The following is a 72,089-nucleotide window of genomic DNA, read 5'->3' on the forward strand; positions in this document are numbered from 1 at the left end:
CTATTGGTTGTAAGTGGATTTTTAAGAAGAAGATCAGAGCAGATAGAAAGGTAGAGACCTATAAAGTAAGGCTACTAGCTAATGGGTATCGTTAAAAGCAAGGTACTGACTATGACAAAACCTTCTCATCCGTAGCCATGCTAAAATCCATGAAAATCGTATTCCTCAATGGCAACCTCGAAGAGGAGGTATATATGATACAACTTGAGGGATTCGTGTCCAAGGACAGCCCAAATAAAGTGTGTAGGTTGCTTAGGTCAATTTATAGACTAAAGCAAGCTTCCCGAAGTTGGAACATATGATTTGATGAGGCGATCAGATCTTATGACTTTATTAAGAACGAAGATGAGCCTTATGTGTACAGGAAGGTAAGTGAGAGCACTATCACCTTCTTGGTATTATATGTGGAGGACATCCTGATTATTGAAAATGATGTAGGAATATTATTCACAGTAAATGCTTGGTTATCTAGACACTTCTCCACGAAGGACTTAGGAGAAGCATCCTATATATTAGGGATTCGGATCTATAGAGACAGATCTAAAAGGATGCTTGATTTATCCTAATCCAAGTACATAGACACCATTATCAAAAGATTTGGCATAAAAAATTCTAAGAGATGTCTTATACTGATAAGATAAAAGATATCATTTTCTAGGAGTATGTCCTCAAAGACTCCTGAAGAAAGGGCGAACATGGATAGAATATCATATGCCTCAGCGATAGAGTATATTATGTATGTCAGGTGTCGAATTAGTCAAAAAATATTTTAGAATAGACATCATTATATACGAGTCTAGGGACCAATTTGAATTAGTAGAATCCTTAGAAATATTCATCCTTGGTTAAGACTCATTTTTAATTGATGAGTCTCCATCCAAAGGAGGAGAGTCTTAGGACTCTAGCTAGGAGAGTCCTAATTGAGAGGGATATTCATGTAAAATCTACCTAAGCCGACCCCTATTAAAGAGGTGAAGAGATCGGCTAGGGTTAGGAGATTGTTTCTTAGAGAAGAATTAGGAGTTATAAAGGAATAGGAGTCTTGAGTAGAAGTCCTATTAGGAGTTGGTTAGAAGTAGGAGTCATATTAGGAGTTAGGGTTTAGAAACCCTATAAATAGCCATGTATTCCTCCTCTTTTGATAAGTAATAGATGAATCTTTTCTGCAGCCTTTGAGCAGCAACTTGGAGGGAGGAACCCCTATAGAGTTCCAAGGAGGTTGATCCCCTAAAGAGATCAACCCCAAGTTTAGAATCTACAAGGGCTCTAACACCTGGTATCAGAGCAGCGTTCTTGGCATCTCGCTGCCCTTCCACAGCCATCCATTTACCCTCCACAACCGCCCAAAGTAATTCCCACAATTGCTTAAGAGATCATTGCCAAATTCCGCCGTCATCTCCACCACCACGGATCATCCTTTGATCTCCCTGTGAATTGCAACAGGTTCTGGTTTTCTACCTTACTGCTGCTGCAATTTAGTTATCCTTATTTGAAAATCCTAAAAAAATTATTCCTATATTGCTGCATAAACTTTTCGTCATAAAGTTTTTATCTCTACAACGAAAGATACATTGCAGAATTCCAATCGTATAACACCGTCTGTTTGATCTTGCTACTGTATTTTTTCTATCTAAATCTCTACAAAAGTTTTATGACATCTTTGACATTTCCTAATAGCAGATTTCCTTTAGTTTTGTCAAAAAATTCTCAAAATAAACCATTGATATTTTACGTCTAATCTGCTATACTTGAAAATCTACACTGTAAAATTTCAGCCGCATAGCACTGTTTGTTTGATCTTGATACTACGTTGTTTCTATCCAAATCTCTACAAATTTTTTATGATAGCTTTGACACTTCCTAACAGTGGAATTTCCTTTAGTTTCATTAAAAAATTCTCAATATAAACCAATGATCTTTTACGTCCAATCTGCTATACTTAAAAATCTGTGCTGTAGAAAATTTCAGCCGCATATTGTTGCCTTAACCCATCTATTTGCAATCTTTTTTGAATAAAATTTCTTATACATTTCATAGATCATCTTGGCTTCCATCTAAGATTGATATATTAAGAAATTCATCTCTAAAAATGATTTTGTGTTGCTGCAAGTTTTCGTCATAACCCGCTGAAATTTCTCGACGAGAATTCTGCAATCGCAATTTGCACCAATTTCCTTGTTGTTATATTGCCGAAATTTTCTTGATTAAATTAGATATCCTTGCTGTCATATAAATTGTGATTTTACTGTCAATTCCCTCCTCAATTCTCTCAAGTTTTTGGTGGAAATTACGTTGAGAAACCGTTGTTTCTTCGACGATAATTCTACTCTTACAAGACAGCACATACTTGCTGCAACTTCCACTTATTTTTATCAAACCTTTATTACCATCTACCACAGATCCAAAACTTTCATCTACAGCCCTAAAACTCCACCAAACCATACCCTCAAACTGCACTCAAAATAGCCACAAAACAAGCCTAAACCGTAGCCTATATCCACCAATCCACCAACCCTTTCGACCATCACCTCTCTCAACGAATACATGCTTAACCTGACAACAAAAGACAGATCTTAACATCACAGATTTGGTGGCATATACTATGGCATATGAGGAGGTAATCAATGCTAAATTCGAAGCCTTCGAGGCGCGAATGGAGGATAAGATTCGGACGCTCTTTACCGAACTCAGATTGGGCCGACCACTAAGCCCCAAGAAATCACATCAAGGAGAGAGCTTTGCCCAATCGCACCAAGCCCGAAGATATGACTTCCAAGAGAGGGGAAGCTCTATGACCAACTCCAACTATCCATGCATGAGAGTGGGCTTTCCTAGATGGGAAGAAGGAGACCCGATTGGTTGGATCTCGTGCGCGGAGCGATATTTTCGGTACCATAAAATCGCGGATGCATCTATGGTGAAAATTGCAGCTATACATCTTGAAGGGGATGCTATACAGTGGTTTGACTGGTTTGAACATACTTATGGAGTCCTTTCATGGCGACAATTCAAAGAAGGACTGCTGATCCACTTCAAACCAACCGATTACGAGAATATTGACGGACAACTAGCAAAGATCCGACAAACCTCTACTATTCAGGAGTACCAAACCAGGTTTGAAAGGTTATCTAATCAAACTCATGATTGGTCTCAAAAATAGCCATTGAGGACCTTCATTGAGGGCTTGAAGCCGGAGATCCGAGGAGAAGTTAAAGCGCGACAACCATATATGCTTATGGCAGCCATCTCTTTCGCACGACATCAATAGGAGCAATTGAACCATAAAGCTCAGAGGACTAGGGGTTGCTCCTCAACCAGTAATATTGAAGCCCTCAGCCCCCCCTACTGTCGACCAAGTCCCTACACCAAAGAGGTTAACAAGAGAAGAGCTTCGGGAGCAATATGCGAAGGAGTTATGTTGGCATTGTGACGAGCCGTGGAGCCGTGAGCATCACTGTAGTAAAGGGAGACTTCTTATGATTGAACCAATAGAAAAAGAGGTCATTGAACATCCAAAAGAGAGCCTTGAACATGAAGAAGAAGATGTAAAAGAAAAGCCACAACCGACCGAAGTTACAGTACATACATTAGCCGGCTACTCAAACCCGCAAACGATGAAAGTTGGAGGCCTTCTCAAACAACAACCGATCACTGTTCTCATCAACACGGGCAGTACTAATAACTTTCTAAACAGTAAGGTTACTATCTAGATGGCCTTACCTATCGAGAATTGTTGAATCTCATATTTTGATGATGAAACTACTTGATATATGTTTATGATTTAATCTACGTTTTGAGTGACGCAGGATGCTACGATCAGGATGAGACAATTAAAGTAGGAAAATCATGTTGTGCTAGAGGAACATGTCAGAAGATTGGACGTCGAGCCGTTGGATCGGTCGACGTATCGACAAAAGGCTTCGGGCCGTGGACTCGGGCATCGGGCCAAGAAGAGCGGGTATTGTGCCAAGGATATCGGAGTTACGGAGTCAACTGGCCGATTGGGCAATAGGCTACAGGAGAGGACGATGCGCCGAAGAATCGGACGAAGCGTCGAGGGACTAATGACATGCTGGACAACTTGGTTAATTGCTTAGGATTAATTGTCTCGATCGAAGTTTTGTTTTAAGTGTACAGGATTAACTACGATAAAAGTAAGATATGCAGCAGGAGTTGCGCCGGAGTCAAGACAATGATTACGCTGGGAGTTCAAGAGTTCGACGGAAGTTCGGACAGTCGTCGGAGGTTCTACGGGAACAAATCTGAGAAGTCCATGAGCTTGCCAAAGAAGCTCGTCGGAACTCGCCAAGTGGATCGTCGCAAGTCCAGGAGTTTGCCGGAAGTCCACAGGAGCATCACTAAGGGTTCATCGGATGATAGACGGAAGTTCGCCGGAAGCTCGCCGGAAGAAGCAATTGACGCACCGGAGCAAGTTGCAGTAAATGTCTTAGGGAATATCATAGTTAGCACAATGATTAAGTTGGAAATAGGTGGTGGTCCCATTAACTTAATCTTGGGGCAATTGGGCCCCTGAAAAACCCAAATTGGGCCGAATGGATCAACCCATTCGGACCCTGATTTCTACCAAGCGATTGAACCGCCCAAGCCAGGCGGTGGCACCGCTTGGGCTCAGTCTCCGAGCGAGACTGGGCGGTGCAACCGCCTTAGCCAAGAGGTGGCATCGCCTGGGCTCGGTCTCCGAGCTCTGGCTGAGCGGTGCAACCGCCTTAGTCAAGCGGTGGCACCGCTTGAGCTCGGTCTTCGAGCTCTAGTAGGAGGTGCAACCGCCCCTGACAGAGGTGGCACCGGTTGCACCACCCAAAGGCTCAGTCTTCGAGCTCTGCCAGGCGGTGCAACCGCCTCAGTCAGGCGGTGCAACCGCTAGATCCCAAAATTCTGGGAATTGACAGTTTTGAGCTCCAAATTCAAACTGGATTGAGGCCTATAAATACTCCACCCTTTCAGTACTGAAAGGGCACCCAGAAACCACCGAAATTCTGATTTTACTTTGTGATTTTTAGAGTTCAAAAGTGTTGTATAAGTTGAAAGTTCTTCCTCTTTTCTTCCAAGTTCTAATCTGTTAAGAGAGGAAAGGAAATTCTGTAAGGGTTGTCTCCTAAGCCCGTCAAAAGGAGTGAAACTGTAAAAGGGTGGTTAGCCTTCGCCTATTGAAGGAAGGCCTCTAGTTGATGTCGGTGACCTCGTCGGTGGAGGAAGCCAAAAGTGGAGTAGGTCAAGATTGACCGAACTACTCTAAATCTCGGTTTGCATTTACTTTGAGCATTTTATCTTTACTGCAAACCTCCTTAAAAGCTTACTACCTTCTGCGCATATACGATCGTGTTTCAAGCTCTGCATTTTCCGAATCGGCGTTTAGACGTAAATCGTTTTTATCGTATGAACATCATATTTCAGTTTGCGTTTACGATCTGATTTCTATCATAACTGCAAACTGCCTTTATATCTTTGTTTTAACTACATCTTGCTTGGTTACAAGTTAAAGTGATTTACGAATCGTATTTTCTACCAAAATCGTTCTTATCGTATGAATGCGATTTTAATCGTCGAAAGTTTTCTGCTGCACTAATTCACCCCCCCCTCTTAGTGCTCTTGATCCTAACAAGAATTGCAACAGGTTTGATGTTAAGGTTACCGATGGATGGATTTTGAAGTATGATCGTAGGCGCCCGCAAGTGAAACTATTGCTGATCATGAGGCCTTACCAAGAGATAATTGCATATTTCTTCCTTCTCCCTCTTGATGATCATGAGGCCATGCTCATAATTAAATGGTTGAGAACATTATGTGATATTTCTTGGAATTTTATGCAACTAATTATGAAATTTTACAGTAAGGAGAAACAGGTGATACTAAACGGGAAACGTGGGGGTGACGTAATGACGATTTGCACACAACAAATGGAGAAGGTTTTGCATAAAGCATGCAGCAGATTTTTGGTACAACTTGAGCAGTAAACTAAGGGAGAGCCAATAGAATTTGAAGATCCAAACCTACTTCTTTTGCTTACTGAATTTTCAGATATATTTGACGAACCATACAACCTACCTCTTACCCATCGGCATGATCATTATATAACAATTCTTTTAGGCAAACCTCCAGCAAATACTCGGCCATATCAATATCTACATCTCCAGAAGGTTGAAATAGAAAGGATTGTAAAAGAGATGCTCGAAACAGGAGTTATTCGGCTAAGTTGCAACCTCTACTCTTCACCAGCTAAGTTCCAATGGTTAGACAGAGCCTCCGCTACCTTCGACAAACTTAAGGCAGCCATAACAACAACGACGCCGGTGCTAACACTACCATATTTCAACCGACCCTTCATTATTGAGGCCGACACATCTGGAGTCGGAATTGGAGCCATTCTCATGTAAGATGGTCGACCACTCGCATACACTAGCAAGGCATTATCTCCCTCCCATCAAAATAAGTCAACATATGATAAGGAGATGCTCGCCATTGTGCGCGCAGTAACGAGGTGGAGACCCTACTTGATTGGTCGATGATTTCAAATTAAAACTGACCATAAAAGCCTCAAGTACTTTTTGGAGCGAAAGATATCATCCCCTGAGCAGTAAAAATGGGTAACAAAACTTCTCGGATTTGATTATGAAATAACTTACAAAAAGGGGAAAGAGAATGTTCTTGCAGATGCGCTTTCGTAACTACCCGAGCAAGCTGAAGTTTCGGTCGTTTCACTTCCGACCAGCGACTTCCTTGAGGATATTAAGATAGAATGGCAGGAAGATTCAGAGACTAGTAAGATTATAAAAAATTTGGAGGAAGCACCAAGCTCCGTGGCTCATTACAATTGGGACCCAAAAGAATTACACTATAAGGGACGCATTGTGCTTATGAAAAATTATACTTGCATCTTCACGAGCAGATTTTGGACAAAGTTATTCCATATGCAGGGTTCTAAATTGAAAAGGAGTACGGCATATCACCCATAAATCAACGGCCAGACAAAAGTTGTAAATAGGTGCTCGGAGACAGCCTAAAGCCACCCACCAAATATGACTATCCAAAGAGAACTCCAGACTCAACCAAGTGCCATTAATGATCGACGGATCGTGACTCGACGACGACGACCCACTACCAAAGTGCTAATATAGTAGGTGAACCTACCAATAGAAGATACCACTTTGTCACGGACTTAGCTGGTTTTGCCTAAGTCGTGCGGCACCCTTGCGTGTCCGTCCGCAAAGGTCAGCCTCCCCGAATCCGCCCATTATCCCTTAGGACCACCAAAAGAGAGAACGGGTTAGAGAGAATGCCTCAATTGGGATCCACAAGCAAACATCTCTGAAAAACACTTCATAGACAATGCAAATTACAAACAGACTTTACAAGCTCTGAACAGTGGCACAACAAAGGGTAAAATGGTCCATTACAGACCAAAAATCTCTCGCACGTGTCCACATGACACAACCTTTATTTACAAGCCTAAAGAGGCCACCAACCCAACTAAAATGGGACTACTAAGCCTTCGGCCGCCCCTCTACATGCTGTACAAGGCATGAACATGCCAAAAGACACGGACATACATAAGCATTACATCAAACACCCTGTTTCGAAGTTTGTCCGTGACATTCTCCCCCACTTATTCCTTCGACGTCCTCGTTGAAGCCTTTGTCGACACTGCAACTCCTCGCTTTTGCTGAGTCTTCAATCTTCTGCTCCAGCTACAATGCTCCTCTTGGGTCCTTGCTGCTCTCCGCTGCTGTTTTTGAGTAGTCGAACCTTTGATCCGCCATGCTGCTGCAACTCACCAATGACTCTGACTCTGGTGTGGGGTTGGCTGAGTTGTGTTGATCATTGTTGATTCCTGCGGATCCCCCAGATGAAGGAAAAGACCATCTTTACTGCGCCAGTCTCTCAAATTCCACATGCTGCATGAACTGGGTGGATGCTTGTTGGAGCTTTAACGAGCATCGTCTCGCAAACTTCTGAAGTTTTGGGTCCTTCCTCCACAAAATTTGCTCATTGACTCTTCTTTCACTTAGTTGTCACATCCAAGTAGGTTCGCATCACTTCCGCTTTCGATTGGCATTTCGTTGGGAAATGAAGCGGACAATCTACTCTCAGTAGCACTGATCACCATTGGTGAGGATTTGACAACTATTGTCTTCCATTATCTTCGAAGGGTCTTTGAACTTGTGCAGAGCTCCTCTACTAGATAGATAAGAGACTTGGGGTACTTGGTTTCGCCCATTCTCTTAAGAGTTGAGAAGGCAAAGGTTACTTGACTTCGCCCGCCTCCTCGAGGTTGTACTTCATGCATCGAGCTGGTTACTAGCCTTCGCCTACTCTTTGCTCACACTTCTGAAGCACTTGAAGTGTTTGCACTCCTTGCGTTGAGTTAGCTACTGTGATTCACCTTCTCAATGCCATTGAACTTCTGGAATGTAGGAAGTTTTCACCCCAATTGGAGTAGTTCTCTTATAGGTTTGGTCGCCTCTGGGATTGTACCATCTTCTCCATCAACCCTGCCGCCTACTCCTCTGAGTAGCAAAGGTACAGCACCGCATACTGCCTGCTTCGTTCCTTGGTTATGCACTCTTGCATGACCCGAAGTCCTTCACTTTCGGCTATCTTGATGAGAAGCACATTGACACCAGTCTTACGAAGTTCTTCGGCCTCTGCCCTTCAGCCTTGTCTCGGTACTTGAAGATTGCCTCTGCATTCTCCACCTCCTTGGCCCCTTTCACAACCAAGTGCTCTCCCTCTATGAGAGCAAGGGATCAATGACTTTCACGGAAGTCCCGCCTCTACGGTACCATGGCGCTGCCATGCCCATGGCCCTACTATCCGTCGCCTCGCATCTGCATCCCTTTTCTTCACGATCAGTAGATATGTCTCTGTGGCACTCCTCTGAGTCCACCTCCATTCTAACTGATCCTTGATTTTGGGTACCTAAGTCCCTCTGGACTCATCATCGCTTCCTCGCCCCTTTCGACCCCCTGCTTCAACACCTCTGTGTTCTCCAAGCAGTCCATTTGGTCGATGGAAAGACAGACTGTAACTCCCATGCATGGCCTCTGCCATCACGTTGTAGGGTTTGCACCGATTTTGTTCTCCTTAGCTTCCTTGGTAGCAACGTTCGCTTACTCGGCCTTGTCCTCTAACTTGCCGGGCTCCCTTAAGCGAATATGAGCTCTGGAGCAGTCCAACTCTCCAGCTGCTTCGATCATACCTCCGCATGATCAAGTCCCTCCCATGGGACTCACTGGTACTTGCATTCGAACTTTTCCCCTAGTGGAACACAGCCCCCATATGCTGATGACCAAGGTTTTCATCCGATGCAAAATTCGATGCACGCCCGGAAGACCCGCCTCTATGGTACCATGGCCTTCACTCCTTGAATCCATAGCCCTTCTTGCCGTCGTGTTGTTCACCGAAGTGGAGCTTCCAGTAGCTCCCGATCATATCTCCATATGATCCAGTCCCTCCCGGGACTAAGTCATGTGTATCGCATTGCCACGAACTGTTCCACCACGATCCGCTGCACCATGTCGCCTCCTGGTGACATCTCCATTGCATTCTGATCCTTGTGGAATAAACTCGAATTGTGAACCCTCCATGTGTGGCCTCTGCCAATACATCGCAGGGTCTCCTCCACCTTCGATTTTGTTCGCTCCTTTGGCAATCGACCTTCATCCACCCACTCTTGGGTCACACCTAGATGAAGCACCGCTCTAGGACAGTCCGTCGCCTAGTAGCTCCCGAAGTCCACCGACTTCACTGTAGTTTGTGCACCATTGTCTGGATCCTGGGCCTCTGCCCCTACCAGCACAATCTCCGCTGCGCACCGCTTCCTTCATAGCAACTCGAATGGCAACACTGTGGCATATTCTTCAAGAGTACCCGCCTCTGCGTCCTCTTGCCCCGTGCTAAGGCCTTCTGTACCCAACTTCGCCTCCGTAAATTGAGTCACCTTAGTTCCTCCATCAAATGCTTCTCCGAGATAAGGTGCATGTGCCCCGAAGCTCCCTTCGTCTTTGGCACCATGCAAGATGAGTCCGCTCCGTCAGAATGAAGGACCCATGGAACAACATGATCCTACTCTTGCCTCTGCAAGAGTTCATGTCCTTGACCTCTGTCTAAGGAAAGCACTGTGCCTCTGCTCCACGTTCCAACTTCTATGCTGGCTCCCTTCATGCGGCTTAAGTACTTCGCCAAGTTACACCCAAGTTGCTCCGCTCCTCGTTTTTGCATTGAGTCGATGGTGGTCCTCGCACCCACCATTCCATGGGTCAGCCCTCCCTTGAGTCCGATCTCCACATCGACTCCAAGTGTGCCTTCATTTAAGTTGCTTTGGGTCGCTCCCCCACTTGATCTCGCAATGCATCCACCAATGCATTCTCTCAAACGAGATCATACGATGACTCCTCGCCGCTTGCTCAGTCCATCGAGCTTCGTGGAGTTGTTGTTTGTTGAGGTACTCCTCATCAACATGTGAGGTCCATCTCACATGATTCTCCCTTTGGAGAGCCGGGACTTATCCCTCCTGGATAGCTGTCCCATTGGAGCAACATCTCTCTTCGTTTCGGAGACCACCATCCCCTTGGACTACTCCGATCTGCTAAACAAACTGTGCATTGTTCTGCCTCTTGCAAACGCACTTGCTAGATTGCGACTCCCCGTCAATACAGTCCCCGCTGCACCCCTCAAGGCCTAGCAACATGCTGAACTCATTGCACATTTCAGCCTCCTACGGACGTATCCTTCACATGCCGAAGAGAAAGTTTCAATGCTCCATGGCACCGAGTTTCGGTCGCCTTGGGATGGCCACAAACATTCCATCGTCCGCATACAAGCCCATGCATGAGTACCAAATTCTTCGAGTTAGCAATTCCCCTCACCTCTGTGAGCTTTGCATAACTCTTTTGGTCGTTAAGCAACTCATTCCACCTTGCATGGTCTCATCCTTTACCAAGCGCCTCGCTTGGCTTGAGCACCATCAAGTATGGTTGTCAACGTTGAGCCATAGCTCAAACTCAGCCATCCCAACCTTTGTGCGCTCCACATTCTTCCAAGCTTGTCTATTCTCGTGGTGCCTCTTGCGCGAAGGGTTGGCCATTCCTCTAAATGCCAATGTCAGATGCCCGCTCCTCTGAGCGACTCCTTTTCCCTACATCTCCATGCCCGTTTTCCCCCAAACGGTCGCGCGTGTGCTGACTGCCCTCAACGCAGCCCCGCTAGGTCCCCCACGTTTGCATGCTAAGCGTTTCTATAAGTGCTTGTCCCGCTCTGATACCATGTGTCACGGACTTAACTGGTTTTGCCTAAGTCGTGCGGCACCCTTGTGTGTCCGTCCGCAAAGGTCAGCCTCCCCGAAGCCTCCTATTATCCCTTAGGACCACCAAAAGAGAGAACGGGTTAGAGAGAACGCCTCAATCGGGATCCACAAGCAAACATCTCTGAAAAACACTTCATAGACAATGCAAATTACAAACAGACTTTATAAGCTCTGAACAATGGCACAACAAAGGGTAAAATGGTCCATTATAGACCAAAAATCTCTCGCACGTGTCCACATGACACAACCTTTATTTACAAGCCTAAAGAGGCCACCAACCCAACTAAAATGGGACTATTAAGCCTTCGGCCGCCCCTCTACATGTTGTACAAGGCATGAACATGCCAAAAGATATGGACATACATAAGCATTACATCAAACACCCTGTTTCGAAGTTTGTCCGTGACAACTTGGGAGAACTATGACGACTTGAAGATCAAATTCCCAAAATTCATGAATCGTCAGCCTCGAGGACAAGGCTGATTTGAAGAGGTCTGTTAGGACTCTAGCTAGGAGAGTCCTAATTGAGAGGGACATTCATGTAAAATCTACCTAAGCCGACCCCTATTAAAAAGGTGAAGAGGTCGGCTAGGGTTAGGAGGTTGTTTCTTAGAGAAGAATTAGGAGTTATAAAGGAATAGGAGTCTTGAGTAGAAGTCCTATTAGGAGTTGGTTAGAAGTAGGAGTCTTGAGTAGGAGTCCTATTAGGAGTTAGGGTTTAGAAACCGTATAAATAGCCATGTATTCCTCCTCTTTTGATAAGCAATAGATGAATCTTTTCTGCAGCCTTTGAGCAGCAACTTGGAGGGAGGAACCCCTATAGAGTTCCAAGGAGGTCGATCCCCTAAAGAGATCAATCCCAAGTTTAGAATATGCAAGGGTTCTAACGAAGAGCCCAAAGAAGAAATTAGCATAGTTTTAGAATCATAAGGACATATATTGGTTTTATGGCAAGCTGCCCACAACAATAATGATGTGGAAGAAGATTTTTATTTGTAATAATCTAAAAAATATCAGTATTAGGTTGCCCTATCCATATGCCTTATTTGATAGGATTGGTAATATCCATTTCAACGTAGATCCAAGCATACTTTCCTTGCTCAATCTTCAAAGAATATAGATCAATTTTAATATAATGGCCAAGCAGCAAAGTAATATGGAAGAGTGATTTTTCATTCCAATACTCCATTGATAAACTAGGGAGTCTTATGGCTAAGCCATCCATAATGAAAACAATGTGAAGGAAGATTTTCATAGGTAGTAATTTAAAAATTGCCATTATTATGCCGCCCTGTCCATATGCCTTGTTTGATAAGGTTGGCAATGTCCAATTCAGTGTAGATCCAAGCATACCTTCCTCACTCAAGCTTCAAAGAACGCAAATCAATTTTAGTAGGATGGCCAAGTAGGGAAATAATCTGGAAGAGTAATTCTTCATTCCAATAATCTATTAATAAACTAGGGAGTCTTATCCTCAAAGAGGCAAAATCAATTCTTTCATGAAAGTTAGGTTTCTATTGTACGAGTTAAAGAATACCTCCATGGAGGTTCCAAGGTCTCTCAGTAAAACCTTTGATAGTATTAGAATTTGATTCAAAATGAAATAGGAAGTAAGAACTTTAATAGCATTAGAATCTGATTCAAAATGAAATAGAAAGAAACTTGCCTCCAAACCAAGAATCGATAAAGAAGAGGAAACCAACCAAATTTTAGCAAAATATTTTATAAAACTGACATCGAAGAAATTTACCGACCAAGCAAGAAACCTATGGTTTCCTCCAAGCCTGCAATTTCTCCTTAGCAAATTGAACAAAGTTAAATATTGAAGTATTGATATGATCCAAAAGGGAATGATGTAGAAGACTTCATGAAGAATTCGTCGTGAAAAAGGGTTTTATCAAGAGAATATGAATCTTCTGATAAGGAGGGTCAGAGGGACGAGGGATAGAGTCTCGTGACCGTGAGAGAATGGTAAGGGGGTGGAAGAGGAGGGGGAGAGAGAGTTCTAAGGAGAGGATACAACACTCTTGCACCATGAGATTATTAAAACAGGTTATATAATTATTACAAGCTTCTCTAGAAACTTTGAAGATTTTGTTGTGCAATTTCAATTCAACAAATCTGCCTCTCATGTACGAAAATGGCAATGGTTTTGCAGCAGTCGTGTGTTAAATGTGATGGAGAATTAGAACTGGTAATTAATTAATATTGAAACAATATGATGTTAAGGTACAAACTTGTCACTCGAACATTTAATATTGAATCCCTATATTATCCAATTATGTTAGGCTTTTGGAAGTATTATATGGAACAACATACCACACAAATCAGTTTGGGCTGCAATATCCCACTACAAGTTCTTATAAATATGATAAAGATAAGATCCCTTTCTGATGAAGAAGGAACCTGCACCGAAGTCTCACTCTGACACTCGCTCACCTTCTCAATGATTGATGAACGTACACCGTGCCATGACGGCTTACCCTGATCCCACGACTGCGGCATGTCGCGAGAAAAGTCATGACCTGCGGTGTGACCCCGTTACGTGTCGCGCATCCAATGGTCTTGAGGAGGTAGGGTTACGACGGTGTGGTCCTCGATGTGCGCCATGTCGATGAGTAAGTGCTGTATTTTTTGTGGTTGTTGTGTCACAGCCAAGACCTCAGCGCGCCCGTCAGTTCCAGAGATAAGTAGACGTTGATTCAGTCAACTTGGGTGCCGGCTCAACCAAGCGGAAGAGTCTTCTGTCTCAGCACTATATAGGTCTCAACTTGCGTGGCAGGAGTTCGCGTGTCCCGAGTCTTAAGATACAGTGTCGTCGACCATGAAGGTAAGTGATGGCCATCCATGACTCTGTTTGTTTTGGTTTCCCATCTTTTTCGTTCATGGAATCGATCCGATTGCAGAAGATCGTGTTGAAGGTGAGCATCTTGTGCAGCAAGTGCACGGTCTGCATCTTGACCACCATCTCCAAATTCGAAGGTAATTTTTTCTGATGGTTCTTAACCATAGTTGTTGGAAGTGATGGATGCCTGATTCAGACTGCTGGTGACTGGTAGGGATTGTTTCGATGGCAGTGGACGTGGAGAAGAGCACGGTGACGATCGTTGGGGTCGTCGATGCGGTGCTCATCGTGAAAGCCCTGAGGAAGGCCAAGAAGCCGGCGGAGATCGTGAGCGTGGGAGAGCCCGACAAAAAGAAGGAAGAGAAGAAGGACGATAAGAAGGACCCCTGCAAGTTGCCCCCCTGTTGCAACGCTTGCAGGCCTGTGATGATATGGCAGGACGAACCAAACATATGCACCATTTGCTGATGTATGCACGCATATACGCTGCTCTCTCTCTCTCTCTCTCTCTCTCTCTCTCTCTCTCGCTCTCTTCTAGGGTTTATAATATGCTCAAACTTCCACCATGCGTCCCCTTCCAGCATCTACTTGCTTCTTTAACACAGCAAAGGATCGAGGGAAAAAGAACAAGATTCACCCTCAATTTACCTGCGACAATGAAAGAATACAGACCAAACGTTGCGAGTTACCTGTTCTTCTCATATCCATTTTGGTCAGCACTTAAAAATCCTTATTCCCATAAGAAACAAAGAGAGAACAAAAAGAGAATAACTGGAATCATACAATTCTCTCTCTAGTCTCCTCACATCCCACCATCCGATGGTTGAAGCTCTAAGCCCCTCTCGTATGCTTTAGTCATGCAGGCACCAATCTGATCCAACATTTCATACGCAGTCGGTAGTAGAGATAGTGGGATCGATGCTGCAGGCATAGTGAGATGAGAGCGTCGTCAAAAAATAAGTTGTATTGTTCTGATATATTCAGAACATCAACAAGCTTCAAAGATAATATAATCAAGACGACTCTATGCACACCAAGTAGATGACAACTAGACTTAGTTGACGACCACAATTTTTAAGATTTGTTTTGATGACACCGGTGCTGGGGCTGCTAGAAATCAGGTAGCTATTCTATTGTTCTATAAAACAATAGAACAGCCGAACGACGATTCCTTAAGAAAACAGGTTAGGTGCAGCAACAGTTGTAGGCTGAGATGTATGCCTGCTCATGACTGACTGATCGAAGCATGTAATTATTCTTTGGAAGATTTGCTTCATGTCGAGGCTGTGGACCATGCACTGTCTTCGATCACAAGTGTCCATCGACTTAGACCACAACGAAGCCGGTCGGTGTAGAAAATAGAGTCGTGCTCCATCTTTCTGTGCTTCTGGAGCACAAGACGGCATTGTCGTCTGTAATGGACAGTCAGTGTTGGTAGCACGTGATTCACTTGTAAGCATTTAGACGTGGAACAAGAGCTCCCACCGGAGACTTTCTTTCCTGTGCCTTCTCCTCCTCCTTGGGACCTCCCGCTATAAGTCGTTAGCATGGAATAGACTAACTAGGTGGACTTGAGATAGAGCGTCCAAGTGACACCCATTTTATTTATATTTCTTGGTACGCAAACTATCCTTTTGTTATGTTTCGCAATTGTCCAAAGTTCTGATTTAAGAGATAGAGAAATAGTATAGTTATGTAGGACGATTAGACAAATGATAGATTTATTATACGTAAAAAAATTTTAATATAGTAATTACAATTAGTAGCAATTAAAGTTAGGGAATCTGATTCTTAATAGAAGCACGAAGAAAAATGACGTAGGGTAAGGGGACATGAGTGATGGTGTTAGGTGAGCGATATTCTAATATATTACTAGATGTTATTTCCGATTGGAATCGAATAATTGAGTTAGCTAACTAATATATGTATTATATATAATGTTGACTGCGGGAGACAGCTCTCTTGGATTGACAATCTATTTGGGAGTAATTACTGAGGAGTTGGAGACTAAAAGGAGAGGAAGAATATAAGCAAATTATTTGCAAAGCAATTCTGGAATTGTTGTGGGACAGACATCTGTGGGAAGCGTCATCGATGAGAATTAATGAATCAGAAATACAGGAAGTAAACCCCAAAACCCCCAAAAGCAGCAGGCTCGGCATGCAACTGCCGTTCAAACTTGGAAGGACGATAGCCATTGGTTTTTGAGATGACCTGCAGGTGTCTGCTGCAACAAGGAGCCAAAGGTTAATCTGCGTGGCTCCACCTCCTCCTCCTTGTCGGGTTTACCCCACGATCACGATCTCCATTGCCTTCTTTGCCTTCCTCAACGGCTTCACGATATGCACGGAGAAGAGCACGTTGACGATCATTCGGGTGCTCATCGTGAAAGCCCTGAGGAAGGTCAAGAGACCGGCGGAGATTGTAAGCGTGGGAGAGACCGACGAGGAGGAGGAAGAGGAAGAGAAGAAGAAGGATGACCAGAGGAGGAGGAGCCATACAAATTGCATCCACTGCTCCCTCTCTCTCTCTCTCTCTCATCCTATCGTTGCTTCTTTAACACTGCAAAGTAAAAATAAACAAAGACTTAGTGCATGAAACGAGTCAACTGAGCGACCAATACTTTTTTTCCGAGAGATGAAATGATGAAGGCGGATTATATGTGAAAATGATCGATCTGACAATGATGGATGGATGAAGATGCAATCTCAATTTATGTCACATACTTGACACCGTTATGTGTGAACATGAAAGAATTTCTCGGCCAATACTGATCAAAGTTACGTGTGTGTGTGTGTGTGTGTGTGTGACTTAGTTGATGGCTTCAAATTACTGAAATGCCTTGAAAATGTGTGTGTGTGTGTGTGTGACTTAGTTGATGGCTTCAAATTACTGAAATGCCTTGAAAATGGGGCTATTATAAATGCTACAATTATTTTAGGGGACTCCCAATTAAATGAGAAAGTATATATTTGTGTCAGTTTTAAGCAAGACAAAGCCACCTTATTAATCAAGAGAATTAATAATAAAATAATAAATAATAAATAATAAATGAACATAAGATTTATATGGTTCGATATCTTTGACCTGTATTGATAGAGAGAAACTCAATTCATTACTATGTGAAAAATATTAAAATACAAAAGAGAACTCTCTTGAGGAAGTCCTCCATCTCCTCTTATTATATATACTGTGGAAAACAAATCCTAGATCACTGAAAAATGTTTTTCAAGCACATCCCACACCAAAAACATTAAGATAAATTTCAAGGGTTGCTCTCACATCAAACAAAAATCTTTTTAAATTTATTTATTAATGGATAAATGATGGAGCCAAAAAATATGCCGGATAAGTTTCGAACCTTCAATACTTGTTAAAAAAAACACTTGAATTCATTATCATTAAAGAAATTTTGTTTTCAATCACGTAAGTTCAGAATACTTACCAACCCAATTTTTTCTAGGTAGAAATTTATGGTGAGAACTAATTAAGATGGCCTATCCTTTAAAATTTTGCCTTTTTGTCTCGGACAGGACCATCTTTTTTTGTTTCTTTAGAATGTAATCATAAAACAACAAGAGACAAGTTAAGAAAACATGTTGATTAGAATGCCGAAATTATACTTTGGAAGAGTCGTTTCATGTCTGGTCTGTGGGCCATCCCATACACTGCCTCATCGGTGTCCATTGACATGAGCACGTCAAAGTCAGTCGTCATAAAAAATAGAGTTAGTAATCCATCTTTGCATCCTTCTACGGCACAAGATGGCTCCTTTGGCCACCTGTAGTTGACGGTCTCCCGACGTTTGTGGTAGCATATGTTCTACAAGCACCTAATTGCAGTCAATGTGGCCGTCGTCGAGAGCCGACACAGAAGACATTCCTTTCCTATGCCCTACTCTTGTTGTCGTCTTTTCCCCTCTCTCTCTCTCTCTCTCTCTCTCTCACCCATCGCCTTCTTCTCAAGTTCCCTCCGTACTCTGACCGTCAGCTTAGAGCCATTGTCCTAAACCGATCGAACCCTCCTTTCTCTGACCTTTCGCTTAGAGTCGTTGTCCTAAGCTACCAAACCTTTGAAGATGTCAGCTAAGTAATGATGTTGACTCTGTTTTGACAAGATCGTCGGATTAAATCCTCTATTCGTCACTGATCATTGAAATATTTTTATCTGGACTAATTATCCTTTTGTGATGTTTCACAATTGTCCAAAGCACTGACTTACGAAACACAGAATATTTAATTCTTATAATGTTAAGAGTACAGGAGGACGAGATAAAAGTTTCTCTTCAAATTTTGTTGTCATTTTAGTACCTTGTATAGATTTATTTGCCAATGCTTCCTTTCTTTCCATTTTATGATAGAATTAACATGCCTAAAAATTTACTTTATAAAACAAATTTAGCAAAGCAAACTACTGTTTTGAAGGGTATGGATTATAAATTTGTATCATCAGTGTCCATTGACTAGACTGCGTCCAAGCCAGTCATAGTAGAAACGGAGTTGTAAGTAATCCATCAGGCGATCCATCATTCGATTAGACGGCTGTGTTGTTCTCTTTGATAAAACAGCTTCCAAGTCTATCATAATTATTACATGTAAGAAACTTGCTTGCGTTTCGAGCTCTGGATTTCCCTTTCTTTTGCCCTATTCTCCTCGTCTTCTCCTTTCCGTCCTTTTGCCCATGAAAGGTATCTCTTGCCTCGTCTTTTTCTTCTTCTTCCACCATAGTTTTTTTCTCTGATTTTTCACTTCGAATCATTTTTGTCGTTGGATATAACAGTCCAGTAGTTTGAGGTGATATGAGAATAGACATACTTGTCTTATTCTTTTGTTTCCAGTTATCCCTGAATTCGCTATACTGTAATATTCTTAGATTCACTATTATCCTTTTGTGATGTTTCATGATGGTCCAAAAGTTTGGATTGAAGAAACATAAAAAATATTATGATTATCTTTTTTTTCCTCAATTCAAGGAGGGCTAAGGCTATTACAACAAATTTTTTCTCTTTTGTCAGGAATCATAATCATAAAATTATGATTATCTTATAACAGGTATAAGATACCGAAAAGTTTTAAATATGATAATTATGATACATGAAAACCCAGGTTAGAGAAACTAATTCTTTATAGAAGCAAATATTGGTGCCAATTGAAACGTAGGAGACTTTACTGGAAACCAATTCTACCATTCGCTGATCTCAATCATATTTCATTCTTCCTCCTCCTCGAGTAATATTTAATTTTTTTTTAAATTAACAGAAAAAGGTTTAATTACAGATAACGTTACTCTACCTCTATATAGAGTCATATAAAATAACTTTGATTCTTCTCCCCAATATAACACAAATGAAGCTAGCACTAAAAACTACATATTTCCATTTATCTTTGTTGTACGCATATAGTTCTTTGAAATATACATATGTATAAAAGGTATATCATTTTATTCGTTTTCTAACACTTACCAATTTATCTTTCTAAAATATATACTGATAGATCATGGCCAGGAGTTAGTACAACAAAACAGGATATGAGATCTTATGGGGTCTGAGCAGCAAACTATCTATATGTTTCAATAATACTTGAACAGCTAGCTTCAAGGGCAGAGGCTCCATTTGGCAGATGAATAGCAAGCAATCAAATTAAACCCAGAAGTTGGGAAATTCCGCTTGTAGTACTCCTGCGGGTCATACATATACCTGAGTGGGCATAGTTCACGGATGATAAGGCTGCAGAGTATCTCTGTTCACCAGTGGCGACGTAAGAGGTTCTTCTGATACGAAGTGACATTCTCAGACGAGTCACACAAGGTAATATATGAGATTGCTGACAACAGGTCTAACTATTCTTGGCTCACATACAAACAAGTGCTTCGTAGCAATCAATTTAACCGAGACCATACGGCCACCACAATGCGATGCAAGTGGGTCGAGCTACCTGTGGTTTCGACAAGAGACAAACAAGCTTATCAATAGGTGAAACCCTTCATAAGTGAACAATGAAATCTAATGTTTCCTGCCCGACAAGTTATTGATTGCAGTAATTTTCATTCAGTTTCAGAAACATACAGCAATAACTCCGGTTTTTTATACATTCATCACACCTTGCTGGTAATGGTATTTTGAGTATTTTCCAAGTAGCAGTTCCACACTCGTTCAGCCAACACATGTTAATCTTACCTTAAGCAATGCACAACCAACACCCTCATCAAAAGCACCAGCACCATTGCTCGCATCTAATTTCCCTGCAAAGGAGTCTGCTAGCCATGTTTCCCTGACAAACTTGGTCATACAACACCTGAGTTCAAGAAGAAGGCCAGTTTTAATTTTGTTTCATCACAAATCTTGAGCTCTCCTGATGCAGAATTTCTCCGTTGGTGAAGAAAGCTCCCTTTGCAGCTTCTTTACCTGACAATAAACAAGCAAACTGTTACAAAACATACTGAGGTCAGAGGTGGAAATCAAAAGATGAAATAAGTCAATAAATTTGGAGAAAAGAGGACAAAAAGAATCACAACCAAGACAGAGGAGGGAAAAAAACAACTATTTTGCAGTCCAGTTTTCCAGCAAGTATGGAGAGAATAGATTAATTGAAACAAAAATATTATATGATCCTTACATGCTCAAAGATACTCTAGTTTCGCTCATAACCCGTAACAGTACATGTCAAACTAAAAATTTTGATAGTCAATTACTATAAGTTTGAGGTGAAATTTCCAAATAGACTCCACCATTCAACTGCAATACTTGTTTTATTATTAACAATAACATATTAAACGTGAAATTAACTATATATATTTATTAATACCTAGGGATGTAGTCCTAGATCAAACTGTCATTGAAATTTCAAAATAACCATTGGCATTCTTATATAAAGATAATTCATGTATGATCTTATCTTTCACCTCAAGGCTTGGAACCAATCTTGGAATGCACTTATATAACACATTTATAACTTCTACATCAAACTCAATAATGGTGTTCTTATAAAAGAATTCTGAGTTCAAATAATATCCTACTACATGTAATGAACGATGAAGTTGACAATTCCATCTTTCGTCAATGATTGCGAATATTTTCTTATACTTTTTTTCATATCCATCAAAAAAACTTTTGAATCGTCTCCTTTACTCTATTCATGACCTCATAAATATATCTCATTACAAGTTTCTTTTCATTATCTACTAACCGAAGGACCCAAACAAGAGGGTCCATTACCTTTAATATATAAAATATAAGATTCCAAAAGGACGACATTAAAATGATATCACCAGCTCTCTTGCCTTTTGCTTTTTTTACTCATTTGCTTGTCATCCATTTCTTCGAGGTAAATATATTTCTCATGTTATGTTTTTGACGATGCACATTTTGGAATGTCAAAAAGGAAGTAGCAAATCGAGTGATATCATATCTCACCAATTCCTTATTGCTTGTGAATTCTCTCATCATATTCAAAGCCCTAGTATGATTATAGAGAAATCCAACAATAAAGATTACCCTTTCTAAAATCTTCTTGATTTTAAGAATCTTTCCATATCCTCCAACATTAAATAAATGGAATGTGCCGCACATGGAGTCTAATATAAATGTTGTCTTTTTTGCTTCAAATAATTTACCTAAGATAAAGGATAACAAAATTGATAAGATTAAATGTTACTATAAAGTAATCCGAAGAATAAATCATAAACTGAGAATATCTTGGAATCGTCTATCTATTCAGCAAGACAAGACTAAACTTTATATTGATAAAGTTACATCTCTTCAAAATTGAAAGTATGACCAACTTGAGTTTGTAGTGATATCTTCTTTCTCAATATTTTCTAAATGTGAACAACATAATCTAATTTCTTCCACAAATCCTCTTTCAAGAAAGTACAATACATATCAATCAATATGGGTTGGTGTCGCTCGAAACTTGATCGATTCCGACCATGTTCCGGTCAAGTTTGACCCATATGGTCAAAATTGACCACTAGGGCCTCTATTGGAGCTTTAAATCCCCACCTCCCCTCTTTCACTCACTCTCGTTCCCATTCTTTCTCATAATCTCGCTTATGATTAAAGTTCCTAATCGACCATTAGTGATAATCAAGCCATTTATTTGGATAAAAGGACTAGAATGCAGGATCCAATGGAATTTATCTCTACTTTGATGGTATTTAACTTCTTTCTATGTTTTATTTATCATTTCATATAATTAAATGTGTTAATGCATATTTATAAAGATTAAAGACGATTAAGGTCCATCTCTTACGTTAGTCTCAATTAGATCCTATTGTCTTACATTTTGATCGAAATTGGACATATTTAGAGTTTTAATTATTTATGCCTCACATACACTCTGTTCTTAATTAAATATAATAAAACTACCATTAAATTAGGATACAAAACCTAAAAGAGGATTCTTCTATTAATTTCTTACCATTTTTCAGCCTTTTTTCGAGAATAGGTTCTGTTTTATATGTACCAGTCCGCCCATGGACAGATACCACCAGTCAGCACAGTATGGCGGTCCCTGGTTTCAACATTTGCACCTTTAATTGGGGACTCTCATACACCAACCAAGAGAAACAAACATTAACTTCCAATCCAGAAAAATGAACAATGTTCATTTTCAAGATATTTGGGAACACGTAAAGCAGAATTCTTTCATGATCATTACCATCCATTTGTACAATTTTCTCGCTCATGGTTACAATTTTTTTCTCAGGTACTTGTTCCACAAGCAGTAGGCTTCAGGTCCACAACTGTGATGCTCATAAATAAAACATATCCATAGACTTGAGGCGCGGTAAGGCATATTTATCAAGATTAGACATGATTAACGTCCATCTCTTATGTTAGTAACAATTAGGTCTATTGTCACATTTAGAGCCAAATTGGACATATATAGGGTTCCTCAAAGTGTATTTATACCTCACATACACTCTATTCTTAAACAAATACAATAAAATTACCATTAAACTAGAATTAAAAACTTAAATGAGACTTTTTTGTCAATTTATTGCCATTTTATAGTCCTTTCCTGAAAACCGGTATCATCGTACATACCATCAATCGACATGATACGGCAGTCCTTGGTTTCAACATTTACACCTTTTGTTGTGGACTCTCATACTCCAACCAGAAGAACCAAAACATGATATCTTCCGATCCAGGCAAATGAACAATGTTCATTTTTAAGATATTTGAGAATACCTGAAACAGTTCAAAATTTTTTCATGATCATTACCTTCAATTTATATAATTTTCTCGTTTAAGGCTACATTTTTTTGTCAGGTACTTCTTCCACAAGCAGCAGGTGCAAATCCACAATTGTGATGCTCATAAATAAAACATATCCATAGACTAGTGGTCCCTCAACCAAATACTAGAACTGCTTTATTGTAGCATACAATCATGAGCAATTGGTATATACAGCAAGCTGTAATGTCACAACTTGACCAAGTTCACATCAAGGAATATATATTGCAACCAGTGGTTTAAATAGGCGCCCAAGAGCTCGCCTAGGCTCTCGAGCATGGCGAGGTGAGCCCCAAGCACCTCAGGTCTCGACCAGGCACGGACTTCAATGAAGCACCACTTTGGCACTTGCCTGAACCCAAGTGTCGAGCGCCTTAAGTGAGCACCCGAATTAAGTCAGGTTCGGTTAATAGTAGCTAATTGGTTCGATTGAACCAACTAATCTACATTCTTTTGCTATACTCGCAAAACCCACACCCTACAACCCCACACAACCCCAAGCCATAAACTGTTAGGATCGAGAGCACTAAGAGGGGGGGGGGGGGGGTGAATTAGTTCAGCGGAAATCTTTCAGCGATTAAAATCGAAAGCTGCGTTCGTTCGATAAAAACTATTTTGATGCAAAAGCCGATTCACAGTTTGCGTCTAAGCGCAGTTTACGCAGTTTGCGTCTAAATGCAGTTTGCGTCTAAATGCAGTTTGCATCTAAATGCAGATTGCGTCTAAGCGCAGTTTGCATCTAAGCGCAGTTTGCGTCTAAGCTCAGATTGCGTCTAAGCGCAGTTTGCGTCTAGGCGCAGTTTGCGTCTAAGCGCAGTTAGCGTCTAAGCGCAGATTACGTCTAAGCGCAGTTTGCAGTTATAAATGGAATCAAAACGTAAACGTAAACTGCAAAGAAACTCGTTCGTAAAAGGGCAGAAGACAGTTTGCAGTTATAAATAGAATCAAAACGTAAATGTAAACTGCAATGTAAAGATCGTACGAAAACACCGATTTACGTCTGAATGCAGATTCGGAAAGATCAGAACTTAGAAACTTGTTCGTAAAAGCGCAGAAGACAGTTTGCAGTTATAAATAGAATCAAAACGTAAATGTAAACTGCAATGTACGAAAACACCGATTTACGTCTGAATGCAGATTCGGAAAGATCAGAACTTAGAAACTTGTTCGTAAAAGCGCAGAGAGCAGTAGCTATGTAGGAGGTTTGCAGTAATGATAAAGTGCTCAAAATAAAAGCAAACCAGAGATTTAGAGTGGTTCGGTCAGTCTTGACCTACTCCACTTTTGGCTTCCTCCACCGACGAGGTCACCGACGTCAACTAGGGGCCTTCCTTCAATAGGCGAAGGCCAACTGTCCTTTTACAGTTTCACTCCTTTTGACGGGCTCAGGAGACGACCCTTATAGACCCTTTCTCTCCTCTCTTTACAACTCAAGACTTGAAGAACAAAAAGAGGAGAACTTTTGGACTTTACACAAATTTGAGCTCTTAGAATCACAGAAAAGATCAAGAATTCGGTGTAGGTCTGTATCTTTTCAGTGCTGAATGGGTGGGGTATTTATAGGCCCCAACCCAGTTCAAATTTGGAGCTCAAAACGATCAAATCCTGGAATTCCGGGATTAGGCGGTTGCACCTCCTGACTGGAGAGGTTGCACCGCTTGGCAGAGCTCGAAGACTGAGCCTCTAGGCGGTGCTACCTCTGTCAGGGGCGGTTGCACCTCTCTGCCAGAGCTCGAAGACCGAGCTCAGGCGGTTGCACCGCCTGGCAGAGCTCGAGACTTGAGCTCTAGCGATGCTACCTCTTGACAGAGGAGGTTGCACCGCCCAGTCTCGCTCGGAGACTGAGCCCTGGGCGGTTGCACCTCTTGGCTGGGGCGGTTGCACCGCCCAATCTCGCTGGGAGACATAGCCTGGGCGGTGCTACCTCCCTGCCTGGGCGGTTGCACCTCCCACAGCAACCTGGGTCCGAATGGGTTGAACCATTCGACCCAATTTGAGTTCTTCAGGGGCCCAATTGCCCCAGGATTAAGCTAATGGGATCACCTCCCATTTCTAACTTAATCAAAGTGCTAACTACGATTATTTCCTAAGACATATTCTACAGCTTGCTTCGGTGCGTCACTCGCTTCTTCCGGCGAGTTTCCGACGAACTTCCGTCGATCATCCGATGAACCCTCGGTGATGCTCCTACGGACTTCCGGCAAACTCCTGGACTGCGACGATTCACTTGGCAAGTTCCGACGAGCTCCTTTGGCAAGCTTCTGGACTTCTCGGATTTGTTCCCGCAGAACCTCCGACGACTGTCCGAACTTCCGTCGAGCTCTCGAACTCCCAACGTGATCATTGTCATGACTCCGGCGCAACTCCTGCTGTATATCTTACTTTCATCGTAGTTAATCCTGCACACTTATCTCAACACATACATTAGACAACAAATGACAATTGACTTCATCATCAAAATCCGAGATTCAACAATCTCCCCCTTTTTGATGATGACAATCAATTGATAATGGAGTTAACCTTAACTCCCCCTGTCTATATGCCATACTTCTTGAATTTAGAAACTTTATAAATTCAAGAGACATATTCCCATCATGATTCTTATCATAATATATCTCTTTGAAGATGATGTCAAGGCTTGACATACATTTTCAAATATAACAAGTTTGAATGATGGTTATTGTAGCAATTCATCATATTGTAAGATATCGACATGTAAAGTTGTGAAGCAAGATTTTGATATCATTACATGATGTACACATTTCGAATTTTTTAGCAAGTGTAGCATTGCATCACATGGTAAGATATCAGTTCGTACGATGCAAATTTTTGTTTGATATCTTGATACAGGGCATATGGCAATCATATATTTCTTGGTGATGCAAGTATGGCCTAATCATAGTATCAGTGATAGCAACCATATCAATTCATATTTTTCTCCCCCTTTATCATCAACAAAAAGCATGGTAGCATTATCAAAAAGCATGGTAGATGTGATTCCAGCAGGTTATCAAGCACATAAAGGAAGGCATGACACATATAATACTTTGAGTATCTCTTCTCCTTGTTATGTTATAGTTCGTTGCTTGAAGGAGGAAACTCATTTTTCAAAAAGTTTTCATAAGAGTGTACAGGAAAATCCTATTTTTAGCATTCAAACCGAAAATAAGATGATCTTCTTACATGCATTCGGATATGAGTAAGCTACTGATTTTCAAAAACATTTGTCACATAATTTCCAACATGTTATTTGATCAAGTGATACCAAGGCGTCCGAAAAATAATTTTAACTAGTTTAAGTATTCGGACACATCAACATTCCTAATTCTCTTCTTATGAAATCAAATTGTTCTTCACTTAGAGGTTTTGTAAAGATATCAACTAGTTGATGTTTCGTATCAATGAATTCTATGATTACATCATGATTCGTAACATGATCTCGTATAAAGTGATGTCTGATGTCAATATGTTTTGTTCTTGAGTGTTGTATAGGGTTTTTTGTTAGGCATATTACACTTGTGTTATCACATTTAATGGGAATATTTTTAAGATGAACTTTATAATCTTCTAAGGTATTTTTCATCCAAACAACTTGTGCACAGCATGCACTTGCTGCAATATATTCAGCTTCGGTTGTTGATAGTGCAACCGAGTTTTGTTTCTTAGATGACCAAGAAACAAGGGCATGTCCTAAGAATTGACATGTTCCTGATGTGCTTTTTCTATCTAATCTACAGCCAGCGAAGTCCGCATCAGCATAAGCAATTAACTCAAGCCTCTCTAATTTTGGGTACCATAATCCTAGATTTGTGGTACCATTAAGATATCTGAGTATTCTTTTAACTGCTTTGAGATGAGATATCTTAGGGTTTGATTGAAATCTAGCACAAAGTCCTACACTGAACATTATGTCTGGTCTAGTTGCAGTGAGGTAAAGTAAACTTCCTATCATACCCCTATAGGTTTTTTGATCGAAGCTTTCTCCACTTTCATCAATTTCTTAGTGGAGGTGCTCATAGGAGTGTTAATAGCTTTTGAGTTGTTCATATTAAACTTCTTTAGTAAACTCATAGCATATTTAGTTTGACTAATAAAGATGCCATTGCTTAGTTGTTTGATTTGTAGACCTAAGAAGAATGTTAACTCCCCCATTAGACTCATTTCGAATTCAAGACTCATAGTTTTAGCAAAGGATTCACAAAGAGATTCATTCGTAGAACCAAAGATAATATCATCAACATAAATTTGAACAATGAGAAAATTATTTTCAAAGTTCTTGATGAATAATGTAGTATCAACCTTGCCTTTTATGAAATTATTTTTAATAAGAAAAGAACTAAGTCTCTCATACCAAGCCCTTGGAGCTTGTTTTAAACCATAGAGAGCTTTAGTTAATCTAAACACATGATTAGGGAGACTATTATTTTCAAATCCAGGAGGTTGTTCAACATAGACTTCTTCGAAAATAAAGCCATTAAGAAAAGCGCTTTTAACATCCATTTAAAATAGTTTAAAATTATTACTACTAGCGTAGGCAAGGAGCATTCTTATGGCTTCTAATCGAGCCACAGGAGCGAAGGTTTCTTCATAATCGATACCTTCTTCTTGGTTGAAACCTTTGGCCACTAATCTAGCCTTGTTTCTAACCACGATACCATTTTCATCTTGCTTGTTTCTAAAGACCCATTTAGTACCAATAACTAAATGGTCATTTGGCCAAGGAACAAGCGTCCACACCTCATTTCTCTCAAATTGATTCAATTCATCTTGCATTGCGATAATCCATGAATCATCTTTCATTGCTTCATCAACACATTTGGGTTCAATTTGGGAGAGAAAGGCGGCGTTGGCACAAAAATTTTTAAAAGAAGATCGTGTTTGAACCCCCTTTGATGTGTCTCCTAAGATTAGCTCCTTAGGATGAGCATCTACGTACTTCCAATCCTTGGGTAAGGAAATCTGGGAAGTGGATGCATCCAAGTTGCTAGTTGGAGACGGGGTTGCGTTTAAATTCAAAGAATCAAAATTAACATCATCGTCAAGATCATTTTTCCTAATTTCGGAAATCTCATTGAAAACAACATGGATGGATTCTTCAATAATTAAAGTTCTTTTATTGAAAATACGAAAAGCTTTAAAAACCGAAGAATAACCAAGAAAGATTCCTTCATCAGATTTAGCATCGAATTTTCCTAAGTTATCCTTTTCATTTAAGATAAAACATTTACACCCAAAGACTTTAAAATATGAGACATTGGGTTTTTTGTTATTCCATAACTCATAAGGAGTTTTGGTGAGTAAGGGTCTTACTAGAACTCTATTCAAAATATAGCATGCAGTGTTTACGGCTTCGGCCCAAAAATATTTGGGTAGGCTATGTTCATTCAACATGGTTCTTGCCATTTCTTGTAGATTTCGATTTTTTCTTTCTACTACCCCATTTTGTTGAGGATTTCTTGGAGTAGAGAAGTTATGGTTGTATCCATTGAGTTCACAGAATTCTTGGAAGTCATGGTTTTGAAATTCTCCACCATGATCACTTCTAATTGACGAAATCATCGAACCCTTCTAATTTTGAACAAGTTTACAAAACTTGGTAAAATATTTAAAGCATTCATTTTTTTGTTTTAAGAAGTAGGTCCATGTATATCTGCTATAGTCATCAACAATGACAAAGGCGTACTTGCTACCTCCAAGACTCGATGTAGAGATTGGTCCGAATAAGTCCATATGGATCAATTGTAAGGGCCTAGAGGTGTTTATTTGATTCTTAGCTTTGAAACTACCCTTAATTTGTTAACCTAATTGGCAAGCATCACATACATTATCTTTGATGAACTTGATATGAGGAATTCCTCTTACAAGTTCTCTAGATGATATTTGAGTGATTAGTTTCATGCTGGCATGACCTAATCTTCTATGCCATAGCCAAGCATCCTCATTCGTAACCGCAAAACACATTTCATCACATAAATCATTGATGTCAATAGTGTATACGTTATTTTGTTTTAATGCAATCATAGACATGTTCTTATGTGGTTTTTCAATGATGCAAGCATTAGATTCGAATTTGACAGTGTATCCTTTGTCACATAATTGACTAATGCTCAAGAGGTTATGTTTTAAACCATCAACTAACAAAACATCTTCAATAAAGAAGTTGGATTTGTTACCTATGGTTCCTTTGCCAATGATTTTACCCTTGTTGTTGTCTCCGAAGGTGACATAGCCTTCGTCTATGCTAGTGAGCTTAGAGAATTGAGATGGATCTCCGGTCATATGCCTTGAGCATCCACTATCAAGGTACCATCTCTTGCTCCTAGCTTGCGATGGTGTAGGTTTCTACAAGAAAGGATGATTTTTAGGTACCCATTTGCTTTTGGGTGCCTCAAAGATAGATCTACATTGTTTATCATGTTGCATAGAGTTTATCATGGTTCCTTTAGGAACCCAAATCAATTTGTTTGGACTAATTTTCTTGAATGGACAATAATACGTCTTGTGTCCAATTTTGCAACAAAAGTTACATTTTGCTTGGTGTTGAACATGTAAGATGGGGCCTTTTATAAAGGTGGTTGGATTTAGGTGAGGACTTCTCACAAATCCAATTCCACTTCTTTTTGGAACGTGACCCTTGTTTGCAAGGATCATGTTCAATGACTTGCTACCAACCTCGAATTTCTTCAAGGTGTCCTTAAGTAGCAGGTTTTCTTTTTGGAGAGTTTCTAGATCATGACATTTGATAGATGAATTTAAACTATCATGATATTCAATTTTTAACTTATCAAAATCACAGGTAAGACTATCATGCTCCTTTTTCAGTAATTTGTATTTTCTATTGATAATCTTGCATTCATCAAATAAGTCATGGAAGACATTTAATAATTCATCGAAAGATAAATCAGCATCTAATAAATTCGTTACCTCCTCTCCGATGGCCATTAAGGCGTAATGAGCAACTTGCTCGGTGTTGGACTCCTCTTCTTCAGACGCGCTCGAATCATCCCATGTTGCTTTGAGCGCCTTCTTTTTTGTTGTTCTCTTTTTGGCTTGGGGACAATCACTCTTGTAGTGTCCCGGCTTTTTGCACTCATAGCAAATAACTTGGTCTTTCTTGGGTTCAAGTTTACTTTTAGTGTCATTCTTAAACTTGCTTCTTTTAATGAATTTTTTAAATTTTCTTGTTAGAAGTGCCAAGTCATCATCACAGTCCTCATCACTTGAGTTTTCTTTCAAGTGATCTTCCAAAGTTCTAAGTGTCATATCCTTCCTGTTCTTTGGAAGGATGTCTTCTTGCTCTTCATGAGCTTTGCAAGTCATCTCGTAGGTCATTAATGACCCAATTAGTTCTTCAAGAGGAAAGTTGTTTAGATCTTTTGCCTCTTGAATAGCAGTGACTTTAGGATCCCAATTCTTAGGAAGGGATCTTAGAATTTTATTTACGAGCTCAAAATCCGAAAAACTTTTTCCGAGTCCTTTTAGACCGTTGACAACATCCGTGAAACGGGTAAACATGTCGCCAATAGTCTCACTCGGTTTCATCCGAAAAAGTTCGAAAGAGTGTAACAAAAGATTGATTTTTGACTCTTTCACTCTACTTGTGCCTTCATGAGTCACTTCGAGTGTGTGCCAAATATCAAATGCAGTTTCACAAATCGAAACACAATTAAACTCGTTTTTATCAAGTGCGCAAAATAAGGCATTCATAGCCTTTGCATTAAGAGCGAAAGGCTTCTTCTCCGAATCGTTCCAATCGATCATTGGAAGAGAAGACTTTGAAAAACCATTCTCAACAAGATTCCAGAGTTCAACGTCCATAGAAATAAGAAAGATCCTCATTCGGGTCTTCCAATAGGTGTAGTCCGTCCCATTAAACATGGGTGGACGTGTAATGGAATGGCCCTCTTGGTTTCCGGCGTAAGCCATCTCTCTTGGGTTTTAATCCGTTTGAGAGTTAACCTCGCTCTGATACCAATTGTTAGGATCGAGAGCACTAAGAGGGGGGGGGGGGGGTGAATTAGTGCAGCGGAAATCTTTCAGCAATTAAAATCGAAAGCTGCGTTCGTTCGATAAAAACTATTTTGATGCAAAAGCCGATTCACAGTTTGCGTCTAAGCGCAGTTTACGCAGTTTGCGTCTAAATGCAATTTGCGTCTAAATGCATATTGCGTCTAAGCGCAGTTTGCGTCTAAGCTCAGATTGCGTCTAAGCGCAGTTTGCGTCTAGGCGCAGATTGCGTCTAAGCGCAGTTTGCGTCTAAGCGCAGTTAGCGTCTAAGCGCAGATTACGTCTAAGCGCAGTTTGCAGTTATAAATGGAATCAAAACGTAAACGTAAACTGCAAAAAAACTCGTTCGTAAAAGCGCAGAAGACAGTTTGCAGTTATAAATAGAATCAAAACGTAAATGTAAACTGCAATGTACGAAAACACCGATTTACGTCTGAATGCAGATTCGGAAAGATCAGAACTTAGAAACTTGTTCGTAAAAGCGCAGAGAGCAGTAGCTATATAGGAGGTTTGCAGTAATGATAAAGTGCTCAAAATAAAAGCAAACCAGAGATTTAGAGTGGTTCGGTCAGTCTTGACCTACTCCACTTTTGGCTTCCTCCACCGACGAGGTCACCGACGTCAACTAGGGGCCTTCCTTCAATAGGCGAAGGCCAACTGTCCTTTTACAGTTTCACTCCTTTTGACGGGCTCAGGAGACAACCCTTACAGACCCTTTCTCTCCTCTCTTTACAACTCAAGACTTGAAGAACAGAAAGAGGAGAACTTTTGGACTTTACACAAATTTGAGCTCTTAGACTCACAGAAAAGATCAAGAATTCGGTGTAGGTCTGTATCTTTTCAGTGCTGAACGGGTGGGGTATTTATAGGCCCCAACCCAGTTCAAATTTGGAGCTCAAAACGATCAAATCCCGGAATTCCGGGATCAGGCGATTGCACCTCCTGACTGGAGAGGTTGCACCGCCTGGCAGAGCTCGAAGACTGAGCCTCTGGGCGGTGCTACCTCTGTCAGGGGCGGTTGCACCTCTCTGCCAAAGCTCGAAGACCGAGCTCAGGCGGTTGCACCGCCTGACTGGAGAGGTTGCACCGCTTGGCAGAGCTCGAGACTTAAGCTCTGGCGGTGCTACCTCCTGACATAGGAGGTTGCACCGCCCAGTCTCGCTCGGAGACTGAGCCCTGGGCGGTTGCACCTCTTGGCTGGGGCAGTTGCACCGCCCAGTCTCGCTGGGAGACATAGCCTGGGCGGTGCTACCTCCCTGCCTGGGCGGTTACACCTCCAACAGTAACCTGGGTCCGAATGGGTTGAACCATTCGACCCAATTTGAGTTCTTCAGGGGCCCAATTGCCCCAGGATTAAGTTAATGGGATCACCTCCCATTTCTAACTTAATCAAAGTGCTAACTACGATTATTTCCTAAGACATATTCTGCAGCTTGCTTCGGTGCGTCACTCGCTTCTTCCGGCGAGTTTCCGGCGAACTTCCGTCGATCATCCGATGAACCCTCGTTGATGCTCCTGCGGACTTCCGGCAAACTCCTGGACTGCGACGATTCACTTGGCAAGTTCCGACGAGCTCCTTTGGCAAGCTTTTGGACTTCTCGGATTTGTTCCCGCAGAACCTCCGACGACTGTCCGAACTTCCGTCGAGCTCTCGAACTCCCAACGTGATCATTGTCATGACTCCGGCGCAACTCCTGCTGCATGTCTTACTTTCATCGTAGTTAATCCTGCACACTTATCTCAACACATACATTAGACAACAAATGACAATTGACTTCATCATCAAAATCCGAGATTCAACATAAACCCCAATGCAACTATTGCCTCCACTGCCAATGCTTCCTATGTCACTGCCTTCACTGCTAATGCTTCCTTTATCGCTGATGAACGAGTCTGACGACCTAGCTTTCATGCGCAATTCCTTCCGCCGCCACTACTTCAGTGTGCAGCTCCTTCCACCGTCCAGGGAGCAAGCCGTAGTTTCCTCCACCACCGACAGACACCGCTGAAGCTTTCTCCACCCACGACATTGTCGTCCGCAACTTCCACCGCCACTGCTGCCGTCCACAACTTCCTCCACCATCATTGCTGCCATCCGAAGCTTCCTCCATCATTGTTGCTGCTGTCCGCAACTTCCTCCGTCGCCACCGCTATCGTCCGAAAGTTCTTTCATCACTGCTGCCCTCTCCTTACTTTCCATTGTCGATGACTCTTTTCTCCCCCTCTAACTATTGTTAACAATAGAGAATATACTGTTAATAGTAGATTGTAAACTATAATACAAAGCAATCTCTATTTAGATTTATAATATACTATTTAGATTTTAACACTGTTATTCTCTATTTATTTAGAACTATTATTTGTGTTTCAGGATCAACGGCAATTGTACAAAGCAATTCAAAAGATTCTTAAAAAAATTCAAGAAATGATCCTACTTAGAAATACAATTATCTAAAGGGTCCTAGAAATTCTAATGCAATTACTTGCATCTTTTGTGATAAGATTACTAGAAATGGTATTTTTCATACAAAGCAGCATTATGTAATGAACTTCAAGAATGTATCAACATGCAAGAAGTGTCCACCTAATGTAAAAGAAGAGCTACTAACTTGTATGATTAAAAAAAAAAAAGATATAAAGAAATGAATATTATGGGATTTTACCCGAGGATAATGTTGAACATATTTGAGATGATGATGAAGAAGATTATTTTGAAAATGTTAATCCATGTGGGAAAAGAGTATATAACAAAAAAAAAATATAATAGAAGATTAAGTATGGTTGTTAAGAAGGGTAAAAAAGGATCAATGGACTTACATATATATCAAGGATCACAAAAGCAACAAGGACAAGCGAGAGCAATATTAAGACAAACAAATATAAATGATATTTATGGTAAGGAAATAAAAGAAAGAACAATTTAACACATTGCTCGCTTCTTCTATTAGGTTAGCCTTCCCCTTAGTACTTGTTGTTTAGACAGTTTTAAGGAGATAATTGAAGTTATTGGAAGATATGGTGGGGAATTAAAACGTCTAAATTTTTATAAGTTACGAGTTCCATTACTGAAAAAAGAGTTGGATTATATAATAACTTATTAAAGGGCCACAAAGAATCATGAGTAAAGCATGATTGCTCTATTATGTCAAATGTTTAGACCGACAGGAGATATAAGAGTATAATTAATTTCATGGTCAATTGTTCTTTAGGAACCATATTTATGAAATCAATAGATACGTCATCTTTTATGAAATCTAGAGAAAATATATATAAGTTGCTTGATAAGTTTGTGGAATAAATTGGTAAACAAAATGTCGTCTAAGTTATAACCGATAATAAAAGCAACTATGTGTTAGCTAATAAAATTTATCTTTGGAATTTTTGAATTTTTGAATTACTTTATATCTCCAATTTGAGTGGAAGTATTACGTGACTCCTAATTCTTATCAATTTTGTTATCTTTTGTCTTAGGTAAATTACTTGAAACAAAAAGACAACACTTATATTGAACTTCATGTGAAGCACATTACATTGATTTAAAGTTGGAGGATATTGGAAAGATTCCTAACATCAAGAAGACTTCAAAAAGGATAATTTGTCAATAGATTTCTTTTCAATCGGGGCTTTGAATACGAAGAGAGAATTCATAAGCAATAAGGAATTAGTGAGATATGATGTCACCCGATTTGATATTCCTTCTTGACATTATAGAGCATGCATCATCAAGAACATAACCTGTGAAACAGGTTTACCTCAAATAAACGAGTGACAAGCAAATGGACAAAATAAATAAAAGGAAAAAAGGCCGATGATATCATTTTAATGTCGTCCTTTTGAAATCTTATAATTTATATATTAAAGGTAATGAACCCTCTTGTTCGAGTCCTTCGGTTAGTAGATAATGAAAAGAAGCTTGTAATAAGATATATTTATAAGGCTATGAATTAAGCAAAGAAGGTAACTCAAAAGTCTTTTGATTAAATAAAGAAAAGTATAAGAAAATATTTGCAATCAATGATGAGAGATCGAATTGTCAACTTCATCGTCCATTACATGCAATAGAATATTATTGGAACCCAGAATTCTTTTATAAGAACACCTTTATTAAATTTGATGTAGAATTTATAAATGAGTTATATAAGTGCATTGCAAAATTAGTTCTAAGCCTTGAGATACAAGATAAGATTATACGTGAATTATCTTTATCTAAGAATGCCGATGGTCTTTTTGGAATTCCAATAGCAGTTTGATCTACAACTATATTCCCAAGTATTAATAAATTTATATAATTAATTTCATGTATAGTATATTATTATTAATAATAAAGTAAATTTTGTAACTGAATGGTGGAAAAAATTTCATCTCGAATTTACAACAATTGGCTATCAAAATTCTTAGTTTAACTTATAGTGTTGTAGGTTGTGAGCGAAACTAGAGTATCTTCGAGTATGTAAGGATCACAAAATATTTTTTGTTTCGATTAATCTATTTTTTTAGATAAATATATCAATATATTTTTAAATTATATGATATAACAAATTCACACAAAGAGAAGAAATCGATCAGAGCATCAATGATTATGTGATCTTATTTATATAAAGTATAATCAAACATTGAAGGCTCGTCATGATTTACAAAATAACATCGATCCAATCTCATTGTAAGATACTGATGATTCAAACGACTGATCGATGGGGAAATAGGTGCGAACTTACAAAATGCCAAAGATAAGTTTATATTTGAAAATGACAACTTGACATGAAGAGATGTGGTAGGAACCTCGAGTGTTGGAGAATTACAGTTATATATAAGACAAATGACGAAGGAAAAAATGAGTGCAAAAGCCTCAAGTTCATCTCTTGTCATTATAAAAAAGGAAACATATTTTGATGAAGATGGACAAGAGAAAGAGAAAGATGATGATATGTTTGATAATGACGATGTTGATTATGAAAATGATTGAATTTGATGCAAAACTTTATTGTTTTGAGCAAGGTTCGCAATACCGTACCGTACATATATTTCGACCTGAGGTCGGTACCGATACGGTACGGTGTACCGAGGTACACCCAGGTGCACCGAGCACTACTATAGTGCATTGCTACAGTGTACAGTCGGACCGGTAGCGAGCAGTCCGCGTACCGTTGGCCTGTCGGACCGGTACGTACCACCCGTACCGAGCGATACGATTCGGTATGGCAGACCTTGGTTTTGAGTCTTTTGGTATTTTTTTTTATTAGAAGATGGATTATGTGACTTGGCACTTTATATCTGTTTAATTTAATATCATATTTTTATTTATATAATTATATTTATTAATTGCATTATATATTTTTATATTTTAATATTTCAGAGCACCTCACTTCGCTCGGGCAAGTGTTCAGTGCCTCGAACATTTTAGAACCTTAGCGCCTAGCACTTTCTAAATCATTGATTACAATGCAACTCTTTAATGCACAGTTCTTATCATTATAACAGTATGAAACAAGAACAAAGACTATTTATACCTTTTAATGCACAACTATAATTGTCAACAAATAGTTCTTTGGAATAATATGGTTGATCTGAAGAGACAAAAGAAGTTGGTTCTACAATATATTAGGAACAAGTACCAAAACAAAGATCTGAAAATAACAATAATATGCATGTAGATGCAAACCATATAGAGGCTGCCTTATCACAATTATCAGCTAAGCAGCATATTTATGCATTTGAACTTAGTTTATGCTTTTTATCTTTTACCAGACATCAAAAAATAGTGAAACCATATCATCAACAAAGAACAAAGAAGCCACTCAAAACTCTAAGGTAGAATATTAACAAACATACACAACCCAATATCATCAGGGGTGTCATCTAGATAAAAGACCCACTTATCACTAGTTTCCAAAAGCTGATAGAAATAAGTTATTTGATTGTGTTCTTAAAAACAACATAGCATTATTATGCAAGTGAGATCATCATTCTCCTGCTGTAATCTTTGGCATATATAAGATCTACTGAAAATACTCCTACTTGCCATGTACTATTGTGTGAGACTAACTTTAGGTAAATTAAATGTAAAACTAGATTTCTCCTTTTACAAGTACGAGAGATTTAGAGAAATGCAGACTAGTTTTCTCACCATTAGGCAAAAAATTCCTGCTAGGTGAGTTGATCAGTAGCTTAATTTTAAAGTCATTTTAACTGGCTAGAGCAATGATTTAAAAAGCGCTACATGCCAAAAGGCACCAAAGTCCAGGTCCAAAAACGCCCAAGGCGCTAAGCGCTCGCTCGAGCGAAACGAGACGCTAAAATATAAAAATATATAATATAATTAATAAATATAATTATTTAAATAAAAATATGATATTAAATTAAGGAAACCTTGTAAAATCACAATATCACATTAACAAAAATCTCAAAATTCAAAATAATAACAATAATTTCAAATAAATAAAAATTAACAGTATTAAAATTAAAATAATATATTATTAATCTAATAAATAAAAATACTGTTACTAGTATACAGTTAACAGTATACTATTAGTATACTGTTAACAGTAGACTATCGAAGTGAGAAGAGTGTGAGTAAGAAGAAGATCGAGGGTGCTGATTGAGAGCAGCGGCAGCGATAGCAACGAGTAGCGGCAGCGATAGCAACGAGCGGGAGCGGCAAGCGACGACATTGGTAGCGGCAGCGACAGCAGCAAGCAGTGGCAGCGGCGAACGACGACAGTGGCAACAGCAACAGTAGCAGCGAGCAGCGGCAGCAGGAGCGGGAGTGACGACAGTGGCAACGACAACGGTAGCTACGAGAGCGGCGACAGTGACAGTGACAGGGGCAGCAGCAGCGAGGGCGATGATAGTGGCAGCGGCAGCGAGAGCGGCAATAGTGGCAGCGGTAGCAGCGAGCAACGAGCAGCAGCAGCGAGAGTAGGAGCGGCGACAGTGGCAGCGATAGCGAGAGCGGCGAGCAGGGTTAGGGTTGGGAAGTCGCGAGAGGAAGGCTGATATCGATGCTTTAGTTGGTTCGATTGAACCAACTAAAGCACCGGAGACCGAACCAAACCTAAAATGCTGGTTCGGTCGTCTGGTTTAACCCGGGCGCTCACCCGATGCGCCTGGCCCTTGGGCTCGGGCAAGCACCCACGCGGCGCCTCTTTGAAGCGCACCGCCTGAAAATGAAGTGAGGAGCTCAGGCCTCGCCTTGCCTCACCCAAGCGCTTAGGCGAGCGCCTGAGCACCTATTGAAATCACTAGGCTAGAGCTATAGCCTTAAGCCTTAGACATGAATATTTCCTAACAATTGCTCAAGTATAAAATAGGGTCCTTGTTTCGCATAATTTCTTGCCAACTTGTGAGGCAATATGCTCATCCATGTACTTAGCACATGTCAAGGCATATAATGGTTGTATTAGTTTGCGCCAGACTGTGGTCCAATAGGCAATTGGGTGATTGATGTGAAGTAGGCTATTTATGAAATGGTCCATGATATGTTCTTGGAAATTTCCAAACTAAGACATGTTAATATGATATGTGACTATTTCCATTATATACAGATGGTCTACAAGCTAGCACTCACATAGTAATTAATGACAATAACTGTTTTCTGATAAGTAACAGATACCATATTGTCGCTTCCATTATTCACTAAAATGAAATGCACATCAATAGCTTCCAAAAAGATCCTTCTGAAACAAATAAAGAATAACACTAATAACACAATAAAGATATTTCTACACAATCATTTTACAATAAAATCTATAGTAAATGTACCGTTGAACAATAAAAAAAAATACATTATAAAGTATAAACCTCTTGTTTAAGACTTAAGCAAGAATACTACATAAATAAAAAAAAATTTGAAATTACAAAGATATGTCTACACAATCATTTTACATTAAAATCTATGTAAATGTACCATTGAATATTTTATAAAGTATAAACCTCTTGTTTAATACTGAAGCAAGAATACTTCATAAATATAAAAACATATTTTCAAATTAGGTATACTTCCACAATGAAAATCATCATCCCCAAAAGTTTCAATTGAATGGAAAGCGACTAGTATTCTTATTTTTCTCATTTTTATTAGTGTCAAGATCCTTGGACCACATATAGGCAAACAAGCAAAATTGAATGGAAGGCATTTCTTTGTGATCCTGATAGACTTACATCTAGTACTATCTGCGCATAACACGATTTCTTTCTCGTTTGCGAAAGCGCTCAAGCATGAACTCATCCGTGGCAGCTTGCCTCCGTCCTGCAACATCCGAGTTATTAGTTTCTGTTGACTTCCCACCCATATCACTCACTTGGGCACCTCGGATTTTGTACAACTCTGGATGCTCTGCAAGTAAAACGACCAACACTTATTGAGTTCTTAAAACATTTACCATTCAGCCAGATTTCAGACAGAAGAGCCTCTGGAAGAAAGAAATAGATTGTGAAGCTCTTCTACTCTTAAAATAGAAATAGACAGTCCCACGTGGAACAAATCAAACACACATGCACAAAAATATTACAATGGAATTAAAACGATTGCATCAACAACAGCCAAACAAGCCCACAGAAAAAACATCCTGTGTAGGATATTGCTACCATTGAACATCAAAATTTCAACTACTCCGAAAAGGTGAGTTACCCAACACTCTTTGCCGTCCACATTACTGCTTATTATTAATGAATATTTAGGTCTTTTGTACCTCAAAATAGATGAAGCTCTCTTAACCAAGTTATATTTAGCAACAAGATCATCATTTTAAGAACAAGGTTCTTATTTCGTAAGTTCAGAATTGGGTGGATTTTTGGAACAAGATCATTTTAAGTTTTTAACTGTGTTTAAAAGCTGGCCAAAATTATCAGGAATAGCTAAGGGTCAACTGAGAACCTTGAGATCATGAAATTAGCCATTGAAATCGATTGGGTGGTCTAGGTTAGAAATTTTGAGGGTTCAGGATTGGTTTCAGTCAATCCAACCAGAGCAACGAACCTAATAAACTATGCTTGCAAGTAAAATCATTATTTCACGAGACTTCTCCTAACAAAACCTATATTACTAACATGAATACACCAATCCTAAACATAATATGGCTTCAAAATGCTCCAACAGCAACACACAATATATGAACTGGTCAAATCCCATCTTAAGTTTATTTAAATGCACCATAGAACAGTTTATGCATGACCATTAAAATATAGTGATTTGACAGAGACAAGGCATACATCATACAGGGAAAGACCCAAAGCATTGTCCTCATCCTAAAATCCACAATAAATTAATTCACACTTACTTGCAGTCAGGTTTAGATTAGAAATATGTTGAATTGTTAAATCAAAATTTAGAAAAATGGTGAATCATATAAAAGTTTGTGGTTGAGACATATCAGATTATTGAATTTTCTTACTTTATTTTTCTGGAGCTTTTAAATTTTTTCCTCATAATTTTTTATTTGCTGCACAGGGTTACAAATGTTCTAAACCTTCTCAATTTTGGATAGCAGTCTTTGATAAGAACCATATGGGTGTTATTAAAGCTAATTTAGAAGTCATGAATGAAGTATTTTAGAAGACAAGGGCTTACCTGGATATCATCTATTTATATGGAGTGTTTAGTCTATTCAGTATCATCCAACAAGAACAACCTTCCCACTCTCGGTTTTTTTCTTTATATCCTTTGTTTCTCTCCCCATTGGTCTACCAGCAAATAGAATAGCACCAAATCAGCAGTAAAAATTAATTAGATCAGTTCCCAATTGATTGGATTTGGAGTATTTTCCTATCAGTGTGATCTCCAGAAAGAAAGTACACATTACTATTCTAATTAGTCAGCCAGTTTCCCTTTTCAAAATACCTTAAACAGACAGTTAGTTTCTCACCTATCTCTCTTCCCTATTCTTTGGTCTTCCATCCTCTTGTATTCATCTGTATTAAATTCAACAGCAAGGAAAGAATGGAAAACAGTATCAGTTCCTTACCCTGTAACCCCTTTCTTCCATTTTCTCTCATGTTCTGGAGGAGATGAAGGAAAACCAAATAATATAGGAAAATAAGGGTTCAAGACTGCTTAATTCACAACAAATTAACTGGGTTAATAATAATTTTCATATGTGAATCTATTACATGTGATATATGGAAGTCTTAAAAATAAGGATTTTAATTTTAAATGATACCGCCCGTACCGGGTGATACATACCAGTCCGCCAGCAAACCGGTATGCGGACCGCTCATTACCGAGTGGTATCAGCCTGGCTATGGCCTAGCTGTGACGAGGGAAGAAGAAGTATCGAGGGAGAAAGCGCTCAAAGAAGAGGGAGAAAAAGAGGGAGAATTGGGATCGCCCTCCCTACCTCGACGTTTTCCAATCCGACATCGCCCTCCCTCGACGATCCCGATCCAGGAGGTAACGGAGAGGTGGCAGCTCGACTTCTTCTTCGCCAAAGGCCGAAGACGCCTACGGCCTTCGCCACGTTCTTCGTCGAAGGCCGGAGACGTCTACAGCCTTTGACGTCTTCGCCAAACGCGGCAGATGAGGAGAAGACCACGCCTACTCCTCATCTAACATGACGAGGAGAAGAAAAGGAAGTGACGTCGCTGAGGCAACATACGCCTCCATTTTTTATTTTTATATTTATTTTTATATTTTTTAATATTGATATATATATATATATATAATTATATATATATATATATATATATACCAAGCGGTACACCTTGGCGTACCACTCGATACGCTCGTACCGTACCATATCGAGCAAAGCTCGAAATGCCGGTACTGTACGAAATTATAAACTTTGCTTAAAAATATCAACAAACAGATATATGGAACAAATGAATTAAGTACCAAAGATCCCCCAAAACTCAAAAGCAATCACTTAGTTTCGCAATTTGCAAACTAAGAAAGCATTAATTATCTCTGCCTCCTTGATATCAAATTTTTTTTATCAAATTAATGATATCCTTCTAAAACCTTATTTATTTTTCTGACAAACATCACTATACCATCTCTCACATATATCCACTACACATAACTAAACCCCATTTACATGTCAAAGTACATTCCAAACCAAATTGCATATTACAAAAATCCAACTTATGTAAGTTAATGAAAGAAAAGTGAGAAGAATGAAAGCTTTTGTAGATAACAAACCTCTCCGAAGTTTTTCAGCATAATCTCGACCGCGTTGGAAATAATCTGCACTGTAACTTGAAGGAATATTCAATTCTGATTTAGTTTTACCAACAAACCTCTTCTCTTGCAACAGCTTTTTGGCAGCCTCAGTCTCTTCAATATTCCGTAGCTTGTATCTGTAGCATCAACGAATAACAGGTCTAAGTAAAAGGTGGATCGATGAAAATGAAAGAAAGGATATTGTTTCCATTCTTGTTGTCTGTTAAATGGTGAACCACTTAACTTTTACCTAAACATACGGGAATACAACATGACCCAATTAGATTATGATACTAATGTCATATGTCCTTTGTTAGATTACGTTCAGGGAAAATTGATTGAAATCATGTTTTACCATAATATAATGATCGTGCTCATTGTCTTTTTTTTTAAAATCTGAAGGGAAATTAAGAGGCATTGATTATTGAATATTACTTGCAATGGTTTGGTTTAAAGATTTCTAGGGTAAGCATCAAGCAGGCTAAACAGTAAGCACTAAGCAATTTCAAAAGAACAGATCATATTTCAACCTGATCAGTGATCTAAAAGAATCAAATGTGCAGGGGTTTGGTAAGCATGCATTTACTGTTTATAGTTTGTATTACAGATTAATGTGTGGCTGTCCTTTACACCATTCACTTTTTTCTGGTTTGATGACCATTCAAAAGTTCTAAAACCACATGAATTTTGGTTTCTAGGCTTTTTGAATGTCAGATAATCCTCATTGCAGTTAATTTTCAATTTGAAAATCACATGACCTAAATTTTGATTTGTAGGGTTCAAATATTATTATAATATTTGATCCCTTTTATTATACATATATATATATATATATATATATATATATATATATATATCATCCTTTTAAATTTTGGTTCCAAGTCTTTATGCATAAACAATAATGAGATATATCATCCAGCACCTAACTTAAAACTTGAAAAAAGAATAAATGTCCATTGATCAGGCTATGTCAGAGTACCAAAGCAACAGGTTATTCTGTTACTTAGGATCATATAGACGTCATCTTATTTGACGAGGAACCTTTAAATCCAATAGTGAGTTTGAAAATAAAATTGGGCAGTGCTGAGTTGATGTTCATGAGAAATTATAAGGACCTTAGCTCATTTTAAGATCAGTTGTCGTGTGCTTTATATGTAGCCAAAGCGCAAAGTATCATCATGTGCAGTGGTTCACAGAAGTGTGACAATCACTCAAGATTCGTCTGAAATCTGTTAAAAGGGCTAAGCTTGACCATGTTTTAAGATTTTAAATCCCAATTGCTGGGTACATTCCAATTGCCTAATGCAATACAAAACATTAATTATTAATATCTAATCATGTATGATGAAGAGAGACAAGTGTGGACATTTATATCTAAAATTTTATAGTAAGAAGCTGGAGTTAGGAATACAAGAAACACACAGACATAAAGTTATGACTCATATGATAATTCAATCATTTAGCACATATAGTGTGGCCAACCATGGGTAAACAAAAAGCAAAGTCCCATCTTTAGGCAGTCATTCAGCATAAAGAGCTTTTAGAAGTCCAGGCAATAGTGGTCTGTCATCAGGAAAAGGAATGGTGCGGACCTGAATACGTAACAAAGCTCCTAGAAATTTACACATTGCATGTATCACTTCAACTTAAAATGTGTAGAACTTGATCATCGAAATATAATATTTAGGCCCTCTCTTCTAACTTTGGATAGGACGTATAATAATATTCTCCCATCTACCCAAATCTGCAGTTAGCCTGGAAAGGCAACAGAAAATGAGATGACAGATTAGAAACAATTAGAGAGGCAATAGCATACTCGATGGGTAGTTGCACTTCAGCAATCCCTGTGGTCCACTGAGTAGAACTTTCTTCCGAGTTCCTCTTCTTCACCTGCATGGAAGAGAACAAATTCAAATTGTTCAATGCCCAATATAAGCTGGGACTATGGAGGTAATCCAACACTCCAACTGCAATTCCCTCACCTTAAGATGTTCAGGCACAACATACAATTCATCCATCGGGTCCTTCTCCTCCTTCTCACTGGAGTCAATCTTCTTGCCGCGCCTTTTTGCCAATTCTTGCTCCACATACTTCAACCTTGACAGTCAGCACTAGCGAAATCAGACAGTCAAATGCTATAGATTAAAAGAAAGGGTGTCAGAAAGACTACACCACATACATGTTGGGATCCTCGATAGTGACAGCTGTCTCCTGGGCGAAGGTGTCCTGCAGGACGAGGTCCTCCTTGCCGCCATCTCCGTCGCCCTTGTCGCCCACGCCTGCGGCGCCGCTAGAGGAGGAGGACCTGCGAAAGGCCCCGCCAGGGCCGGTGGGGGAGTGCTGGGGGACGGTAGGAAGCGCGGGGATGCCAGGCTTCCTCTCCCGCTGCTTCTGGAGCAGCTTCACCTCCTCCAAGACCAATCTGAAGACGCCGGTAGAACCCCATCGTCAGCACCATCGATAAAATCCCTAGAACGCACGAGAGGCACTCCTGTTATGCTTGCTAGTGGTAATACTAACCTGCGCTCCTCCTCGTCTTCCTCGGTATCATCAGGACGGGGATCATGTTCTAGGGTTCTCTTCCTAAAATTCTTAATCGGCATGCTTCTCGTCTTCTAATTGAACGATTTGGACGACTGTCAAAAACCCTAGCTATTTTCTCCTTTTTGTAAGCGAGAGGGCCACTGCGAGAAGGATGGATGGACGAGGCGTCGACGCTACCGTCGACCACCGCGATCGGACGCCCCCTTTGTGAGTCCTAGGCTCTGGACAAGTGCCATTAGGGATGTAATTGGAGATGAAAGGCTATGATCATTTCGTAGCATGTGTGGGGTCGGCTAATTATCTATTATCCTATTCCTAGTTATTTTAGGCTTGGATACTTATATTTAAAAAAATTATATTAATATCTTCGTAATTATAAAATTAAAATATCTAAATTTATTTATCTTAATATCATCAATTTTATTAATAAAAAATAATAATAATTTTAATATTTTAATTAATGAGGATAAATAACGAATGCGAGTGATTGTTATGTATAATAACAACAACGATGAAAGAGCTACTTAGCATTTGTATCAATACTGATATATACGTGGAGTGGTATTGCTTTTTATATATATATATATCGATATTAAAATATTATTTTATATCTATATCAACTTCAATATAGTTATCAAATAATAAAAAACCCAGCGATGTAGATATCGCATCGATTGGTAAATCAGTAACTAAAATATGAGACTTTTGACGTTACGCAGACCTGTTATTGTTTTGGAGGCGCTTTCTTTGCCCGGATTAATCGATCGATTTGTTCCTCAAGATGGGATCTTAGTGCATGGGTTTCGCATTCCTACTCTCGCTTCTACTTGCCTCACCGGCTTCTCTCGCATATTCCAAGGACACCCTCGAACCAGACAAGTACATCGAAGACGGCGAGACACTATACCGGGCATGTATCTCACATGGGCGGGGATCAAAGCATTTGACATGGAAGGATGACACCCAGTTTTGGTCTACGTACTGGGCACAACCCATCACGGAATGCAAGCTCTACAACAAATGCCGCCACTATGAGTGCTGCACCGATGAGAACACCCCAATATGCTCTTGCTTAAAGGGATGCGTTCCGATGGTGGAGGTGAAGTGGGTAAGCAAGAACTGTACTAGTAGATGCGTGAGGAGAATGCCATAGCAATAAGAGAGGAATAGTAGCGGCGGAGTTGGGAGTGGACAAGCCGACATGTTCTGGAAGATGGAAAGGGTGAAGTTGCTGCACATGTCAAAGTGGGACTATGACATCATCAACAAAGACGAATGTCGAGCTACGTGCTTGAGTAATTGCTCCTGTCGAGCCTATACCAAAAGGATCGTTTATAATTATATCAAGATCAGTAATCTTTATCTGTTATTATTATTTTTATTATCCATAATAGTCATCCATAACTTTTTATCAATATTATCATCCGTCATCATCAATTGGAATGATAAAATTATTATTTTATTATTTATTTTTATATTTTCGTTAATAAAACTGATGATGTTAAGATAAATAGAGGTAGATGTTTCACTTTCAAGATGTCAATATAATTTTTAAAGTATAAAGATCATATGCTAAAGGTTATTAACTACAAGGGATAATTTACAATTAGTATGAGCCATGCCCGATTTTATTCATGTACTCTAATACTAGTATCATTTATTTGTTATCTATTGTGATTCTTTATGTCGTGGCTTAGGAGAGGGCACAGTTTGGTTCTGTCCCGATAGTGTAAGGTCATTTGTATGGTTACTCAAAAGGAAGGCTTCACAGAGAAGGGACGAAGAATTGTGGTTGCCCTCTCCTAGGATGTTTTCTAGTGGATCTGCGAGGGGCTTCTGGTCTTGAGTCCCTACATAATAGGACAACACAGAGAGGGGAGTCCTTGCACAATAGCTCAATCGAGGTGCAGACCTCAGTTCTTTATGTCAAGTACATGACTGGGAAGCGCATAGGCTCGATTTAGGTGCAAGTCTTGGGTCTTCACGTTGAGGGCATGACTAGGAAGCATATAGGCTCAACTTAGGTATAAGCCTTAAGTTTATTGGGAAGCCTAGACAGAGCATCATATATGTAGCAAAATAATAGAAAAATAAAATCCCAGATTTACCAAAATAAAAAAATTCTCATCATCGAGCGAAGATTAGTGCACAAAACAAAATGCAAAATCGAATACCATGCATGTTAAGGGAGATTTATTACCTAAGGAGATCATATTGTTAGGAACGAGTAGGCACTAAGAGGGGGGGGGGGGGTGAATTAGTGCAGTAGTAAAATCACGTCAGTTTTGAAAATTCTTCCGTACATTGAAAATCGATCTCGGAAATATGCTTAACTTGAAAGCGTGTTCGTAAACGTATTGAAAGCAGTAAGCAAGTAAAGTGGTTTGTAGTTAAAGTAACTTGCTCAAAAGAAATACAAACTAGATTTTTATAGTGGTTCGATCATCGTGACCTACATCCACTCCACTGATTCCTCTTCTATCGAGGCCACCGACATCCACTATTGGTCTTCCTTCAATAGGTGAAGATCAACCACCTTTTACAGCTCTTTCTCCTTTTACTAGGTTTAGGAGATAACCCTTGCACTCCCACTTACTTCTCTATCAAACGAACACACACAATTAAAAAAGAGTTTTCTTTCCTTTTTTTTTTGCTCTCAATTGTGTCTTTTAATCAGGGATGAGAGGGGTATTTATAAGCCTCAATGGCTTCAAAATTGGAGCCAAAAAATGTCACATCCTCGGATTTTGGGGTACTGGCAGTACCACTGCTATTACTGGGCGGTACTATCGCCATTGGTCTAACACTAGGTGGTACCACTGCTGGCAGCATTCACTATCGAGATACAATGATTGTGATTAAAAAAAAATTCAAGTAGTAAGATCATAATTCGAATACAAACTCATTCAAATTCAAATTGTCAACTTGAAACTCATAATTAAGCCATCAAAATCAATTTCGAGATTCATAAAATATCATAAAATCATTAATCTTAATCAGATGGGAGCGGTGTATGACTCAAGATAGGATAATATAATTTAACATGTCATTTAGAATCAAAAGAGAAGGATTAGATTTACTAAGGAACGGAGAGAGGATGAAAAACTTTACGGAAAATCCATTCAAACAAGTTTATTCTTAGGGACAATTTAACATACCTAATTCCCTTCTAATGAATTCAAATTGATCTTCATTCAAAGCTTTTGTAAATATTGTTGAATCTCAGATTTTGATGATGAAATCAATTGATGGGTTAATTGATCTAATCCATATTATTGAGTTAAGTGTGCAGGATTAACTACGATAACCAGAAAACACAAAGCAAGAATACCGGAGTCAAGATCGATGGACGTTTAAGAGTCCGAAGAATCGTCGGAGATGCTGCCGGAACCAACCGAGAAGAAATCGGGAACCTATCGGAATTTTCGGAAGTTCGCCAAAGAGATCGTCGGAGGTTCGCGGAGATCACCGAGAAGGCTCGGCTACTCGTTAAAGTCATCACAAGATCAAGAGCTTGATGGGAGTCCGTCGGAAGAAGTTCGTCGGAAAGCTTGCCGAAACAAGACTCGACGTTCGCGGTTGAAAGCTTGCTTAGGATGTGTTTTTGTTATGTAGTTCACTTGTAATTAGGATTAGGATTAAGAGATAATCCTATATCCTAGTTAGGGGCCAACTGGGCCCAAAGTCAGATATGGTTTGAGCTAAAATTAAGCCAAACCAGTGAAATCGGAGAGCTAGGCGGTGGCACCGCCTGGCTGGGCGGTGGCACCGCCCAGCACCCGAGAGCTGGGCGGTGACACCTCCTTGGCTGGGCGGTTGCACCGTCCAGCACCTGAGCGCTGGGCGGTGGCACCGCTTGGCTAGGCGGTGGCACCTCCAGCATTCGGGAACCTAAAGAGAATTCAAATTTTGGAGCCCAAATTTGAATCCTCTTGAGGCCTATAAATACCCCTCAAATCTCAGCTGAGGTTACAACTTTTGAGAAGCATTTTGATTGAGAGAAAAGTCTTAGAAAGTCTTAGCAAGTCTTGTTTTCAATTTGCTAGAGAGTTCTCCTCCTTCTTTCTTATTGAAAATTTGTAAGAGGTTGAGCTGTTTGTAAAAGGTTGTAAGAGGGGTATTGACCCTTCCATTTCAAGAGATTTGCTAGTGGAAGGTGGGAGCCTCATCGAAGAGGGGCCTCGCAAGTGGATGTAGGTCATTTGACCGAACCACTCTAAAATCGGCGTAATCTCTGGTTTGCATTTCATTATTGCTGTATACATTACTGCAAACCTTCTTACATGCTTTAGTTCCTTATTACCTTTGCTGCGCAACTTCAAGAATACGCTTTCAAGTTAAGTCTTTCAAGTTTCGTTCTTATCATACGAAAGATTTTTCTAAAACCGAAGTTTTAATCCGCTGCACTAATTCACCCCCCCCTCTTAGTGCCGCTCCGATCCTAACAAGTGGTATCAGAGCGAGGTTATCTCTCATATTTGGTTTAATACCCAAGAGAGATGGCTTACTCCAGCATGCAAGAGGGCCACTCTATTGCACGACCACCTTTGTTTAATGGGTCAGATTACACATATTGGAAGACTCGCATGAGAATCTTCCTCATTTCTATGGACTTTGAGTTTTGGTCTATTGTTGAAAATGGATTTCAAAAATCTTCTCTTCCGATGAGTGAATGGAATGAATCGGAGAAGAAGGTTTTTGCTTTAAATGCAAAGGCTGTTGTTTTGTGCACTAGACAAAAATGAATTTAATCGTGTTTCAATTTGTGATTCGGCCTTTGATATTTGGAGAACTCTTGAGGTCACTCATGAAGGCACTAGCCGAGTGAAAGAGTCCAAAATCAACATCCTTGTGCACTCTTACGAACTTTTCCGAATGAAACTAAGTGAGTCCATCGGAGACATGTACACCCGGTTTACGGATGTCATCAATGGACTCAAAGCTCTTGGTAAAGATTTTACTAACTTTGAACTAGTAACTAAAATCTTAAGATCTCTCCCTAAAAGTTGGGATCCAAAAGTTACGGCCATTCAAGAGGCCAAAGACCTTAAATCATTCCCTCTTAAAGAACTCATTGGGTCTCTAATGACCTACGAAATGACATGTCAAGCTCATGACGTGCTCGAGAACCCCCTTCCAAAGAACAGGAAGGATATGACACTCAAATCACAAGAAGACCACTTGAAAGGAACATCAAGTGATGAGGACAGTGACAATGACATTGCACTTTTGACTCAAAAATTTAAGAAATACTTAAGAAAGAACAAATTTAAAAATAAATTTGAACAAAAGAAGGACCAAGTGATTTGCTATGAATGCAAAAAATTGGGACACTATAAGAACGATTGTCCTCAAGCCAAAAAGAGAACATCAAAGAAGAAGGCGCTCAAGGCAACGTGGGATGATTCAAGCGCGTCCGAAGAAGAGGAGTCCAACACCGAGCAAGTTGCTCATTACGCGCTAATGGCTTTAGGAGAAAAGGTATGTGATTTATTTAATGAAGATTTATCTTTTGAAGAACACTCTATCGCTTTTTATGAATTATTTGATGAATGTAGAATTGTTAGCAAGAAGTTAAGTATCTTAAAGAAAGAGCATGCTTTGCTACAAGATAAGTTTGAGAATCTTCAAATTCCTCCATGCTCTAAGTGTGAGCATTTAGAAGCAATAAAAAATGAAAATTTGCTTCTTAAAGAAACCTTAAACAAGTTTAAGGTTGGTAGCAAAGGATTAGATATGATCCTTGCACACAAGGGTCACATTGCAAATAGAAATGGAATTGGATTTGTAAAAGGATTATATCAAAATCCTACCACTTTCATAAAAGGACCTACATTACATGTTTCCTCTTATATGAAATGCAACTTCTGTTGCAAATCCGGACATATTGCCTACAAATGTCCATTTAGGAAAATTAGTTCACGAAAATTAATATGGGTTCCTAAAGGAACTATAAAGGATTCAATAATAAATAACAAAATTAGTGGGTCAATTTTTGAGGCACCCAAAATCAAATGGGTACCTAAAAATCATCCTCTTTTGTAGACAAACCCACAAGCTAGGAGCAAGAGATGGTATCTCGATAGTGGATGCTCAAGACATATGATTGGAGATCCATCTCATTTCTCTATGCTCACTAGCAAAGAAGAAGGGTACGTCACCTTCGGAGACAACAACAAAGGCAAAATCATTGGCAAGGGAACTATTGGTAACAAATTTAGTTTTTCCATTGATGATGTTTTACTAGTTGATGGATTGAAACACAATCTCTTAAGTATTAGTCAACTATGCGATAAAGGTTATATCGTTAGATTTGAATCAAATATGTGCATTATTGAAAAACCAAATCATAACATGACTATGATTGCTTTAAAACAAAATAATGTCTATACCATCAATCTTGATGAACTAGGTAATGAAATGTGTTTCTCCGCCGTAAATAATGATGCTTGGCTTTAGCATAGGAGATTAGGTCATGCAAGCATGAAAACAATATCTAAAATCTCATCTCAAGAATTAGTACGAGAGATTCCGAATATGAAGTTTATTAAGGATAAGGTATGCGATGCATGTCAACTAGGCAAACAAATAAAAACAAGCTTCAAACCAAAAAATCAAATTAGCACCACTAGACCATTACAATTGATCCATTTGGACTTATTTGGACCAATTGATACAACAAGTCTAGGTGGAAGCAAATATGCTTTTGTGATTATGGATGACTACTCTAGATACACTTGGACCTATTTCTTAGCTCACAAAAGTGATTGCTTCAAGTGTTTCTCTAAGTTTTGTAAACTCACTCAAAACGAAAAAGGCTTCATGATTTCATCAATTCGGAGTGATCACGGTGGTGAATTCCAAAATCGTGACTTGCAAAATTTTTGCGAAGTTAATGGGTACAATCATAACTTCTCAACTCCAAGAAATCCTCAACAAAATGGAGTAATTGAAAGGAAAAATAGAAACCTACAAGAAATGGCAAGAACTATGTTAAATGAACATAGTTTACCCAAATATTTTTGGGCCGAAGCCATAAATACGACTTGTTACATCATGAATAGGGTCCTAATAAGACCATCTCTATCAAAAACTCCCTATGAATTATGGAATAACAAAAAACCAAATATTTCTTATTTTAAAGTTTTTGGTTGTAAATGCTTCATTTTAAATGAAAAGGATGCCCTAGGTAAATTTGATGCTAAATCCGATGAAGGCATTTTTCTTGGTTACTCCTATGTTTCTAAGGCCTTTCGTGTTTTTAACAAAAGGACCTTAGTAATAAAAGAGTCTATTCATGTAGTTTTTAATGAAATTTCTGATTTAAAGAAAAATGATTTTGATGATGATCTTGGTTTTGATAATTTGAATTTAAACGAACCTCCTCCTCAAAATAGCCATTTGAATGCATCTTCTTCCGAAATTTCTTTACCCAAAGAATGGAAGTATGTAGATGCTCATCCAAAGGAGCTAATTATAGGAGATACAACAAAAGGGGTTCAAACTCGTTCTTCTTTCAAGAATTTTTGTGCTAACGCCGCTTTCCTTTCTCAAATTGAACCTAAATGCATTGACGAAGCCTTAAAAGATGATTTTTGGGTCATTGCAATGTAAAAAAAATTGAACCAATTTGAGAGGAATGAGGTATGGAAGCTTGTTCCTAGACCAAGTGACCACTTAGTCGTAGGTACTAAGTGGGTCTTTAGAAACAAGCAAGACGAAAATGGTATCGTGGTTAGAAACAAGGCTAGATTAGTGGCCAAAGGTTTCAACCAAGAAGAAGGTATCGATTACGAAGAAACCTTCACTCCCGTGGCTCGATTAGAAGCCATAAGGATGCTCCTTGCCTATGCTAGTAGTAATAATTTTAAACTATTTCAAATGGATGTCAAAAGTGCTTTCTTGAATGGTTTTATTTCCGAAGAAGTATATGTCGAACAACCTCCCGGATTTGAAAATTCTCTTCTTCCTAATCATGTATTCAAATTGACTAAAGCTCTCTATGGCTTGAAACAAGCTCCTAGAGCTTGGTATGAAAGGCTTAGTTCCTTTCTTATTTTAAATAATTTTACCAAAGGCAAGGTTGATACTACATTGTTTATTAAATATTTTAAAAATAATTTTCTTATTGTGCAAATTTATGTTGACGATATTATTTTTGGCTCTTCGGATGAATCACTATGTGAATCATTTGCCAAATGTATGAGTCATGAATTTGAAATGAGTTTAATGGGTGAATTAACTTTCTTTTTAGGATTATAAATCAAACAACTTAGTGATGGTATATTTCTTAACCAATCCAAATATACATTAGAATTGTTAAAACGATTTAACATGGATAATTCAAAAGCAATAAACACCCCTATGAGTACTGCGACTAAGTTAGATATGGATGAAAATAGTAAAAATTTCGATCAAAAAACATATAGGGGAATGATAGGTAGTCTACTCTACCTCACCGCGACTAGACCAGATATTATGTTTAGTGTAGGACTTTGCGCTAGGTTTCAATCTAATCCTAAATTATCTCATCTAAAGAGTGTTAAAAGAATATTTAGGTATCTTAAAGGAACTCTAAATTTAGGATTGTGGTATCTAAAATCTAAAAAATTTGATCTAATAGCTTATGCAGATGCCGATTTTGGCGGATGCAGGATAGATAGAAAAACTACATCCAGAACATGCCAATTTTTAGGACATGCACTTGTTTCTTGGACTTCCAAGAAACAAAATTCAGTTGCACTATCTACGGCGGAAGTCGAATACATTGCTGCAAGTGCATGTTGTGCACAAGTCATTTGGATGAAAAATACATTAGAAGACTATGGAATTCACTTTAAAAACATTCCCATAAAATGTGATAATATTAGTGCCATATGTCTTACTAAAAATCCAATTCAGCACTTTAGAACTAAGCACATCGACGTTAGGCATCATTTCATACGCGATCATGTCCTTAACAATGATGTTGTTCTAGAATTCATTGACACAAAGCATCAATTAGCAGATATATTTACAAAAGCTTTGAATGAAGACCAATTTGAATTCATTAGAAGGAAATTAGGTATGTTAAATTGTCCCTAAGAATAAACTTGTTTGAATGGATTTTCCGTAAAGTTTTTCATTCTCTCTCCGTTCCTCGGTGACTTGTTAAATTATCTTATCCTATCTTGAGTCAAACACCGCTTCCATCTGATCAAGATTAATGATTTTATGATATTTTGAATCTCGAAATTGATTTTGATGGCTTGATTATGAGTTTCAAGTTGACGAATTGAATTTGAATAGATTTGTATTCGAATTATGATCTTGACTTATTGGAGTTACTACTTAAAAGTTTTTTCTTATCCCAATCTCTTCTTTGTACATCTACAATTTTTGTTATTTATAAAAAGAAGAGATTTGATAATATGGATGAATGCTGAATTTTCCTTTAAGATGAACTCTGCGTAAATATTTTAGCATACTTAATTTTGAATGATAAAATCTTTGTATGATCAATGATAATATAGATAAGTGATGTATGATCAATGATAAAATCTTTGTATAATTATGTGCTTCAAGTCTCATTCTCTTTTTGTTGATGACAAAGGGAGAGAAAAGTGATGACTTATATCATTTTAATAGCATGACTTATATGAATTTCAAAAGCTTGTGTGATATGAATGTCTTATATGCCTTGCAAAATCCTTGAGAATATCACAAGATTGATTGATCATATTGAAAGCATGCCTTACATCGATATCATGAAATTCATGTTGAAAATCTTTATCTCCTATGGTAGTAAAAATTGTTCCATATCATTTGACTTATGATTTTCATCGAAGTTTCGCATTTACTATTGCTTAATGAGAATAACGATAAGTTCTACGGTTAGAACTTATCGGTTTATGCTTGAATTCAATGGATGAAATTCAAGTGTTTTCATCTTCTTATAATATGGCATATAGATAGGGGGAGTTATGTTTAACTTCGTCATCAATTGATTGTCATCATCAAAAAGGGGGAGATTGTTGAATCTCGGATTTTGATGATGAAATCAATTGATGGGTTAATTGATCTAATCCATATTATTGAGTTAAGTGTGCAGGATTAACTACGATAACCAGAAAACACAAAGCAAGAATACTGGAGTCAAGATCGATGGACATTTAAGAGTCCGAAGAATCGTCGGAGATGCTGCCGGAACCAACCGAGAAGAAATTGGGAACCTATCGGAATTTTCGGAAGTTCGCCGAAGAGATCGTCGGAGGTTCACGGAGATCACCGAGAAGGCTCGGCTACTCGTTAAAGTCATCACAAGATCGGGAGCTTGATGGGAGTCCGTCGGAAGAAGCTCGTCGGAAAGCTCGTCGAAACAAGACTCGACGTTCGCGGTTGAAAGCTTGCTTAGGATGTGTTTTTGTTATGTAGTTCACTTGTAATTAGGATTAGGATTAAGAGATAATCCTATATCCTGGTTAGGGGCCAACTGGGCCCAAAGTCAGATATGGTTTGAGCTAAAATTAAGCCAAACCAGTGAAATCGGAGAGCCAGGCGGTGGCACCGCCCAGCACCCGAGAGCTGGGCGGTTGCACTGTCCAACACCCGAGCGCTGGGCGGTGGCACCGCTTGGCTGGGCGGTGGCACCTCCAGCATTCGGGAACCTAAAGAGAATTCAAATTTTGGAGCCCAAATTTGAATCCTCTTGAGGCCTATAAATACCCCTCAAATCTCAGCTGAGGTTACAACTTTTGAGAAGCATTTTGATTGAGAGAAAAGTCTTAGAAAGTCTTAGCAAGTCTTGTTTTCAATTTGCTAGAGAGTTCTCCTCCTTCTTTCTTATTGAAAATTTGTAAGAGGTTGAGCTATTTGTAAAAGGTTGTAAGAGGGGTATTGACCCTTCCATTTCAAGAGATTTGCTAGTGGAAGGTGGGAGCCTCATCGAAGAGGGGCCTCGCAAGTGGATGTAGGTCATTTGACCGAACCACTCTAAAATCGGCGTAATCTCTGGTTTGCATTTTATTATTGCTGTTTACATTACTGCAAACCTTCTTACATGCTTTAGTTCCTTATTACCTTTGCTGCGCAACTTCAAGAATACGCTTTCAAGTTAAGTCTTTCAAGTTTCGTTCTTATCATACGAAAGATTTTTCTAAAACCGAAGTTTTAATCTGCTGCACTAATTCACCCCCCCCTCTTAGTGCCGCTCCGATCCTAACAAATATATCTGCTAATTGATGCTTTGTGTCAATGAATTCTAGAACAACATCATTGTTGAGGACATGATCGCGTATGAAATGATGCCTAACGTCGATGTGCTTAGTTCTAGAGTGCTGAATTGGATTTTTAGTAAGACATATGGCACTAGTATTATCACATTTTATGGGAATATTTTTAAAGTGAATTCCATAGTCTTCTAATGTATTTTTCATCCAAACAACTTGTGCACAACATGCACTTGCAGCAATGTACTCGGCTTCCGCCGTAGATAGTGCAACTGAATTTTATTTCTTGGAAGTCCAAGAAACAAGTGCATGTCCTAAAAATTGACATGTTCCGGATGTACTTTTTCTATCTATCCTGCATCCGCCAAAATCGGCATCTGCATAAGCTATTAAATCGAATTTTTCAGATTTTGGATACCACAGTCCTAGATTTGGAGTTCCTTTAAGATACATAAATATTCTTTTAACACTTTTAAGATGAGATAATTTAGGATTTGATTGAAACCTAGTGCAAAGTCCTACACTAAACATAATATCCGGTCTAGTCGCGGTGAGGTAGAGTAGACTACCTATCATTCCCCTATATGTTTTTTTATCGAAATTTTCACTATTTTCATCCATATCTAACTTAGTCGCAGTACTCATAGGGGTGTTATAGCTTTTGAATTATCCATGTTAAATCATTTTAACAACTCTAATGTATATTTAGATTGGTTAAGAAATATACCATCACTAAGTTGTTTGATTTGTAATCCCAAAAAGAAAATTAATTCACCTATTAAACTCATTTCAAATTCATGACTCATACATTTGGCAAATGATTCACATAGTGATTCATCCGAAGAGCCAAAAATAATATCGTCAACATAAATTTGCACAATAAGAAAACTATTTTTAAAATATTTGATAAACAATGTAGTATCAACCTTGCCTTTGGTAAAATTATTTAAAATAAGAAAGGAACTAAGCCTTTCATACCAAGCTCTAGGAGCTTGTTTCAAGCCATAGAGAGCCTTAGTCAATTTGAATATATGATTAGGAAGAAGAGAATTTTCAAATCTGGGAGGTTGTTCGACATATACTTCTTCGGAAATAAAACCATTCAAGAAAGCACTTTTGACATCCATTTGAAACAGTTTAAAGTTATTACTACTAGCATAGGTAAGGAGCATCCTTATGGCTTCTAATCGAGCCACGGGAGCGAAGGTTTCTTCGTAATCGATACATTCTTCTTGGTTGAAACCTTTGGCCACTAATCTAGCCTTGTTTCTAACCACGATACCATTTTCGTCTTGCTTATTTCTAAAGATCCATTTAGTACCAATGACTAAATGGTCACAAGGTCTAGGAACAAGCTTCCATACCTTATTTCTCTCAAATTGATTTAATTCTTCTTGCATTGCAATAACCCAAAAATCATCTTTTATGTTCTCGTCAATGCATTTAGGTTCGATTTGAGAAAGGAAGGCGGCGTTAGCACAAAAATTCTTGAAAGAGGAACGAGTTTGAACCCCTTTTGATGTATCTCCTATAATTAGCTCCTTTGGATGAGCATCTATATACTTCCATTCCTTGGGTAAGGAAATTTCGGAAGAAGGTGCATCCAAGTTGCTATTTTGAGGAGGAGGTTTATTTAAATTCAAACTATCAAAACCAATATCATCATCAAAATCATTTTTCTTTAAATTAAAAATTTCATTAAAAACTACATGAATAGACTCTTCTATTACTAAGGTTCTTTTGTTAAAAACCCGAAAAGCCTTGGAAACGGAAGAGTAACCAAGAAAAATGCCTTCATCGGATTTAGCATCAAATTTTCCTAAGGCATCCCTTTCATTCAAAATAAAGCATTTACAACCGAAAACTTTAAAATAGGAAATATTTGGTTTTTTATTATTCTATAATTCATAGGGAGTTTTTGATAGGGATGGTCTTATTAGGACCCTATTCATGATGTAGCAAGCCGTATTTACGGCTTCGGCCCAAAAGTACTTGGGTAGACTATGTTCATTTAATATCGTTCTTGCCATTTCTTGTAGGTTTCTATTTTTTCTTTCAACTACTCCATTTTGTTGGGGATTCCTCGGAGTGGAGAAGTTGTGATTGTATCCATTAACTTCACAAAAATTTTGAAAGTCACGGTTTTGAAATTCGCCACCGTGATCACTCCGAATTGATGAAATCATGAAACCTTTTTCGTTTTGAGTGAGTTTACAAAATTTAGAGAAACACTTGAAGCAATCACTTTTGTGAGCTAAGAAATTGGTCCAAGTGTATCTAGTATAGTCATCCACAATTACAAACGCATATTTGCTTCCTCCTAGACTTATCGTGTCAATTGGTCCAAATAAGTCCAAATGAATCAATTATAATGGTCTAGTGGTGCTAATTTGAGTTTTTGGTTTGAAACTAGTTTTTATTTGTTTACCTAGTTGACATGCATCGCATACTTTGTCCTTAATAAACTTTATATTTGGAATTCCTCGCACTAATTCTCTAGATGAGATCTTAGATATTAGTTTCATGCTTGCATGACCTAGTCTCCTATGCCAAAGCCAAGCATCATTATTTAGAGCGGAGAAGCACATTTCATTACTTAGTTCATCAAGGTTGATGGCGTAGATATTATTTTGTTTTAATGCAATCATAGTTATGTTATAGTTTGGTTTTTCAATAATATACACATTTGATTCAAATCTAACGATATAACCTTTATCGCATAATTGACTAACACTCAAGAGATTATGTTTCAATCCATCAACTAGTAAAACATCATCAATAGAAAATTTTAATTTGTTACCTATGATTCCCTTGCCAATGATTTTGCCTTGGTTGTTGTCTCTGAAGGTGACGTACCCTTCTTCTTTGCTAGTGAGCATAGAGAAATGAGATGGATCTCTAGTCATATATCTTGAGCATCCACTATCTAGATACCATCTCTTGCTCCTAGCTTGTGATGGTGTATGTTTCTACAAAAAGGGATTATTTTTAGGTACCCATTTTCTCTTGGGTGCCTTAAAAACTTGTTCATCATATTGCATAGAATTGATCATTGTTCCTTTAGGAACCCAAATTGGTTTGTTCGGACTAATTTTCTTAAATGGATATTTATAAGTTTTATGTCCATATTTGCAACAAAAGTTGCAATTGCTTTGGTGCCGAACATGTAAGACGGGGCCTTTAATGAAAGTGGTTGGATTTTGGTGAGGACTTCTCACAAATCCGATTCCACTTCTTTTAGGAACGTGACCCTTATTTATAAGGATCATGTTCAAGGATTTACTACCAACCTCAAATTTCTTCAAGGTGTCCTTAAGTAGCAAGTTCTCCTTTTGGAGAGATTCTAGATCATGACATTTTATACATGGAGCTAAACTATCATGATATTCAGTTTTTAATTTATCGATATCACAAGTGAGACTATCATGCTTCTTTTTTAGCAATTTGTATTTTATACTAATTATCTTACATTCATCAAATAACTCATGGAAAGCATTTAATAATTCATGATAAGGTAAATATGCATTAATTAAATCCGTTACCTCTTCTCTGATGGCCATTAGGGCGTAATGAGCAACTTGCTCGGTGTTGGACTCCTCTTTTTCGGACGTACTTGAATCATCCCATGTTGCCTTGAGCGCCTTCTTCTTTGATGTTCTCTTTTTGGCTTGAGGACAATCGTTTTTGTAGTATCCCGATTTTTTGCATTCATAGCAAATCACTTGGTCCTTCTTTTGTTCGAATTTATTTTTTGTATTATTTTTAAATTTGTTCTTTCTTAAATATTTTTTAAATTTTTGAGTCAAAAGTGCAATGTCATTGTCACTGTCCTCATCACTTGATGTTCCTTTCAAGTGGTCTTCTTGTGATTTGAGTGCCATATCCTTCCTGTTCTTTGGAAGGGGGTTCTCGAGCTCGTCATGAGCTTGACATGTCATTTCGTAGGTCATTAGAGACCCAATGAGTTCTTCAAGAGGGAATGTTTTAAGGTCTTTGGCCTCTTGAATGGTCGTAACTTTTGGATCGCAACTTTTAGGGAGGGATCTTAATATTTTAGTTACTAGTTCAAAGTTAGTAAAATCTTTACCAAGAGCTTTGAGTCCATTGATGACATTCGTGAACCGGGTGTACATGTCTCCGATGGACTCACTTGGTTTCATTTGGAAAAGTTCGTAACAGTGCACAAGGATGTTGATTTTGGACTCTTTCACTCGGCTAGTGCCTTCATGAGTGACCTCAAGAGTTCTCCAAATATCAAAAGCCGAATCATAAATTGAAACACGATTAAATTCATTTTTGTCTAGTGCACAAAACAAGGCATTCATAGCCTTTGCGTTTAAAGCAAAAACCTTCTTCTCCGATTCATTCCATTCGCTCATCGGAAGAGAAGATTTTTAAAATCCGTTTTTAACAATAGTCCAAAGCTCGAAATCCATGGAAATGAGGAAGATCCTCATACAAGTCTTCCAATAAGTATAATCCGACCCATTAAACAAGGGTGGACATGTGATAGAATGACCCTCATGTATGCCGGAGTAAGCCATCTCTCTTGGGTATCAAACCAAATATGAGAGTGAGCCTAGCTTTGATACCAACTGTTAGGATCGGAGCGGCACTAAGAGGGGGGGGGGGTGAATTAGTGCAGCGGATTAAAACTTTCATTTCGACAAATCTTTCGTACGATAAAAACGGAACTTGAAAAACTTAACTTGAACGTGTGTTCGTAAACGTGTGCAGCAAAGGTAATGAGGAAATAAAGCACGTAAGAAGGTTTGCAGTAATGTAAGCAGCGATAAGAAAGTGCAAACCAGAGATTACGTCGATTTTACAGTGGTTCGGTCAAATGACCTACATCCACTTGCGAGGCCCCTCTTTGATGAGGCTCCCACCTTCCACTAGCAAATCTCTTGAAATTGAAGGGCAAATACCCCTCTTACAACCTTTTACAAGCAGTTCAACCTCTTACAAATTTTCAGTAAGAAAGAAGGAGGTGAACTCTCTAGCAAATTGAAAAACAAGACTTGCTAACACTTTCTAAGACCTTTCTCTCAATCAATTGCTTTTCAAAAAGTTGTCATCTCAGTTGAGATTTGAGGGGTATTTATAGGCCTCAAGAGGATTCAAATTTGGGCTCTAAAATTTGAATTCTCTTTGGGTTCCCGATGCTGGCGGTGCCACCGCCTGTCAGTGGCGGTGCCACCGCCTGTCAGTGGCGGTGCCACCGCCTATCACTGTCAGACATTGATAGTGCTGGGCGGTGCCACCGCCCAGCTCTCGGGTGCTGGGCGGTGCAACCGCCCAGTCTAGCGGTGCTACCGCCAGACCCTTTGGTTCACTTGTTGGGCTTCAAATTTAGCCCAAACCAAGTCTAATTTTGGGCCCAGTTGGCCCCTAGCCAGGATATAGGATTATCTCTTAATCTTAATCCTAATCCTAATTACAAGTGAACTACATAACACAAAAAAAAACATCCTAAGCAAGTTTTTAATCGCGAACGTCGAGTCTTGTTTCGGCGAGCTTTCTGACGAACTTCTTCCGACGGATTCCCAGCAAGCTCCCGAACTTGTGATGACTTTAACGAATAGCCGAGCCTTCTCGGTGATCTCCGTGAACCTCCGACGATCTCTTCGGTGAACTTCCGAAAATTCCGACAGGTTCCCGATTTCTTCTCGATTGGTTCCGGTAGCATCTCCGACGATTCTTCGGACTTCTTAAACGTCCATCAAACTTGACTCCGATATTCTTGCTTTGTGTTTTCTAGTTATTGTAGTTAATCATGCACACTTAGCTCAATAATATGGATTAGATCAATTAACCCATCAATTGATTTCATCAAAATCTGAGATTCAACATGCTTGTCAGGGGCGGTTGCACCTCCTGCCAGAGCTCGGAGACCGAGCTCAGGTGGTGCCACCACCTAACTGGGGCGGTTGCACCTCTATCAAAGGCGGTTGCACTGCCCAACCAGAGCTCGGAGACTGAGCCCCTAGGCGGTGCCACCTCTGGCCAAGTAATCTAGGTCCGAATGGGCTGATCTATTCGGCCCAATTTGGATCTTTCAAGGGCCCAATTACCCCAAGATTAAGTTAATGGGATCACCTCCCATTTCTAACTTAATCATCGTGCTAACTATGAATTTCTTAAGGCATTTACTGCAACTTGCTCTGGTGCATCAATCGCTTCTTCCGGCGAGCTTCCGGCGAACTTCCGGCGAACATCCGACGAACCTCCGGCGATGCTCTGACGGATTTCCGGCAAACTCCTGGACTTGCGACGATCCACTTGGCGAGTTCTGACGAGCTTCTTTTGGCAAGCTCATGGACTTCTTGGATTTATTCCTGCAGAACCTCCGACGACCATCCGAACATCCGTCGAGCTCTTGAACTCCCAACGTGATCATAGTCTTGACTCCGGCATAACTCCTGCTTCATGTCTTACTTTCATCGTAGTTAATCCTGCACACTTATCTCATCATATGGATTAGATAACAAATGACAATTGACATCATCATCAAAATCTGAGATTCAATAATCTCCCCCTTTTTGATGATGACAATCAATTGATAACGGAGTTAACCTTAACTCCCCCTATCTATCTGCCATAATTGAGATAAGTCATTCTTGAATTCAAAGCTTTTGAATTCAAGAGACATATTGATAAGTTAAAATCATTTAACCTTATCAATACTCCCATCATTATTCCCATCATGATGTATCTCTCTGAAAATGATGTATGATGTCAAGGCTTGACATCCATTTTCAAATTTCAAATGTGAATTATGGTCATAGTAGCAATTCATCATATGGTAAGATATCAACACGTAAAATTACGATGCAAGTTCTTGATATCTTAACATGATGCAAATATGGTAATCATAGTAAACATGACATAATGCAAATATGACAATCATAGTTATCATCAATTCATATATTTTTGATGATGCAGTCATAGCATCAATAATCATACATCTACTTCTTTCAACATAATATGGCAATCATAGCATCAATTCATATACTTCTCTCCCTTTGTCATCAATAAAAAGGAGAACGATATAAATAATTTTTTAAATATACGTGCGATGCCATAAGTAGATTCATGTCATTTATAGGATACAAATATCTCAAGAAAAACATGACATGGAGATTATTTACATAGAGTGAAAACTTCTTCCTTTTTATTTGTTATTATCTTTTTTTGCATGAAGGAGGAAAGTCATTTGTGTAGTTCAAATCGATAGGATATTAAGGAATGCTTTGCAAGGATCAGGATATTTATATGAATCAAATCCTTGCAAAAGATATCTTCCTTTTATAAGAAGGAATCATCAAATCTATTTCTCAAAGGGAATATTTTTCACATGATAAGTCTAAAAGATATGCATTTGCTAGATGATTCTATTTGTCAAAAATTACTGATGTGAATCAAAGTCTGAAAGAGAATAATGTATTCATAAAATCCGATTGGAACTGAAAATTTAATTTAACACTTTCAGACAATCGGACAAGACTATACAATCATGAAGACATGCTCATTGTTATTAATTTTCAACATGTTATTTTAGTGATTTGATCATTCAATCAATAAAGTCTGAATAATTTTAACAAGTTTATACATTCGGACATATCAACATTCATAATTCTCTTATTATGAAATCAAATTGTTCTTCACTTAGTGGTTTTGTAAAAATATTAGCTAGTTGATGCTTAGTATCTATGAACTCTATAATTACATCATGATTAGTAACATGATCTCGTATAAAATGATGTCTAATATCAATATGTTTTGTTCTTGAGTGTTGAATGAGATTCTTTGTTAAACATATTGCACTCGTGTTATCACATTTAATGGGAATATTTTTAAGATAGACTTTATAATCTTCTAAGGTATTTTTCATTCACACAACTTGTGCACAGCATGCACTAGCTGTAATATATTCAGCTTCAGTTGTTGATAGAGCAACCGAGTTTTGTTTCTTAGATGACTAGGAAACAAGGGAATGTCCCAAAAATTGACATGTTCCTGTTGTGCTTTTTCTATATAGTCTACACACAGCAAAATCCGCATCAGCATAAGCAATTAACTCAAAATTTTTGGATTTTGGATACCATAATCCTAGATTTGTGGTACCTTTAAGATATCTAAGTATTCTTTTAACTACTTTGAGATGAGATATCTTAGGGTTCGATTGAAACCTAACACAAAGTCCTACACTAAACATGGTATCTGGTCTAGATGCAGTGAGGTAAAGTAAACTTCCTATCATACCCCTATAGGTTTTTTGATCAAAGCTTTCTCCACTCTCATCAACTTCTAACTTAGTGGAGGTGCTTAAAGGGGTGTTAATAGCCTTTGAGCTATCTATATTAAATCTTTTTAGTTGGTCTAAAGCATATTTAGTTTGATTAATAAAGATGTCATTTCTTAGTTGCTTAATTTGTAAGCCTAAGAAAAACGTTAATTCTCCCATTAAACTCATTTCAAATTCAAGACTCATGGTTTTAGCAAAAGATTTACAAAGAGATTTATTCATAGAACCGAAGATAATATCATCAACATAAATCTGAACAATGAAAAAATTATTTTCAAAATTCTTGATAAACAATGTAGTATCGACCTTGCCTTTTGTGAAATTATTTTTAATAAAAAAAGTGCTTAGTCTATCATACCAAGCCCTTGGGACTTGTTTTAAACCATAGAGAGTTTTGGTTAATTTAAATACATGATTAGGGAGGCTATTATTTTCAAATCCAGGAGGCTATTCAACATAAACTTCTTCAAAAATAAAACCATTAAGAAAAGCGCTTTTAACATCCATTTGAAACAACTTAAAATTATTATTACTAGCATAAGCAAGGAGCATCCTTATGGCTTCTAATATAGCCGAGGGAGCGAAGGTTTCTTCGTAATCGATACATTCTTCTTGGTTGAAACCTTTGGCCACTAATCTAGCCGTGTTTCTCACCACGATACCATATTCATCTTGCTTGTTTCTAAAGACTCATTTAGTACCAATAACTAAATGGTCATTTGGCCTAGGAATAAGCTTCCACACCTCATTTCTCTCAAATTGATTTAACTCATCTTGCATTGCGATAATCCATGAATTATCTTTCCTGGCTTCGTCAATACATTTAGGTTCAATTTGGGAGAGAAAAGCGACGTTGGCACAAAAATTTTAAGAGATGAACGTGTTTAAACCCCCTTAGATGTGTCTCCTAGGATTAGCTCCTTAGGATGAGCATCTACATACTTCCAATCCTTGGGTAAGGATGTTTCGGAAGTGGATGCATCCAAGTTGCTAGTTGGAGAAGGGGTTTCATTTAAATTCAAAGAATCGAAATTAACATCATCATCAAAGTCATTTTTCTTAATTTCGAAAATTTCATTGAAAACAACATGAATGGATTCTTCTATAATTAAAGTCCTTTTATTGAAGATACGAAAAGCTTTAGAAACCGAAGAATAACCCAGAAAAATTCCTTCATTGGATTTAGCATCAAATTTTCATAAGGCATCTTTTTCATTCAAGATAAAACACTTACACCCAAAAACTTTAAAATATGAAACATTGGGTTTTTTATTGTTCCACAACTCATAGGGAGTTTTGGTGAGTAATGGTCTTACTAAAACTCTATTCAGAATATAGCACGTAGTATTTATAGCTTTGGCCCAAAAATATTTGGGTAGGCTATGTTCATTCAATATGGTTCTTGCCATTTCTTGTAAATTTCTATTCTTTCTTTCTACTACTCTATTTTGTTGAGGATTTCTTGGAGTAGAGAAGTTGTGGTTGTATCCATTAGATTCACAAAATTCTTGGAAATCATGATTTTGAAATTCACCACCGTGATCACTTCGAATTGATGAAATCATAAAGCCCTTTTCATTTTGAACAAGTTTGCAAAACTTGGTGAAATATCTAAAGCATTCATTTTTGTGTTTCAAGAAATAAGTCCATGTGTATCTACTATAGTCATCTACAATGACGAAGGCGTATTTGCTACCTCCTAGGCTTGATGTAGAGATAGGTCCGAACAAGTCCATATGGATCAATTGTAAGGGCCTAGATGTGCTTATTTGATTCTTAGATTTGAAATTACTCTTAATTTGTTTTCCTAATTGATAAGCATCACACACATTATCTTTGATGAACTTGATGTGAGGAATTCCTCATACAAGTTCTTTGGATGATATTTGAGTGAATAGTTTGATGCTAGCATGACCTAATCTCCTATACCAAAGCCAAACATCCTCATTCAAAACTGAGAAACATACTTCATTGCAAAGATCATTAATGTTAATGGTGTATACGTTATTCTGTTTTAATGCAATCATAGATGTGTTTTTATGTGGTTTTTCAATGATGCAAGCATTAGATTCGAATTTGACGATATATTCTTTATCACATAATTGACTAATACTCAAGAGGTTATGTTTTAAACCATCAACTAACAAAACATCTTCAATAAAGAAGTTGGATTTGTTACCTATGGTTCCTTTGCCAATGATTTCACCATTGTTATTGTCTCCGAAGGTGACATAGCCTTCGTCTATGCTAGTGAGCTTAGAGAATTGAGATGGATCTCTGGTCATATGCCTTGAGCATCCACTATCAAGGTACCATCTCTTGCTCCTAGCTTGTGATGGTGTATGTCTCTATAAGAAAGGATAATTTTTAGGTACCTATTTACTTTTGGGTGTCTCAAAAACTGATCTACATTATTTATTATGTTGCATAGAGTTTATCATGATTCATTTAGGAACCCAAATCGGTTTGTTCGGGCTAATTTTCTTGAATGGACAATGATACGTTTTATGTCCATGTTTGCAATAAAAGTTACATTTATTTTAGTGCCGAATATGTAAGATAGGGCCTTTTGTGATGGTGGTTGGATTTTGGTGAGGACTTCTCACAAATCCGATTCCACTTCTTTTGGGAACGTGGCCCTTATTTGTAAGGATCATGTTCAAAGACTTGCTACCAACCTCGAACTTTTTCAAGGTGTCCTTAAGTAGCAAGTTTTCCTTTTGGATAGTTTCTAGATCATGACATTTTATACAAGAACCTAAACTATCATGATATTCAGTTTTTAACTTATCGAAATTACAAGTAAGACTATCATGCTCCTTTTTTAGCAATTTGTATTTTCTACTAATAATCTTGCATTCATCAAATAAGTCATGGAAGACATTTAATAACTCATCAAATGATAAATCTGCATCAATTAAATTTGTTACCTCCTCTCCGATGGCCATTAAGGTGTAATGAGCAACTTGCTCGGTGTTGGACTCCTCTTATTCGGACACGTTCAAGTCATCCCATGTTGCTTTGAGCGCCTTCTTCTTTGATGTTCTCTTCTTGGCTTGGGGACAATCACTCTTGTAGTGTCCCTGCTTTTTGCACTCATAGCAAATAACTTGGTCCTTTTTGGGTTCAAGTTTATTTTTTATGTCATTTTTAAACTTGTTTCTCTTAATGAATTTTTTGAATTTCCTTGTTAGAAGTGCCAAGTCATCTTCACAGTCCTCATCACTTAAGTTTTCTCTCAAGTGGTCATCTAAAGTTCTAAGTGCCATATCCTTCCTATTCTTTGGAAGGATGTCTTATTGCTCTTCATGAGTCTTGCATGTCATTTCATAGGTCATTAATGACCCGATTAGTTCTTCAAGAGGGAAGTTGTTTAAATCTTTAGCCTCTTGAATAGCAGTGACTTTAGGGTCCCAACTCTTAGGAAGGGATCTTAGAATCTTATTCACGAGCTCAAAATCCGAAAAACTTTTGCCGAGTCCTTTTAGACCATTGACGACATCCGTGAAACGGGTGTACATGTCACCAATAGTCTCGCTCGGTTTCATTCGGAAAAGTTCGAAAGAGTGTATCAAAAGATTGATTTTTGACTCTTTCACTCTACTTATGCCTTCGTGAGTCACTTCGAGTGTATGCCAAATATCAAATGCGGTTTCACAAACCGAAACACGATTAAACTCATTTTTATCAAGCGCACAAAATAAGGCATTCATAGCCTTTGCATTAAGAGCGAAAGTCTTCTTCTCCAATTCATTCCAATCGATCATTGGAAGAGAAGACTTCGAAAATCCATTTTCGACAAGATTCCAAAGTTCAAAATACATTGAAATAAGGAAGATCCACATTCGGGTCTTCCAATAGGTGTAGTCCGTCCCATTGAACATAGATGGACGTGTAATAGAATGGCCCTCTTGGTTTCCGGCGTATGCTATCTCTCTTAGGTTTTAATCTGTTTGAGAGTTAACCCTGCTCTGATACCAATTGTTAGGATCAAGAGCACTAAGAGGGGTGGGGGGTGAATTAATGCAGTGGAAAACTTTCGACGATTAAAATTGCATTCGTATGATAAGAGCGATTTCGGTAGAAAACCCGATTCGTAAATCACTTTAACTTGTGATCAAGCAAGATGCAGTTAAAGTGAATCTATAAGGGCAGTTTGTAGTTATGATGGAAATCAGAATGTAAGCGCAAACTGAAATATGATGTTCGTATGATGAAACCGATTTACGTCTAAACACCGATTCGGAAAATACTAAACTATAAATCATGATCGTAAATTCGCAGAAGGCAGTAAGCTATTGAGGAGGTTTGCAGTAAAGATAATATGCTCAAAGTAAATGCAAACTAGAGAGCACCACGATTTTAGAGTGGTTCGGTCAATCTTGACCTACATCCATTTCTGGCTTCCTCCACCGACGAGGTCACCGACGTCCACTAGAGGCCTTCCTTCAATAAGCAAAGGCCAACCACCCTTTTATAGTTTCACTCCTTTTGACGGGCTTAGGAGACAACCCTTACAGAATTTTCTCTCCTCTCTTGAAAGATCAGAACTTAGAAGAAAAGAGGGAGAAGAACTTTTAACTCATACAACACTTTTGAGCTCTAAAAATCACAGAGTAAGATCAGGATTTCGGTGGTTTTGGTTGCTCTTTTATTGCTGAAAGAGTGGGGTATTTATAGGCCCCAAACCAGTTTGAATTCTGAGCTCAAAACTGTCAATTCCCGAAATTCCGAGGTCTGGTGGTTGCACCGCGTGGCAGAGCTCGGAGACTGAGCCTTTGGGCGGTGCCACTGCTTGTCAGGGGCGGTTGCACCTCCTGCCAGAGCTCGGAGATCGAGCTCAAGCGGTTGCACCTCTGTCAGAGGCGGTTGCACCGCCTAGCTAGAGCTCGGAGACTGAGCCCCTGGGCGGTGCCACCACCGATCCAGGCGGTGCCACCTCTGGCCAAGTAATCTGGGTCTGAATGGGCTGATCCATTCGGCCCAATTTGGGTCTTTCAAGGGCCTAATTGCCCCAAGATTAAGTTAATGGGATCACCTCCCATTTCTAACTTAATCATCATGCTAACTACGAATTTCTTAAGACATTTACTGCAACTTGCTCCGGTGCATCAATCGCTTCTTCCGGCGAGCTTCCGGTGAACTTCCGGTGAACATCCAACGAACCTCCGGTGATGCTCCGACGGACTTCCGGCAAACTCCTGGACTTGCGACGATCCACTTGGCGTGTTCCGATGAGCTTCTTTTGGCAAGCTCCTGGACTTTTCGGATTTATTCTCGTAGAACCTCCGATGACCGTCGGAATTTCCGTCGAGCTCTCGAACTCCCAACGTGATCATAGTCTTGACTCCGGTGCAACTCCTACTGCATGTCTTACTTTCATCGTAGTTAATTCTGCACACTTATCTCAACATATGGATCAGATAACAAATGACAATTGACGTCATCATCAAAATATGATATTCAACAAGTTCTGACGAGCTTCTTTGGCAAGCTCTAAGACTTCTCGGTCAATTTCGATAGAACTTCAGACGAACGTCTGAACTTCCGATGAACTCTCAAACTCCCAACGAAATCACATTCTTGACTCCGGGACTTCATTTTGCTTTATGTCTTGCTATCGTAGTTAATCCTGCTCATATAAAAATCAACTTTGATCTAGACAATTATTACTAAGCATGAATCATGTTGTTCGGCATGTCATTGGTCCATCGACATTTCGTCCAATTCTTTGGTGCATCGTCCTCTCTTGTAGCCTATTGCCCAATCAGCCAGTTAACCTCCGCAACTCCGATATCCTTGGTGCAATATCTACTCTTCTTGGTCCAATGCTCGAAACCATAGCCCGAAGCCTTCTGTCGATATGTCGACCGATCTTCCGGCGCCACGTCCAATCTTCTGATATGTTCCACCGGTCTAACATGGTTCTTCCTGCTTTAATTGTCTCATCCTGATTGAAGCTTCCTGCGTCACTCAAAACATATATTAAATCATAAACACTTATCAATTGGTTTCATCATCAAAATATGAGATTCAATAATCTCCCCCTTTTTGATGATGATAACCAATTGATGACGGAGTTTAAACAAACTCCCCCTATCAATATGTCATATTGATAGAATTCTTGGATTAAAAAATCCAAGCAACATGTTATCATATACTTATGCATAACATCATACTTCTCTCTCTTTGTCATCAACAAAAAGAAGAAGTGTAACTTTCAAGTGTTTAGACATGTAAGGTAGTAAGATAGCAAGTTTACAACATACAGGCTATCAAAAATTTCGAAAGCAAATGCAACATAGCTTTCTTGTTGAAGTGTGTAAGCTAGCGATTTTTGATATTCAAGAAAACAACTTTTGCTTCTTGAAATATACAAGTTGTTAGGATCAAGAGCACTAAGAGGGGTGGGGGGGGGGGAGGGGGGGTGGTGAATTAGTGCAGGGGAAAACTTTCGACAATTAAAACTACGTTCGTACGTTGAAATCCGATTCCGACGTAAAAGTCGTTTCATGTAGATAATAACTTTGAAAGCTTACGGAAACATATTTGAAGTAAAGTAAGGAAGGCAGTTTGCAGTTAAGATAGAAATCAAAATGTAAACGCAAACTGAAATATGATGTTCGTACGATAAAACTGATTTCCGTCTTAACGTCGATTCGGAAAATACTTTACTATGAAACACGTTCATAAATGAGTAGAAAGCAGTAAGCTACTGAGGAGGTTTGTAGTAAAGATAAGATGCTCAAAGTAGCTCAGGCGGTTGCACCGCCCAGTCTCGCTCGGAGACTGAGCCCAGGCTGTCACGGCCTTAGCTGGAATTGCCTAAGGCGTGAGGTACCCTTGCGGCCAAAGACGCGAACTTAGCTTGCGTTGCCTAAGTCGCGAGTCACCCTTGCGGCAAAGATGCGAACTTAGCTTGCGTTGCCTAAGTCGCGCTTCACCCTTGCGATATTTCTCTGCAAGGATTAACCCACTTGTAACCTCTCGCAGGTCCCGAAGGACCTGTAAAAAGAGAAAGTTGGTTAGTTCGAAAGAACGAGCGACGGACAAGTCCCGACGTCTCGCGAAAAGGGGAAGCTTTACAAGCAATTCAGCGAGCACCTTGTGTGCACAAGAGAAAAGAGGGAGAGGGGGAAAACAAGGCTTTAAAAGGATGAACGAACACCTGCAAGGCCACAAACAGCTGCTCACCTGGTCCCGGGCGCGACAACAAGTTCCCGTAAAGGCCACGTGCGAACTTGCGAAAGAGAGTTCAACGCCCGGTATATAACCGAAGCCCCATCCAGCCCTATGCCACCCGGGGGGTTCAAAGGGGCTAAGATGGCTAACATTTTGGTGAGCGGAGGCAGATTGCAGAAATCAGCCAGCGGCACGCGAAAATGGAGCTGTTTTGGGCTGTTTTGGGGCTATTTTGCTTGGTTCGGTGAGCGGTCGCTTTGTAACACTGCAGCTTGTTCGAACT

At 39.0% G+C, this 72,089-nt stretch overlaps 2 protein-coding genes across 5 annotated transcripts; one reads left to right on the forward strand and one right to left on the reverse strand.

The window, feature by feature from the left end:
* The first annotated feature begins 14,025 nt into the window (after nucleotides 1-14,025).
* LOC135616171 (heavy metal-associated isoprenylated plant protein 2-like) lies at nucleotides 14,026-14,734 on the forward strand. The gene is made up of 3 exons (XM_065115357.1): nucleotides 14,026-14,153; nucleotides 14,230-14,305; nucleotides 14,383-14,734. The coding sequence occupies exons 1-3, from the start codon at nucleotides 14,148-14,150 to the stop codon at nucleotides 14,634-14,636; spliced, it is 336 nt and encodes a 111-aa protein (XP_064971429.1). The 5' UTR covers nucleotides 14,026-14,147; the 3' UTR covers nucleotides 14,637-14,734.
* Nucleotides 14,735-20,156: 5,422 nt separating this feature from the next.
* On the reverse strand, nucleotides 20,157-45,341 carry LOC103992061 (protein COP1 SUPPRESSOR 2). 4 transcript variants are annotated; one of them, XR_010488744.1, is made up of 8 exons: nucleotides 45,086-45,340; nucleotides 44,745-44,987; nucleotides 44,548-44,662; nucleotides 44,382-44,455; nucleotides 42,545-42,702; nucleotides 39,571-39,745; nucleotides 39,023-39,086; nucleotides 20,157-20,571 (listed from the first exon to the last, which is right to left on the reverse strand). XR_010488744.1 is itself a non-coding variant. In XM_009411640.3 (7 exons), the coding sequence occupies exons 1-6, from the start codon at nucleotides 45,166-45,168 to the stop codon at nucleotides 39,579-39,581; spliced, it is 840 nt and encodes a 279-aa protein (XP_009409915.1). In that variant the 5' UTR covers nucleotides 45,169-45,340; the 3' UTR covers nucleotides 20,157-20,571; nucleotides 39,571-39,578. The 4 variants fall into 4 exon arrangements, 3 of the variants coding, with proteins under 3 accessions (XP_009409915.1, XP_018684011.1, XP_009409916.1); XM_009411640.3 differs by lacking the exon at nucleotides 39,023-39,086; XM_018828466.2 differs by lacking the exon at nucleotides 39,023-39,086 and having other exon boundaries at nucleotides 20,157-20,590.
* Between the last annotated feature and the right edge of the window lie 26,748 nt (nucleotides 45,342-72,089).

This window comes from Musa acuminata, chromosome BXJ2-7 (assembly GCF_036884655.1).
Source record: "Musa acuminata AAA Group cultivar baxijiao chromosome BXJ2-7, Cavendish_Baxijiao_AAA, whole genome shotgun sequence".
Taxonomy (NCBI): Eukaryota; Viridiplantae; Streptophyta; class Magnoliopsida; order Zingiberales; family Musaceae; genus Musa; species Musa acuminata.

Excerpts from the sequence above, each read along its gene's own strand:
- LOC135616171 (XM_065115357.1), top strand. Across the intron at positions 14,306-14,382 it reads CACCATCTCCAAATTCGAAG|GGATTGTTTCGATGGCAGTG; the intron begins GTAATTTTTTCT and ends GGTGACTGGTAG.
- LOC103992061 (XM_009411640.3), bottom strand. The coding sequence starts at position 45,168 with ATGCCGATTAAGAATTTTAGGAAGAGAACCCTAGAACATGATCCCCGT. Across the intron at positions 42,703-44,381 it reads GAAGTGCAACTACCCATCGA|ATACAAGCTACGGAATATTG; the intron begins GTATGCTATTGC and ends TTGATGCTACAG. Across the intron at positions 39,746-42,544 it reads TGCTGAAAAACTTCGGAGAG|AGCATCCAGAGTTGTACAAA; the intron begins GTTTGTTATCTA and ends TTTTACTTGCAG.